The sequence below is a fragment of the Oncorhynchus clarkii genome, chromosome 4 (genome assembly GCF_045791955.1).
Source record: "Oncorhynchus clarkii lewisi isolate Uvic-CL-2024 chromosome 4, UVic_Ocla_1.0, whole genome shotgun sequence".
Classification (NCBI taxonomy): Eukaryota; Metazoa; Chordata; class Actinopteri; order Salmoniformes; family Salmonidae; genus Oncorhynchus; species Oncorhynchus clarkii.
This window is the reverse complement of record NC_092150.1, coordinates 13,249,011-13,319,339: the sequence shown is the minus strand read 5'-3', so window position 1 is coordinate 13,319,339 and position 70,329 is coordinate 13,249,011. Positions and strand designations below refer to the sequence as shown.

The 70,329-nt window shown below is 43.3% G+C and overlaps 3 protein-coding genes across 4 annotated transcripts; 2 read left to right on the top strand and 1 right to left on the bottom strand.

Moving 5' to 3' along the window:
* The first annotated feature begins 9,011 nt into the window (after nucleotides 1–9,011).
* Nucleotides 9,012–21,231, top strand: LOC139407573 (hyaluronidase-4-like). The gene is made up of 4 exons (XM_071151399.1): nucleotides 9,012–9,140; nucleotides 14,571–15,568; nucleotides 15,936–16,025; nucleotides 19,146–21,231. Exons 2-4 carry the CDS (start codon nucleotides 14,609–14,611, stop codon nucleotides 19,581–19,583), a joined length of 1,488 nt encoding a protein of 495 aa, XP_071007500.1. The 5' UTR covers nucleotides 9,012–9,140; nucleotides 14,571–14,608; the 3' UTR covers nucleotides 19,584–21,231.
* Nucleotides 21,232–26,380: 5,149 nt separating this feature from the next.
* On the top strand, nucleotides 26,381–28,713 carry LOC139407572 (hyaluronidase-5-like). The gene is made up of 3 exons (XM_071151398.1): nucleotides 26,381–27,265; nucleotides 27,914–28,003; nucleotides 28,138–28,713. The coding sequence occupies exons 1-3, from the start codon at nucleotides 26,381–26,383 to the stop codon at nucleotides 28,567–28,569; spliced, it is 1,407 nt and encodes a 468-aa protein (XP_071007499.1). The 3' UTR covers nucleotides 28,570–28,713.
* Nucleotides 28,714–59,634: 30,921 nt separating this feature from the next.
* LOC139406451 (prosaposin receptor GPR37-like) lies at nucleotides 59,635–70,103 on the bottom strand. 2 transcript variants are annotated; one of them, XM_071149052.1, is made up of 2 exons: nucleotides 68,664–70,103; nucleotides 59,635–61,709 (listed from the first exon to the last, which is right to left on the bottom strand). In XM_071149052.1, exons 1-2 carry the CDS (start codon nucleotides 69,720–69,722, stop codon nucleotides 60,876–60,878), a joined length of 1,893 nt encoding a protein of 630 aa, XP_071005153.1. In that variant the 5' UTR covers nucleotides 69,723–70,103; the 3' UTR covers nucleotides 59,635–60,875. The 2 variants fall into 2 exon arrangements, with proteins under 2 accessions (XP_071005153.1, XP_071005154.1); XM_071149053.1 differs by having other exon boundaries at nucleotides 59,662–61,709; nucleotides 69,932–70,071.
* Nucleotides 70,104–70,329: the final 226 nt, after the last annotated feature.

Below are 70,329 nucleotides of genomic sequence, written 5' to 3'. Positions count from 1 at the left end.
ACAAAGACCAGGGCGGTTTCCCAATTCCTCGCAAAGAAGGGCACCTATTGGTACAGTAGATGGGCAAAAAATAAAAGGCAGACATTGAATATGCCTTTAAGCATGGTGAAGTTATTAATGACACTTTGGATGGTGTATCAATACACCCAGTCACAACAAAGATACAGGCATCCTTCACAACTCAGTTGCCGGAGAGGAAGGAAACCGCTCAGGGATTTCACCATGAGGCCAATGGTGACTTTAAAACAGTTGCAGAATTTAATCGCTGCGATATGAAAAAAACTGAGGATGGATCAACAACATTGTAGTTACTCCACAATACTAACCTAAATGACAGAGTGAAAAGAAGGAAGGGTGTACAGAATAATACAAATATTCCAAAACATGCATCCTGTTTGCAACAAGACACTAAAGTTATACTGCAAAAACATCTGGCAAAGCAATTCACTTTTTGTCCTGAATACAAAGTATTATTTTGGGCCAAATCCAATTCAACACATAACTGAGTACCTCTCTCCATATTTTCAAGCATAGTGGTGGCTGAATCATGTTATGGGTACGCTTGTAATCGTTAAGGACTGGGGAGTTTTTCGGGATAAAAAATAAACCGAATGGAGCTAAGCATAGGCAAAATCCCAGAGGTAAACCTGGTTGTCTGCTTTCCATCAAACTCTGGGAAATTAATTCACCTTCCAGCAGGACAATAAACTACAAGTCAAAATCTACACTGGAGTTGCTGACCAAGAACACAGTGGCCGAGTTACAGTTTTGACTTATTTAAATCTACTTGAAAATCTATGGCAAGACCTAAAAATGGCTTTCTACCAATGGTCAACAACCAATTTGACAGAGCTTGAAGAATTCTGAAAATAATAAAGGGCAAATATTGTACAATCCAGGTGTGGAAAGACTTACCCAAAAAGACTCACAGCTTTAATTTCTGCCAATTCTACAAAGTATTGACTCAGGGGTGTACATAGTTATGTAAATCATTTTCAATAAATTTACTAACATTTCTAAAAGCATGTTTTTACTTTGTCATATTGTTTGTAGATAGGTGAGGCAAAAAAAATACTTAATCCATTTTGAATTCAGGCTGTAACACAACAAAACGTGGAATACGTCAAGGAGTATGAATAAGTTCTAAAGGCACAGTAAATAACCTGCCCAATTCTCACTTGAAATATAGTTTTTGTGTTTAATAGGCTACTATCACTGATCAGTACACTGCTAATTCGCTGATTCATACAGAAAACAGGTTTAGGTGACACTTTGCAATCCTTTACTGTAAAAGCTGTGTTGGCCAGGAAACTCATGTTTCTCCCTTCAGTCAGAGAGGAGTCTTGGTAACTCTTTCTACAAAACACATGTTTGTAAAGCATTAAGAATGTATCAATAACCTTAATGCGTTTACAAAGGCTGTTAAAATAATAATTAGATGTTCACAACAGGTGTGAAAAAAAGAAAAGAGAAAACTTTGATTACTTCTGGTCTTTTATTTGACCCAACCTCTGTGGTATTGGTCCTCATCCAGGAATGATGATAAATGTCTTCTTGAATCTGGATGGGTCTGGGTGTTCTCAACCCCACTGAATCTGGATGAGTCTGGGTGTTCTCAACCCCACTGAATCTGGATGAGTCTGGGTGTTCTCAACCCCACTGAACCTGGATGAGTATGGGTGTTCTCAACCCCACTGAACCTGGATGAGTCTGGGTGTTCTCAACCCCACTGAATCTGGATGAGTATGGGTGTTCTCAACCGCACTGAATCTGGATGGGTCTGGGTGTTCTCAACCCCACTGAAGCTGGATGAGTCTGGGTGTTCTCAACCACACTGAATCTGGGTGTTCTCAACCTCACTGAATCTGGATGGGTCTGGGTGTTCTCAACCGCACTGAATCTGGATGGGTCTGGGTGTTCTCAACCCCACTGAATCTGGATGAGTATGGGTGTTCTCAACCCCACTGAACCTGGATGAGTCTGGGTGTTCTCAACCGCACTGAATCTGGATGGGTCTGGGTGTTCTCAACCCCACTGAATCTGGATGAGTGTGGGTGTTCTCAACCGCACTGAATCTGGGTGTTCTCAACCGCACTGAATCTGGATGGGTCTGGGTGTTCTCAACCCCACTGAATCTGGATGAGTGTGGGTGTTCTCAACCGCACTGAATCTGGGTGTTCTCAACCGCACTGAATCTGGATGGGTCTGGGTGTTCTCAACCCCACTGAAGCTGGATGAGTCTGGGTGTTCTCAACTGCACTGAATCTGGATGAGTGTGGGTGTTCTCAACCGCACTGAATCTGGGTGTTCTCAACCGCACTGAATCTGGATGGGTCTGGGTGTTCTCAACCCCACTGAATCTGGATGAGTATGGGTGTTTTCAACTCCACTGTATCTGGATGAGTCTGGGTGTTCTCAACCCCACTGAATCTGGGTGTTCTCAACTCCACTGAATCTGGGTGTTCTCAACTCCACTGAATCTAGATGAGTCTGGGTGTTCTCAACCGCACTGAATCTGGATGGGTCTGGGTGTTCTCAACCCCACTGAAGCTGGATGAGTCTGGGTGTTCTCAACTCCATTGAATCTGGATGAGTATGGGTGTTCTTAACCGCACTGAATCTGGATGAGTGTGGGTGTTCTCAACCCCACTGAAGCTGGATGAGTCTGGGTGTTCTCAACCGCACTGAATCTGGATGAGTGTGGGTGTTCTCAACCGCACTGAATCTGGATGGGTCTGGGTGTTCTCAACTGCACTGAATCTGGATGGGTCTGGGTGTTCTCAACCCCACTGAATCTGGATGAGTCTGGGTGTTCTCAACCGCACTGAATCTGGATGAGTCTGGGTGTTCTCAACTCCACTGTATCTGGATGAGTCTGGGTGTTCTCAACCCCACTGAATCTGGGTGTTCTCAACTCCACTGAATCTGGGTGTTCTCAACTCCACAGAATCTGGATGGGTCTGGGTGTTCTCAACCGCACTGAATCTGGATGGGTCTGGGTGTTCTCAACCGCACTGAATCTGGATGAGTCTGGGTGTTCTCAACCCCACTATTTCCTACTCTCTAAGAGAAAAAGGTGCATTCTACAACCTAAAACAGTTCCATGTCAAACCCTTTCCATAGAGGGTTCTACATGGAACCCAAAATAGTTCTACCTGGAACCAGAAAGAGTTCTAACTGGAACCAGAAAGGGTTCAGAAGAACCCTTTTTGGAACCCTTTTTCTTGAGGCTCAGCCCTTAAAGGTGAAAGGTATGAGTAACATCTGTTATTGTGACATCATGGTGACATTCACTCAATTGATCAGAGGGTCGACATAACCTTTCATCAGCCAACTGTTCGTTGAATGGTAAAAAATTATTTACTGGGGTGATGTATTCAGGTACAGGATACATACTATAACCAGTTGGACACCAAGACATTGCGAGAGATGCTCATTTTCCTTATACCTAGACACTGTATCTGGAGCCCAATTCCATCATGGTGAAACCATAGACATAATCATAACACATGCCATATGTTCACACAAACATGGAAATTCAGTTCAAATAACATCTTCAATGGACAAGTACATTTTCCAACCAGAAAAAGAGAGAGTTGTCGAGTGAAAAAGTGAGCTAGGGGCTCCAATGTCAAGAGACAGGCTTTCATCCAAGGTGGTTGTAAAGTGAATCTAGAGGCTGGAGCAAGTATCTCAACACCAGGCCAAAAGAACCATCCCACCCCTCCGAATGTGAGAATGTGGTTTTCTCTGAAATGTTCATAACCACCACCCACCCCCAGACTCTCGCTTGTTGGGAAGACGCTTGTCTCCAAACTGACTGCACGCAAAGGATGTCTGTTGGCTGGGGCACTGGGAAATGGGGGTGTATACGATGGAGGACGGTGGGGTGGGGTGTGGTCCCATGGTCCCTAGCGGGCGTAGCATGAAAGGAGAATTTGATACAAAACTAACATTCACGTGAACAATTAGAAAACAGGGTGTGTGTGTGTTCACATCAAATCTCCAACTTCTAATAGACCTCCACCATCTGTTCTGTGTTAGATGCAGGTTCATCATGTAGAAGTGTTGAGTAGTAGAGAGAAAGGAAAGTTGTACTCTGAGTTGGCTTTGAGTTGAGTCAGACTTGACAGTCAGGATCATGTTCAGCTCAATTGAGCTCCAGCTCTGACGTAATGCAAGACGGGTGGCACCAGTATTTACACTCCTTTGGATACTCAAAAACAACCCACACGAATATTTGGAATATCATTCAAACAGGATAGATATACAGATTCATTATCTGTGTTTTTAGCACCAGAGTGGATGCGTTTGACAAGAGAGCGTGTCAAGACAGTTTACTCAGTGCAAGACTGGCAAGTTAGTTATTTTACCAACTGAACTGAGAACTGTTTTTATTCGAAACAACGAGATGGCAGAGGCATGGAGACTGTTGAATATGACAGAGGCTTGGAGAATGTTGAATATGGCAGAGGCATGGAGACTGTTGAATATGACAGAGGCATGGAGACTGTTGAATATGGCAGAGGCTTGGAGAATGTTGAATATGACAGAGGCTTGGAGAATGTTGAATATGGCAGAGGCTTGGAGAATGTTGAATATGACAGAGGCTTGGAGACTGTTGAATATGGCAGAGGCATGGAGACTGTTGAATATGGCAGAGGCTTGGAGACTGTTGAATATGGCAGAGGCATGGAGACTGTTGAATATGGCAGAGGCTTGGAGACTGTTGAATATGGCAGAGGCTTGGAGACTGTTGAATATGGCAGAGGCATGGAGACTGTTGAATATGGCAGAGGCTTGGAGACTGTTGAATATGACAGAGGCTTGGAGAATGTTGAATATGGCAGAGGCATGGAGACTGTTGAATATGACAGAGGCATGGAGACTGTTGAATATGGCAGAGGCTTGGAGAATGTTGAATATGACAGAGGCTTGGAGAATGTTGAATATGGCAGAGGCTTGGAGAATGTTGAATATGACAGAGGCTTGGAGACTGTTGAATATGGCAGAGGCATGGAGACTGTTGAATATGGCAGAGGCTTGGAGACTGTTGAATATGGCAGAGGCATGGAGACTGTTGAATATGGCAGAGGCTTGGAGACTGTTGAATATGGCAGAGGCATGGAGACTGTTGAATATGGCAGAGGCATGGAGACTGTTGAATATGGCAGAGGCTTGGAGATTGTTGAATATGGCAGAGGCATGGAGACTGTTGAATATGACAGAGTCTTGGAGACTGTTGAATATGGCAGAGGCATGGAGACTGTTGAATATGGCAGAGGCATGGAGACTGTTGAATATGGCAGAGGCTTGGAGACTGTTGAATATGGCAGAGGCATGGAGACTGTTGAATATGACAGAGGCTTGGAGACTGTTGAATATGGCAGAGGCATGGAGACTGTTAAATATGGCAGAGGCATGGAGACTGTTGAATATGGCAGAGGCTTGGAGACTGTTGAATATGGCAGAGGCATGGAGACTGTTGAATATGGCAGAGGCTTGGAGACTGTTGAATATGGCAGAGGCATGGAGACTGTTGAATATGGCAGAGGCATGGAGACTGTTGAATATGGCAGAGGCTTGGAGACTGTTGAATATGGTAGAGGCATGGAGACTGTTGAATATGACAGAGGCTTGGAGACTGTTGAATATGGCAGAGGCTTGGAGACTGTTGAATATGGCAGAGGCATGGAGACTGTTGAATATGGCAGAGGCTTGGAGACTGTTGAATATGGCAGAGGCATGGAGACTGTTGAATATGACAGAGGCTTGGAGACTGTTGAATATGGCAGAGGCATGGAGACTGTTGAATATGGCAGAGGCATGGAGACTGTTGAATATGGCAGAGGCTTGGAGACTGTTGAATATGGTAGAGGCATGGAGACTGTTGAATATGACAGAGGCTTGGAGACTGTTGAATATGGCAGAGGCTTGGAGACTGTTGAATATGGCAGAGGCATGGAGACTGTTGAATATGGCAGAGGCTTGGAGACTGTTGAATATGGCAGAGGCATGGAGACTGTTGAATATGGCAGAGGCTTGGAGACTGTTGAATATGGCAGAGGCATGGAGACTGTTGAATATGGCAGAGGCTTGGAGACTGTTGAATATGGCAGAGGCATGGAGAATGTTGAATATGGCAGAGGCTTGGAGACTGTTGAATATGGCAGAGGCATGGAGCATGTTGAATATGACAGAGGCTTGGAGACTGTTGAATATGGCAGAGGCATGGAGACTGTTGAATATGGCAGAGGCTTGGAGACTGTTGAATATGGCAGAGGCATGGAGACTGTTGAATATGGCAGAGGCTTGGAGACTGTTGAATATGGCAGAGGCATGGAGACTGTTGAATATGGCAGAGGCTTGGAGACTGTTGAATATGGCAGAGGCTTGGAGAATGTTGAATATGGCAGAGGCATGGAGACTGTTGAATATGGCAGAGGCATGGAGACTGTTGAATATGACAGAGGCATGGAGACTGTTGAATATGGCAGAGGCTTGGAGACTGTTGAATATGACAGAGGCTTGGAGACTGTTGAATATGGCAGAGGCTTGGAGACTGTTGAATATGGCAGAGGATCAATAATAAGAATAAAAGCACCTCCTCCCAGCTGCTCAGGATAGGAAACATTGTCACCACCGATAAATCTACGATAATCGATAACTTCAATAATAATAAGCATTTTTCTACGGCTGGCCATGCTTTCCAAAAGCTTTCCATAAGTCTATGCTAGGTAAAGCCCTGCCTTACCTCATCTCACTGGTAACCATAGCAACACCCACCCGTAGCCCGCACCAAAGCCAACACTTCTTTTGGCCGCCTTTCCTTACAGTTCTGTGCTGACAATGACTGGAACACATAGCAAAAATCACTGAAGCTGGAGTCTTATATCCCTGTCTCTAGCTGTCTCTAGCTTTAAGCATCAACTGTCAGAGCAGATCACTGCACCTGTACACAGCCAATCTGTAAATAGCACACCCAACTACCTCATCCCCATATTGTTATTTATTCTCTTGGTCTTTTGTACCCCAGTATCTCTACTTGCACATCATCATCTGCACATCTATCACTCCAGTGTTGATACTACATTGTAATTATTTCACCTCTATGGCCATTTCTTGCCTTACCTCCCTACTCTTCTACATTTGCACACACTGTACATATATTTTTCTATTGTGTTATTGACTGTACGTTTGTTTATGCGTAACTCTGTGTTGTATCACAATTGCATAACAATATCAGGAAGCCATTGCGAGTGTACCCATGAGTTTACCATTCAAATTGCCAGGGTTAGATAAGTTCCAAGCCCGTTCTATTCATTCTTTTTCTAGGAGTTTTGCATATAATAGCTCTTAACTACAGGACTGGACAGAAACAAGCTGAACAATGCTGTGCCTATAATGTTGGGTTTCCTTCGCTCTTGAGAAACACTCATTACTGCAACCATCTATTTACAGCCAACGAGCTAGTCACAGCTAATGCTATCTTCCATTGGCTGTCTGAATGCTCTGGCAGCTACAACCTGTTATATATCCTTATTGGAAGTCAACATTATGTCATAGCCTCTCATTGGTTGCCTTAACTTACAAAGGATCACAACTTACAATCATTTTCTTTGTCTGTGAACATAGCGGAACATTTGTTTCCTGGAAATATTCAAAATATGATATCCCTGTAAACATTCAAAATGTAATGGAGGCCGTGGCGCAGTGTTTAAGGGTGCTGTACTGCAGCGCCAGCTGTGCCTCCAGAGACTCTGGGTTCGCGCCCAGGCTCTGTTGTAACCGGCCGCGACCCGGAGGTCCGTGGGGCGATGCACAATTGGCCTAGTGTCGTCCGGGTTAGGGAGGGGTTGGCCGGTATTGTGCCCCTCCAGCGACTCCTGTGGCGGGCCGGGCGCAGTGCATGCTAACCAAGGGTGCACGGTGTTTCCTCTGACACATTGGTGTTTCCGGGTTGGATGCGTGCTGTGTTAAGAAGCAATGCGGCTTGGTTGGGTTGTGTATCGGAGGACGCATGACTTTCAACCTTTGTCTCTCCCGAGCCCGTATGGGAGTTGTAGCAATGAGACAACAATTGGATACCACAACATTTTTAAAAAACAACAACAACAAAAACAACAAAAAGAACAAAAAAAACAAAACAAAAAAACGGAATGGAAACTGAAGATTAAGTAGTATGACGTAGGGGGATGAATAATATCTACAAGCAATGATTAAATATATCTTACTTCAATGAGGTTTTGTTTTACAAGGTCAATAACTTTATTCGCTTCAGATATAAGCATTTTGATTAGTAAAATGGTCTATTGTTATTGAGTCATGCTGTCAGGCCAAATGAGGTCTGTTAAAATAACTCATCAGCATATTTTGAACAGACACCCAGGCCAAATAATTAATGTGTACATTGACATACAGCACATTTGAATGTTTTGGGCGGGGTCTCCCTTTTTCTCATAGTAAATGAGTCTGGTTAGCCATTGGACTCTCATGTTAAAGCCAAGTTAAATGAGTGTGTGGGTATGCAATAGCATTGAATCAAATCAATGACACACTAAAAGTATCATGTATAACTTGCAAAGCACATTGCCGTAGACTAGATGGTATAAAGGCTGGAAAGTTCTGCTACATTAACGCACACTTGGTCACATGAGAGCCAGGAGACGGGAGACGCACACATGCACACGCGCACATGTGGCCACACACACGCACACACACACACGAGTATAAAACGTGCCAGAGATGATCAGACTTACACATTCAGATCAATTTTAATGTAATATATTTAAGGCTATACCCTCCCTCCATCGTTCTCTCCTCCCTCCTCCTCCACTCCCCTCTCCTTCCTTACTCTAATCGCTCTGTTGTGGTGCTAGTTCGAGCTCAGTGGTGGTTTCTCCTCCCTCACAGGAAACTCTCTCTCTCTTTAACTCTCTTTCTTTCTCTCTCTCTCCCTCTTGCTCTCTCTTCCTTTACACTATATAAGTGTGGTGTTTGGATTGTGTGTCAGACAGAGTCAAGGAATACTAGAGTGTAGGACAGATGAAGAGGGGCACAATTCTTGTGCCCCACCCCCTGCCCCCACCCCCCTCTCCCCAGGATTGGCTGATGTGATGGTCACCGTACAGGATCTACAGGTGAGAGATCTCTCTGATTCGTCAGATTCTGACATTGCTCTCACACAAATCACATAATATATAAGGAACAAAATAGCTTTTACTAAACAGCTTTCAAACTAATGGCACAACAGCAGTGTGAATAGGAGTTTTTTTTTTAAAGTGATGTTTTTGTGCCTGTCAACGGGCTGTGTCTGACCAATAGCTCTTATCTATAGGACTGGACACAAACAAGCTGAACAATGCTGGAGACAATTTGTGCCTATAATGTTGGGTTTCCTTCGCTCTTGAGAAACACTCATTACCCAGTAATAGGTATTTTTTAAAGTTATGTTTTTGTGTCAGTCAAGGGGCTGTGTCTGACCTGGAATGTTCACCCGTAGGCTGCGTTTAGACAAGCAGCCCAAATTTTGGATATATTTTTTCACTATTTGTTCTTTTGACCAATCAGATCAGAATCTGAAAAATAAAAGATATTATGTGATTGGTCAATTACTGAAAAAAAGATCAGAATTGGACTGGCTGTCTAAACACAGCCTTACAATACTGCACAGTACAAGTCAGTCACTGTGCCTTAGACAGCGCTGGTTTCTACCCCATCTTTTCATGTTTGCCATCTTTGTTAATGTTCACACTTAATGACGAACATAAAAGAGACATTTCAAAGTTTAGCGGTGGGAGCGAGGCTGGCGAGACAAGCGGAATTAAATTACATTACAACCCCTATAAAACAGCCATTTTGTTTAGGGTTGCCTATTTTTTTAATCATCTCTTCACATAATTAAAACCGAACAGTAAGAATGCCTCCTATAGAGATGAGAATAAGAGGCCTTTGGGGGGAGAATTAGATACCTGAATACCGGAGGGGATTTTGGCTCATGGATAAAGCGCTTCTCTGGCTCTGGGATAATAGTGACGAGGGATGAGTTATGCCCCCACACAAGCAGAGAGATGAGCCAGACACACTGCAGGACTGACAGATTGTGTTGACAATGTTTGGGCTGCTTCCTGTAGGTTCACCGCAGGGTAAAGGTTCTGGCACAACCTGAGGTGTTGCATTACACTGTATGTCTTTCTCTCCGCCACACTCTCTCTTCCTCTACCCTCTCTTTCTATTTGCTTTCATTTTCTTTCTTTCTTTCTCTCTCTCTCAATGTATTTATAAAATCCCTTTTTACATCAGCAGATGTCACTTTTACAGAAACACAGCCTAAAACCCCAAACAGCAAGCAATGCAAATGTAGAAGCACATGGCTAGGAAAACCTCTCTATAAAGGCAGGAACCTAGGAAGAAACCTAGAGAGGAACAAGGCTCTGAGTGGTGACCAGTCCTCTTCTGCCTGTGCCCAGTGGAGATTATAAGAGTACATGGCCATTAAGGCCAGATCGATGACCAGCAGGGTCAAATAACAGTGGTTATAGAGGCTGCAGATCAGTACCTCAGGTGTAAATGTCAGTTGACTTTTCATAGTCGAGCATTAAGAGGTTGAGACAGCAGGTGCGGCAGAGAGAGAGGGAGAGGGAGGGTCGAAACAGCTGGTCCGGGATAAGTTAGCGCGTCCGGTGAACAGGTCCGGGTTCCATAGTCGAGGCAGAACAGCAGAAACTGGATCAGCAGCATGACCAGGTGGACTGGGGACAGGGACAGCCAGAAGTCATCAGGCCAGGTAGTCCTGAGCAATGGTCCTAGGGCTCAGGTCCTCCGAGAGTGGAGAGAGAGAGAGAGTGATGGGAGAATAAGAGGGGGCATACTTACGATCACAATGGACACCAGATAAACAGGAGAATTACACGAGATAGCACAGAGTGACCCTAGCCCCTCAGTTGTTTTAGCCATCCAACAAGGAAGGATCCACCTCAAACCAAAACAAAACAGTACTGTAGATTAGCTCAGCATTTCTTAATCCTTCTCTCCCAGTACTCCTGGCAATGTCAGGTGCTGTTAAAACATATTTTGAAATGTACTGTTTTAAAGGCCCATGGCAGTCAACAAAAATCATTTTCATGTGTTTTACATATATTTCCACACTATAATGTTTGAATAATACTCTAAAATTGTGAAAATTATGTTAATTCCCTTTTAGTGTAAGAGCTGTTTGAAAAGACCACCTGAAATTTCTGCCTGTTTTGGGGGGATGGAGTTTTGGCCTGCCTGAGAGTTTACAAACCTCTACCAATAACAGCTACTTTTCAGTTTTCTACTCCCCTCTCAGACCACTCCCAGAGAGTCCTAGCAAAATTCTTGCTTGGGAAATTGCTCTTTGCTAAGTAAAGAGTCAAAGTAAGGTACTTAATTGCTATCCAAAAATTATTTGATAGTGAGATAAAAACATCTGCATGTTACCTTTAAGGGATACGTAGGGATTTTGACAATTAGGCCCTTTATCTTCTTCCCCAGAGTTAGATTAACTTGTGGATACCATTTGTATGTCTCTGTGTCCAGTATGAAGCATGCTAACACATACCCATAGACTTCCAGACAATGCGCTAATGCTAGTTAGCATTGGCTTGCAAAACTACCTCTAACTTCCTTCATACTGCACAAAGACATAATAATGGTATCCACAAGTTCTGACTGTTCTGACTGATTTTGCCAAAATCGAACTATCCCTTTAAATGAACAGTGAAATGGAATAATATTTTCTCACTGTGTCTCCTACAAATCACTTTAAGTTCACATTTGAGTTTACAGTCAGAGTTCTTGGTCCAATCGAAGTTCCAACATCTTTAAACTCTAAGTGGGGTATGCAGGGATAAATTGTAGATGAGTTGTCATTGGCTAGAACAGATACTTAAAAACAGTTCAGTTTTAGAAGTTGTTGATGTTGGTCAGTAGGCTTCCATGTAAACCACAGTCATCAACAAAATCTTATCTTAATTGCTACCAGATAGGTCTGCGGGTTCCGTGCAGGAAGATAAATCATTCAATTTGACAGTCGGCCAAACTTACACGCTTCTTCCAATATACAACTGTGGTTGTTTGCCTCCTCTTGGAAAAGGCCATTTTATTATGTTATTATACCATATGTACACAAGAACATCTGCAAAAGGCATTGAATCCTAGCCGTTCAAAACGGGTTGCACTTAGTCAATGTTAGCGTTATTTTTTTTTGGGGGGGGGGGGGGTAGATCAGCTTTAATCTTGCAGTTAGATTGTGACTTCTATCAATGTAATTGTCTGCATCATTTCCAATCCCCCATACATATTATTTTAAATATATATATATTTTAAATATATTTTCCCTCTATATTATTATCCCCTTATCTACCATCCCTCCCCTAATTGAAGTAAACTAATGGACAACAATACTTAGGCTTCTACTTCCAGCTCATACGTACTACAGTTGAAGTCGGAAGTTTACACACACTTAGGTTGGAGTCATTAAAACGTGTTTTTCAACCACTCCACAAAATTCTTGTTAATAAACTATAGTTTTGGCAAGTCGGTTAGAACATCTACTTTGTGCATGACACAAGTCATTTTTCCAACAATTGTTCACAGACAGATTATTTCACTTATAATTCACTGTATCACAATTCCAGTAGGTCAGAAGTTTACATACACTAAGTTGACTGTGCCTGTAAACAGCTTGGAAAATTCCAGAAAATTACGTCATGGCTTTACAAGCTTCTGATATGCTAATTGACATCATTTGAGTCCATTGGAGGTGTACCTGTGACTGAATTTCAAGGCCTACCTTCAAACTCAGTGCCTCTTTACTTGACATCATGGGAAAATCAGAAGAAATCAGCCAAGACCTCAGAAAAAAATTGTAGACCTCCACAAGTCTGGTTCATCCTTGGGATACATTTCCAAATGCCTGAAGGTACCACGTTCATCTGTACAAACAATAGTACGCAAGTATAAACACCATGGGACTACGCAGCCGTCACACCGCTCAGGAAGGAGATGCGTTCTGTCTCCCAGAGATGAACATACTTTGGTGTGAAAAGTGCAAATCAATCCCTGAACAACAACAAAGGGCCTTGTGAAGATGCTGGAGGAAACAGGTATAAAAGTATCTATATCCACAGTAAAACAAGTCCTATATCAACATAACCTGAATGGCCGCTCAGCAAGGAAGAAGTCACTGCTTCAAAACTGCCATAAAAAAAATCCAGACTACGGTTTGCAACTGCACATGGGGACAAGATCGTACTTTTTGGAGAAATGTCCTCTGGTCTGATGAAACAAAAATATAATTGTTTGGCCATAATGATCCTCGTTATGTTTGGAGGAAAAAGAGGGAGGCTTGCAAGCCAAAGAATAACATCCCATCCGTGAAGCACGGGGGTGGCAGCATCATGTTGTGGGGGTGCTTTCCTGCTGAAGGGACTAGTGCACTTCTCAAAATAGATGGCATCATGAGGTTGGAAAATTATGTGGATATATTGAAGCAACATCTCAAGACGTCAGTCAGGAAGTTAAAGCTTGGTCGCAAATGTGTCTTCCAAATGGACAATGACCCCAAGCATACTTCCAAAGTTGTGGCAAAATGTCTTAAGGACAACAAAGTCAAGGTATTGGAGTGGCCATCACAAAGTCCTGACCTCAATCCTATAGACAATTTGAGGGCAGAATTGAAAAATCATGTGCTTGCAAGGAGGCCTACAACCCTGACTCAGTTACACCAGCTCTGTCAGGAGGAATGGGCCAAAATTCACCGAACTTCTTGTGGGAAGTTTGTGGAAGGCTACCCGAAACATTTGACCCAAGTTAAACAATTTGATGGCAATGCTACCAAATACTAATTGACTGTATGTAAACTGCTGACTCACTGGAAATGTGATGAAAGAAATAAAAGCTGAAATAAGTCATTCTCTCTACTATTATTCTGACATTTCACTTTCTTTAAATCAAGTGGTGATCCTAACTGACCTAAGACAGGGATTTGTTTACTAGGATTACATCTCAGGAATTGTGAAAAACGGAGTATAAATGTAGGTGGCTAAGGTGTATGTAAACATCCAACTTCAACTGTATATTCATTTTATGCACAGTATATTTAACTTTAGTTATATTTTGTTTGTCCTCTCCCATCTGTCTCTGAAGACCATCCAGTTTTGATTTCCAGCTGCCATATATTTTCCCACTGTGCTGTGATGTTTCACAAAGGTTCTGAACCTTTCTATTCGCATAGTTTCTACAGATCGTAAATTAAAATTGTCATTTTTTTCACAAGCATTGTTGTGAAACACTATATGAAACACTATATGATAAAATGACCCCTCATCTATAATCCCTAATGTCCTCTCTCTTCCTTTCTCCTTCTCTCTCACTCACCCTGCCTCTCTTTCTCTCTCTCTCTCTCTCTTCCTCATCCACTCTTTCTCTCTCCATCATTCCTCTATATTGTTCACTCTCTCTCACACCATTTCACTCTCTGTCCTTCTTCTGTCTGTATCATTCACTATCTTACTCACTCTCTCTCTTCCCTTTTCTCTCTTCAGGATGTTTGACAGCCCTTCCCATTGACCCAAGCTCCAGGATGCTCATGGTGCCCGTCGGAAGTGGCCAACCTCACCACGCCGTGCCTGTGGCCTGCGCCCTCACCTGTTCCTGGCTCCTGCTATTCTTTCATGCCGCCTTCAGCCAGAAGCCTGCCAAACTGCCCCTGGTGGGCCGCAAGCCCTTCATCGCTGCCTGGAACGCACCGCTGGACCTGTGCACTGTCAAGTACAATGTCCACACCAACCTAGAGCACCTCTTCCACATTAGTGGCAGTCCGCGGGCCGTCCACACTGGCCAGAACGTTACCATTTTCTATGCCAACCGGCTGGGCCTCTACCCTTTCTACACGGACCACAGCATCCCTATCAATGGAGGCCTGCCCCAAAACTGCAACATGAATGACCATCTCCTCAAGGCCTACAGGGATATCAACCATTTTATCCCCTCGGAGGACTTTGCCGGTCTGGCGGTCATTGACTGGGAGTACTGGCGCCCACAGTGGAACCGCAACTGGCACAAGAAAGACATTTACCGGCGGAAGTCCCGGGAGCTGATCACACAGGCCTATGTTAACGTGACTTCATCACAAATCGAAGAGCTGGCGAGCAAACGCTTTGAGAAGAGTGCCCGTGCGTTCATGCAGAAGACTGTCCAGCTAGGGACGTTCCTTCGCCCCAACGGACTCTGGGGCTTCTACCTCTATCCGGACTGCCACAACTACAACCTGTATGAGCACAACTACACAGGCTCCTGCCCTCTGCTGGAGAGCCTGCGCAATGACGAACTGCTCTGGTTGTGGAACAGCAGCACAGCACTGTTTCCCTCAGTGGCTATCAGGAAGAGCCAAACAGACAGTGTCAGCAATCTCCATTTCTCCCAGTTTAGGGTGCTGGAATCTCTGAGGATAGCTGGGCTCACCTCACACGGCTATGATCTGCCCACATTCGTGTACACACGCCTGGGCTACAGAGACGAGGCAATGGCCTTCCTCACCACGGTAAGACTACCACACTTAGTAACCCAAAGTTCTAAAATCAAATGCTTTTCATCCTACATTATCCCAATGGGACTGGTAATTCACTGATCATTAGTTGATACTACAAAGCTTTGTAATGCTTTACAGACAGGATCAGTTTAGACATAATTTGTTTGACTGGGAATTATTTCTTTTTGGCATTCTTTAACCTACACTAATTTGTTTCCCCCTCAGCAGTCAACCCTATTTAGAGTACTGCATCATCAGTTGTGTGCAGGCAATTCTGCTTTTCCTGAGGAGACATTAGCACCATCTTGTGGCTGCTTAAAAAAGTTGAAAATGTGGTGGAATTATCCTGTCTGTGTGTCTGTCTGTATGTGTATTGCAGAAAGACTTGATCCACACCATTGGGGAGAGTGCTGCTCTTGGTGCGGCTGGTTTTGTGATCTGGGGAGACCTCAACCTAACCTCATCCAGAGTGAGTCTGATTCTCCATCTTTACTGTTATCTTATATAATTTGCATTATAGTTAGACCATCCAAGTGTTAGACAAGCTAGAATAGAGAAGAGCCAAAAGGGCTGGCGTCAGGACAATGAACAGCTCTGACAAAGACAAATCATGAATTAAAGCTATGAAAATAATGTGCTTGCTATTTCATTCTGTTTGGACTTAATTTTGCTGTCAACACCTCCAAGGCCTGTGTACATCTGTCATTCAAAATGAGGCTTTGAGAAGAAATGTAATTTATTCCTAAATGTATTCCAAACATTCTTCCCACTAAGCATTTACCAATGGCGATGTCTTTTGGATATCTTTTTTTGGTGCAGTCTGGACTGGCCTTGTTTTCAGCGTACAAGGATGCAGATTTTTGGTCTGAACTTTATTTTAGCCAAACATAGACATCTATGGTTCAGATTTGGTCCGGTCTGGACCAGCCTTGATTTCTCCGTCCACAGATGTCTGTTCCGGACGTGCCTATATTTGGCCCAAACAGACGTTTATAATTGGTTCAGATTTGGTCCGGTCTGGACCAGCCTTGATTTCTCCGTCCACAGATGTCTGTTCCGGACGTGCCTATATTTGGCCCAAACAGACGTTTATAATTGGTTCAGATTTGGTCCGGTCTGGACCAGCCTTGATTTCTCCGTCCACAGATGTCTGTTCCGGACGTGCCTATATTTGGCCCAAACAGACGTTTATAATTGGTTCAGATTTGGTCCGGTCTGGACCAGCCTTGATTTCTCCGTCCACAGATGTCTGTTCCGGACGTGCCTATATTTGGCCCAAACAGACGTTTATAATTGGTTCAGATTTGGTCCGGTCTGGACCAGCCTTGATTTCTCCGTCCACAGATGTCTGTTCCGGACGTGCCTATATTTGGCCCAAACAGACGTTTATAATTGGTTCAGATTTGGTCCGGTCTGGACCAGCCTTGATTTCTCCGTCCACAGATGTCTGTTCCGGACATGCCTATATTTGGCCCAAACAGACGTTTATAATTGGTTCAGATTTGGTCCGGTCCAGATCACCCTGGAATTGGCCCAAACATAGACGTCTATAATTGGTTCAGATTTAATCCGGTCCGGTTTGGACCGCACCGTACAGCACAGGACATTGATGAAAAGTAGAGTACAATACATTACAGTACAGTAGAGCACATTAAGGAACAGTAAAGTATAGAAAAGTAAAGTATAGTGTACTGTTTTGCACCCCACTGTACTCTACGGAATTAAACTATACTGTACTGTAATGAATTATACAAGGGTGGGTCTAATCCAGAATGCTGATTGGTTAAAACCGCATTCCAGCCAGTGTCTATTTCAAAAGTTACCACTGGCTGAATCTATGATGTTGAAATGCCTATTTCCTCTGTTCCATCTTCACTAGAAAACAGTGTAAACAAATGTAAATGCAGCTACTTTTCTGTTATTCTGGCTGCACTGTTTGACATGACTGTAAATTAACCGTAGTTGGCTGGCTAGCAGGGAAGGGAAAAGAACGTTGCCAGTCAGTATGGCAATGGAACATTTAGAATGAACGACTGGATCGTGTCTATAGATACAGAACAAAAAGAATGAACGACTGGATCGTGTCTATAGATACAGAACAAAAAGAACGAACGACTGGATCGTGTCTATAGATACAGAACAAAAAGAATGAACGACTGGATCGTGTCTATAGATACAGAACAAAAAGAATGAACGACTGGATCGTGTCTATAGATACAGAACAAAAAGAATGAACGACTGGATCGTGTCTATAGATACAGAACAAAAAGAACGAACGACTGGATCGTGTCTATAGATACAGAACAAAAAGAACGAACGACTGGATCGTGTCTATAGATACAGAACAAAAAGAACGAACGACTGGATCGTGTCTATAGATACAGAACAAAAAGAACGAACGACTGGATCGTGTCTATAGATACAGAACAAAAAGAACGAACGACTGGATCGTGTCTATAGATACAGAACAAAAAGAATGAACGACTGGATCGTGTCTATAGATACAGAACAAAAAGAACGAACGACTGGATCGCACATCTAGCAACCCTAGATGTGTGTCAGGACTATATCTTGTGGAACACAGACAACAACACAGAGTTACATATGGAATAAACAATAAACAAGCCAATAACACAATAAACAAGTCAATGACACAGTAGAAAAAAGAAAGTCTAAATACAGTCTATATACTAACCCTAATAAATTATTATTGTGATATAATGCCTCTTAAAATAGGAAAGATAAGCAAAATGAAGATTGCAACATTAAATGTATTACGTTATTGTAAATGTAAAAACAAACACTTGCAAACGCATGCTGGGTATTATTCTAATGAGCTCCACCCCCAAACAAGTACAAATGTGGTCTGTCCAACCGAATCATAGACGTCTAGGCTATATTTCACAAGTTTGAACATCACAGTACTGCACAGTTTATATTTACATTACATTTTAGCAGACACTCTTATACAGAGCGGATTACAGGAGCAATTTGTGTTTTGTGCCTTGCTCATCAACAGATTGCCATTGATATTGTATGTGCAGTTGAAATTTGGCCACAGAATCAATGACCAAAAAATACTCATTTCAATATCTGTAAATTATCTCTTTTCAATGTCTGGAAAATACATATTTTTGACGTCTTTGTATTTTCTCCTTTCATTCAGCACCTCAAATGCAACGTCCAGAAAACAAGTATTTTCAGCATCCGGAAAAGAAGTATTTTCACCTTTCATTCAGCAGATAAAATACACCGTCAACATCTGGAAATGAAGTCTAAAATATGTATTTTCAACTTAATTTTGCTTACTGGGTTCTCTTGAAGCTTGAGTTGAAGCTTCAAGCATTTTATAAATCTGGGTGTAAGACGTACCAATGCTATAAGGAGGACAATAGTTGGTTGAAAATAGCTGAAAACCAACAGAGAATAGTTATGACAGTATGGGGCAACGCGCTAAAGTAAATAAGGGATTATCGTGGATTGCACAATGTCCTTATTTGTTTGACTGTCTCTTCGTTTTATCTCTCTCTCTCTCTCTCTATCTCTCTCTCTCTCTCTCTCTCTCTCTCTCTCTCTCTCTTGTCTCCAGCACAACTGCACAAAGGTGAAGTCCTTCCTGAACCAGCGCCTGGGTCAGTACATCACCAATGTGACACGGGCTGCAGAGGTCTGCAGTGACTTCCTGTGCCAGAGCAACGGCCGCTGTGTCCGCAGGAACCTCCACGCCCCGTACTACCTCCACCTGAGCGGAGACAGCTACCACATCCAGCCCTCAGGGGACGGGGACTTTGTGGTCACTGGCTGGCACTCGCAGCACGAGCTCCAACTACTGTCCGAGAGGTTCCGCTGTCACTGCTATGAGGGACACACCGGGGAGAAGTGTGACAGCCTGAACAAGGTGGTGGAAGAAGAGGAGGAAGAGGAGGGGGGAGAGGGGGAGGAGGAGCAGAGGGAAAGTGCGGCTTCACGAACTGGGAACACTCTTGGCTTGGTGGTGTTGCTCCTCCTATTGAACTTATATCCTTAGTGGGGACTGTTGTATGATGATAGCACTTTAAGTGCCGTGTGTTATTTGCGGTAGGGGAGACAGAGCTTGAAGTCACTTCCATGGGACACTGCTTTCATGCAATGCTGTGTCATTTTTCAACTGGGGTCCTTCACTATAATGGGTAACACTTTACTTGAAGGGTACCACCTTGTCAGCTCAGGGATTGAAACTAACAACCTTTCAGTTACTGGCCCAATGCTCTAACTGCTAGGCTACCTGCCACCCTAAATGCTTATCCTGTCATCAAACCTACATTATGGTTTCATTAAGCCTTACTAAATATTAGGATCAATATAAACTGTGGGCTGTTTTTTGCTCCAGTCTCCCCTAATACTGTGCAGTTTCATCTAGCAATAAGCTTGGTATTTCCACAACTCAAAGTTTTTTTTTTTTTATAATCGTACGCTATCATTGAATGCTAATTAATTTGAACGGATTATCTAATTTGACTACTGGAGGAACAATAAAGTTTTAAAAAGTTCCTTGGCACAGCGCAATTTGAAAAAGCCTTTAACAAATTGGTATATCTCCATGGAAAAGTTTCCGAAGCACATCACGTTCGGGCCTTCCCATGGCCTTCCACAGGCAGCACTGTTTAGTAGGCAACGTATAGGAGCATTGTGTGACAGAGGCGCTATGGAGGGTGCCAGCTGTTTCCTTCCCACACCTTTTTGCAAACATTGGTGTTCAAGTTGTATTTAAACTGGACATCTCATCGATTCACAGGTGTATGCTCAAAAGAAGCCAAAGCCTTTACGTATCACTCTGACATTAAAGCTCAGGTAGGCAGGGGTTAACACTGAGCAGCAATGGAAGAGACAAGGTATGTAATGTCAACACCTTTTGCCTGTCCTCCTTAGTTAGTAGTTTACTGTAGGAGAGTCACAAGGTATTGTCTTGCAACACCAAAGTGAGTGTTTTCTACCCAGGTTACTCTTGAAATGTGTGAAACTGTAAAATCATTTTGATGTACAACTGTTATGCTAAACTAGACTGTAAAACCATTATGTATATGGACTATATGTTATTTTAATGTAAAGAACAGAAATGTTTCAAATCTTGTATCCATGTTGTTCCATCCATGCACGATGGCACTGTACAAATGTTCTCCAGATGTTCTTTCTGTGAAGCACCAAGGGCTAGAGTCATAATTGACTTGGCATCAATATAAGGCATGTCAGCATTTTGATAGCCGCCAACATTTCTTTTTGGATTGCTTTACTCACTTTTTGTTCATGTTTTATGTGTATGAACAAGTGGCTCATATAAGTAGTTCATACAATATATTTCATTATGTCTACTGACTGTGGTTTCACTGTAGACAAATCCATCTCAATGTGGATGATTTCATCATCTCAGCCATCTCAGCTATAGTAGCCCTGTTGTGCTTTTGCCTAGACTGCACTTAACATTCCAAGATTGTAAACCAAATACACAAGGATTATATGCAACATATGACACGTGTTGCTTGAATGTAGATGAACTGCAAAAAAATAAAAAAAAATCGATCATTTTGGAAACATCAATTTGTTTCTACATTCTGCTTCAAAGCTAAGAAACTTAATTAAATGGCATTGTATGGAGGCTGATATCAAGAAATAAACATGGATGACTATTTTCCGATTGACAACGTATCAATGAAGATTCATTGAGCATGGTTTTTAATCGGCCCCTAGTAGCCCTTTAACAGGCCCTGAAAGTTTGGATTCTATTGCATGTGTATTTGAACACATTCCTTCTCTTACACGCAATGTGTTAGGCTGATAACTGCAGACACACACTGATATCCTCGGCACACTCCAGAGGTCAGGTGCCTTGAAGGGCATCTGTGTTTTCCAGAGTGCAGAAACGAGATAGGAGACCAGATATCAGTAAAAGCAGCAGTTTCACAGAAATGTACAGGACCAGCTGTATTGGTTGATAGACACTACCGTTCAAAAGTTTGGGGTTAATTAGAAATGTCCTTGTTTTTGAAAGAAAAGCAAATTGTTTTGTCCATTAAAATAACATCAAATTGATCAGAAATACAGTGTAGACATTGTTAATGTTGTAAATGACTATTGTGGCTGGAAACAGCTGATTTTTAATGGAATATCTACATAGGTGTACAGAGGCCCATTATCAGCAACCATCACTCCTGTGTTCCAATGGCACGTTGTGTTAGCTAATCCAAGTTAGTCATTTTAAAAGGCTAATTGATCATGAGAAAACCCTTTTGCAATTATGTTAGCACAACTGAAAAATGTTGTTCTGATTAAAGAAGCAATACAACTGGCCTTCTTTAGAGTGGGTGAGTATCTGGAGCATCAGCATTTTGGGGTTTGATTACAGGCACAAAATAGCCAGAAACAAATAATTTTCTTCTGAAACTCGTCAGTCTATTTTTGTTCTGAGAAATAAGGGCTACTCCATGCGAGAAATTGCCAAGAAACTGAAGATCTCGTACAGCGCTGTCTACTACTCCCTTCACAGAACAGCGCAAACTGGCTCTAACCAGAATAGAAAGAGGAATGGGAGGCCGCGGTGCACAACTGAGTAAGAGGACAAGTACATTATAGTGTCTAGCTTGAGAAACAGACGTCTCACAAGTCCTCAACTGGTAGCTTCGTTAAATAGTACCCGTAAAACACCAGTCTCAACGTCAACAGTGAAGAGGCGACTCCAGGATGCTGGCCTTCTAGGCAGAGTTCCTCTGTCCAGTGTTTGTGTTATTTTGCCCATCTTAACCTTTTATTTTTATTGGCCAGTCTGAGATATGGCTTTTTCTTTGCGACTCTGACTAGAATTATATGCCCATTATTTGGTATCCTTTTGACCAGGGCTCTCAAACCCTGTTCTGAGAGAGCTACCCTCCAGTAGGTTTTCGCTCCAACCACAGTTGTAACTATCCAGTTTATTATTAGATTCAAGTGTGCTAGATTAGGGTTGGAGTGAAAACCTACAGGACGGTAGCTCTCTAGGAACAGGGTTGGAGAGGCCTGCTAACTGTCACGCCTTGGTACTTATACCTGTGTTTTCTGTCTGTTGCCAGTATGTCCTGTTTGTCAAGTCAACCAGCATTTTGTCTCAGCTCCTGTTTTTCCCCAGTCTCTTTTTCTCGCTCTCCTGGTTTTGACCTTTGCCTGTTCTGACTCTGAGCCTGCCTGCCTGACCACTCTGCCTGCCCCTGAGCCTGAGCCTGCCTGCCTGACCACTCTGCCTGCCCCTGAGCCTGAGCCTGCCTGCCGTCCTGCGCCTTTGCCACTACTCTGGATAATCGACCCCTGCCCGTTGTTTGCTTGCCCCTGTTATTTGCCTGCCCCTGTTGCTGTAATAAATATTGTTACTTCAACACAGTCTGCATTTGGGTCGTGATAGTAACCTTTAACCCCATAACCTTTGAGGGGCTTTGAGTAATGCTACTGTGATAATTAAGTTAATGAAATAGTTTGTTTTAACCCCTTAGAGTAGATTGATGCACCGGTTCATAACAAAAATCCCAATCAAAGTTTAAGATAGAGATGTTTTTTTGCATTGGATGCTTCTCAATCCACCACATCTGCCTGTCGCACTTCCACAACTGTGGTGAAAGGTGGCAAAGCTAGAGCGGTGTTTGTCAGACCATGAGACATCCCGAAAATTAGTCTTCTCACAAAAACGTCTGTTGTGTCCGAAGGACTAGAGCTATTATGACCAGTCTTTTGAAAGGGGGAGACTCACGAATGATGTTCTCCATTTTGCTCTATGACCCCCACAAGTGTCAAGAGACTCATACGAAGTAAGTACCGTCGATGTGCAAACTTCTGTTTGGTAGCGTCCAAACACTTCGGGCTTCAAACTAATGGGATTCTCCTGAACATGATGATGTTTTCCGTTTTGCTCTACGACTCCCACAAGTGTCACGGGACTCGTCTGAAGGTAACAGGTACAGGTAAAAAAAAGTTAGTTTTGTGCCTACCCAATAAGGGGTTAAATATGTGTAAAAAATATAGATATATTTCCTGAGTTTTTTTGTACGTCTCCTAGAATTAAGACAAACACTTCAAAACCTTGTTTCTTATTATTTATTTTTGGACAGTCCTTTTTGCCATTTATGAATGTGTTATTCAATGTGATTCTATGGGCATATACATATATACATATTTTATATATATATATATATATATATATATATATATATATATATATATATATATATATATTATACCTAAAAGGTATAAAAAAAAGGTCCTACAATTCCAAATCAAATAGCTAAATGATCCATAGTATGACCATCTAAAAACAAATCCAGATTTCAATTTAACAACCCCCCCCCCCAAACGTCTTAGACTCCAAAGAATTAACAGATTCGGTCATAGATATGATGAAATTACTAGCTACGTATGTACAATTACTCAGCAGTACATTTCCAATGTAAACTGACCAAGCATATAGAGGGAAAGATACTAGGGACAAATCAAATCATGACACATAGCAAGGATATTTGGTGGTGTCCACACATTGTTGTGATAAACGTGTTTCCTCATACCCCCCTCCAGGCACAGACAAGTTCATTTTAAACCTGTTCATATCAACGAATCCCAATAAATATAACCACCTGAGGGAGTCACAAGATCTAGCATATAAATCAACGTCTGTCTTCAAACGCATACGTTTGCTTTGTAACACCAAGCTACGCTCAAAGCTATTGCAAAACGTATTTAGAGACACACTATTTAAATTTCCCAGATGAGACCTGTGGTGAGGTTTGTAGTAAGGGATCAAACATTTTGAGCAGGAGAAGGGGAAATACAGAGTGTGCTGGATTGCAAGGGATTTGTGTGCGAATCCCTGGAACAGGTGTGTGCACATTCATGTTGTAACCTTTATTCCTTTGTTCTACCAGCTCGACAACTTTGTTAAGTCTCATTTTCTCTCATGTTATTGTTTGAAGTAAGTTTGAAGTGGTACAGATATAGGATCTTAATTTGAGCCAGTTCGCAACAGCAGGAAAATAATCCTGCAGCAAAAGGAAATGTGAATTATTATGTGGATTATAATTAATGGACATTTTAGTAGGGTTTGATTCATTTTTCAAAGTGGAAATGACAAACTTTAGAAGCCTTTTTAAACCTTGAGTACATTACAAGGTTGCATAATGTGAGGAATGAGAGTGGGAATTGGAGTTGATGATCATTGATTAGTGATGCCTGACGTGTGTCTAAGTTCCTGTCTGCCATGTAAATTAATTGAGATGGTGGTAATGCAACGCGCCGTTTGTAGCTTTCAGAGAGTGGAACATCAGCTTTATTAAAGAAAAGACTTGGACACAAGACAGCTTAACTGGATGTGACTTTATTCCAGTACAACCACCATCCAAATTAGTTCAAGTGAGAGATACATGTACACTCTTAGAAAAAAAGGTGCTATGTAGAACCAAAAAGGGGTCTTCGGCTGTCCTCATAGGAGAACCCTTTGAAGAACCCCTTTTGGTTCCAGGTAGAACTATTTTGGGTTCCATGTAGAACCCTTTGTGGAAAGGGTTCTACATGGAACCCAAAATAGTTCTACCTTGAACCAATAAGGGTTCTTCCTGGAACAAAAAAGTTTTATCCTATGTTGACAGCTTCAGAGCCCTTTTGGAACCCTTTTTTCTAAGAGTGTAGAACTGGGTCAATAAACTCTGACCATACCATTCACTTATCGCAGACATTTTGCAGATATCCTTCATTAAAAAAATTAACATTTACTACAGAAATGCGAAATACGTTTGCTTATATGGGTGATTGTTCATTTTACAATTGATGACTTCAACCATCAAACTATTTGTAAAATATATATATATATATATATATATATATATATATATATATATATATATGTGTGTGATGCACATTAATGTTATAAATGTATAGTTCTAATTATCATACTCACAATATTCAGGCAATTTATTGTATTACGGATTTTTGTCCATATCACAGAGCTCTAATTCACACGTCAGGCATTGCTAGTCAATGATCATCAACTCCAATTCCCACTCTTCCAGTTGCAATACATTGTGAAATAGTAGGGTGGTAATTTTCAGCAGTTGAGAAATCACAGATATGATTCACCTCATTTGCTCACATTGTATATAGACTTATTTTTCTACTGTATTATTGACTGTATGTTTGTTTTACTCCATGTGTAACTCTGTGTTGTTGTATGTGTCGAACTGCTTTGCTTTTTCTTGGCCAGGTAGCAGTTATAAATGAGAACTTGTTCTCAACTTGCCTACCAGGTTAAATAAAGGTGAAAAAAAAAAAAAAAAAAGATTGAATACAATGTGCTTAGTTTTGTGCTGATGTCATTCTCTATTGGCTCCATTTTGACTGTCACTTCTATTTTTACAATTTGTGCAGTGTTTGGTTGTATTTTCCACTCCACACAAGATGTTCCCTCGCAGAAAAATGTAATTATTTTTATTGAATTGAACACTTTAAATGTAAAAGCTTTTTTTGAGTAGATGGTGCAGGATAGAATGCTGACCAGTGATGTCACAGTTATGTTTGTATTTGCCAAAATTACATCAAACAAAAACAAATACTTCTTCTTTGAAAGGAAATCTGCTTTGAAAAGAAAGGTCGTGCAGAACACATTTACCTACTTAAATCTGGGTTGGATGTGCTTTCTTTTGATTCTGCTCCAAAACATTACTCACAAAAACGTAGATTATTTATGCTTTGTTTTCCCGTCTTAAGGAATAAGACAAAGAGTTGAAAATGAATCTTGACACGGTCTCCGTTCGTGGACTGCACTTCATGGAATGTTTTTTTCTCATGACTCTGCTGGGCACTAACTGGGCACTACCTAAAACAGACCCACCTGTAGATCCTGACTACCCCTTCCTATTCATGTGGAACGCTCCCACAGAACTCTGCGAGACCAGATTTGGCGTAGTTCTCAACCTCTCCCACTTCCAGTTAGTGAGCAGCACTTTGAAGTCTGCCACCAACCAAAGCATCTCCATTTTCTACACTGACCGTTTCGGCCTCTTCCCCTATGTGGACGAGGACACAGGGGAAATGTATGATGAAGGCCTTCCACAGCTGATTGATTTCCAGGAACACCGTGAGCAGGCCGAAGATGACATTGAATACTACATCCCCGAAGACCAACCGGGCCTCGCCATCCTTGACTTTGAGGAGTGGCGACCACAGTGGGTCCGGAACTGGGGCAGCAAGGACGTCTATCGAGATCTCTCAATTGAGACTGTGAAAACCAAGACCCCAACCTTATCCGACGACGAGGCCGAAGACAGAGCCAAGATAGTGTTTGAGCGAGCAGCAAAGCGATACTTTCTCCGATCTCTCTTGGTTGGGAAGAGGCTAAGACCCAACAGGCTTTGGGGATACTATCTGTACCCGGACTGTTACAACTACGACTACAACCAGGATATGAGTGATTATTCTGGGAGTTGTCCTGAGCTTGAGCAAGAGAGGAACGATGAGTTGATGTGGCTATGGAAGGAGTCCACTGCTCTCTATCCATCCATCTATCTGGAGCTGATCCTGAGAGATTCCTACCAAGCCAGCCTGTTTGTCCGCCACCGCATTCAAGAAGCTATGAGAGTATCCATGCTCCCCAACCAAAGTTACGCCATTCCTGTCTACGCCTACATCCGCCCAGTTTTCAAAGATAGTGGTGATGACTACATGTCAGAGGTCAGTGAACACTGTCAAGAGATCTGAAAACTATTTATGTACCTGACAGCACACTAACTGGCCTAAAATCAGACATAGCCTAAACCAGGGGTCTGCAACTAGATTCAGCCGTGGTAGAGGATGGAACTTAATTATAATAATTTGTACACTGCATAATTGAACACAACTAAGCCCAAAAAGAGATTGTATTTCAAAAGAACAATACTTTCATACCTTGAATATATTGAGACACGATCACATATGTCTCTTTTTATATTTGTGGGAATAATTTAATAGATTTCCTAAATGAAACAAATGTTTTACTGGAATACTGGTGATTTTAGTCTTTTTGGACGTAAAACTAAAATCCTACAAACAAGACGTATAGTTTTTTTTACGTTGCTAAAAACCTTTGGCCGACCCCTGGCCTAAATGTCTCAAGGGTATTGCTAAAAAATCATAGTGATCTCTCTATCTTTTTATTTAATCCTCTGTTCTACCAACATGACAACTTTGTTTAGTGTCATTTTCTATCATGTTATTGTTTGAAGTGTGTTTGAAGTGCTAGTGTTTTGTCTTGGCAAAATGTCTATTCTTTGAATGACTTGGTGTGGGTGTATTATGTCATAGTGATTTTCCCTTATGACTTTGTAACTCTGTGTTTTCCAGTATGACCTGGTGAACACCATTGGGGAGGCAGCTGCCCTGGGAGCGGCTGGGGTGATCTCCTGGGGGGACATGAATGTCACTGACTCAGAGGTATGCTCCCTATTTCTTTACAGATCTATTTCATATGCTTCTAAGAACAATCCATGCACCTAAATGCATTTAATCAAACATTTAATGTAAACACAACAAAAGCACTTTATAATTCTGTCCCTAACTTTTAACAGGACTCCTGCTTCACTGCCAGACGCCACCTGGAGAAGATCATGAATCCATACATCTTGAATGTTTCCACAGCATCGCGGCTGTGCAGCGGGGCTTTGTGTCGGGCGAATGGCCGATGCATAAGAAAGCACTGGGACAGAGACGACTACCTACACCTCAACCCATATACCTTCCAGATCAAGAGATATAAAACAGGCAATCTGGCTGTGAAGGGTGAAATGTCCCAATATGAGATTGACTGGTTTGCTGACAGATTTGACTGTTTGTGCTACTCTGACGAACCATGTCAGTCCTCCAGTACTCCAAACTCCTTCCCCAACTTTGTCCAAAGCAATGGAACTCCCCAATACTTCCAACCATTTGTCATTCTGACTTCTGTCTACAGTATGTATGTTTTTCTTGTAATGATGTGCAACAACACAGGAAGCTGGTGAAGGGAAGACTGCTAATAATGGCTGGAATGGAGTGAATGGATTGGTATCAAGCATATGGAAACCATGTGTTTGATACCTGTCACGCCCTGACCTTAGAGATCCTTATTTATGTCTCTATTTGGTTTGGTCAGGGTGTGATTTGGGGTGGGTTTCTGATGTGATATACTGTATACCCACAACCTTTAACTAGGTTTCTGATGTGATATACTGTATACCCACAACCTTTAACTAGGTTTCTGATGTGATATACTGTATACCCACAACCTTTAATTAGGTTTCTATGTTCTATTGTTTGTAGTTCTATGTTTTGGCCACGTAGGGTTCTCAATCAGGGACAGCTGTCTATCGTTGTCTCTGATTGCGAACCATACTTAGGTAGCCCTTTTCCCACCTGTCTTTGTGGGAAGTTGACTTTTGTTTATTCCACATAGCCTGTAGCTTCACGGTTGTTTTCTCGTTTGTTGTTTTGTTGGCGTCATTTTTTATAATAAAAGAAAATGTACGCTCACCACTCTGCACCTTGGTCCAGTTCTTCCTTCAACAGCCATGACAATACCATTTGATTTATTCCTTTCCAGCCATTACTATGAGCCCAATTAAGGTGCCACAAGCCACCTGTGATGTATGTGTATTGTGTACAAAAGGAGGTGTTGTACTGTGTTGTACTGTCACTTGGAGTTTCCAGGGCTTCTTGAGTTTATGTTTGGGATACTAGTTTGGGTTGCTACCATATGTAAAAAATTCTAATAAAAAAAGTTCAGGTAAAAGGTATGAACACTGCACTTTTGGTGAAAATACAAAAACATAAATGAAACTGCTGTGAAAAGTGTAAACACATTTGATGGTGATGTAAAAGTACACATTATGGTGAAAATACCATCATTTCCAAGTAAAGACAAGATCACAAGTGTAACTGGATATACTGTATACCCACAACCTTTAACTAGGTTTCTGATGTGATATACTGTATATCCACAACCTTTAACTAGGTTTCTAATGTTATATACTGTTTATCCACAACCTTTAACTAGGTTTCTAATGTTATATACTGTTTATCCACAACCTTTAACTAGGTTTCTAATGTTATATACTGTATACCCACAACCTTTAACTAGGTTTCTGATGTGATATACTGTTTATCCACAACCTTTAACTAGGTTTCTAATGTGATATACTGCTTATCCACAACCTTTAACTAGGTTTCTAATGTGATATACTGTTTATCCACAACCTTTAACTAGGTTTCTAATGTGATATACTGTATATCCACAACCTTTAACTAGGTTTCTGATGTGATATACTGTATATCCACAACCTTTAACTAGGTTTCTAATGTTATATACTGTATATCCACAACCTTTAACTAGGTTTCTAATGTGACATACTGTACCCAATATCTTATGACACTGTAAGGCCAGCATTCATCAGGTATATAGACCACTGGCATCTCCTGTCAATGACAAGTTTCCTGTTCACAAATCTCCAGATAGCTTTCAAAACCTGTTGTTTAGCTCGAGGGAACTTTGTGTCTGTCTGACAGATTTTAAAAAAATACATTGATCATGAAAATACTTTTTAACTCTGCATTGCTGGGAAAAGGCTCGTAAGTAAGCATTTCCCAGTAAAGTATACCTGTACCTGAAGTATTCGGGCATGTGACAAATAAAATGTGATTTGATTTCAGTAATTTCTCACAGATATTATTGGACGTTGCAGATCCATAGCATGAATCCATGCGTCTTCTGGCTAGAGTGCCTATGTGTCTCACTAAGGGGACAATGTAAACAAATAAACCAGACCATACCACTATGTTCCACCCGAGCTCCTTGTTGCTGTTAGCGTTCCTCCATTTGAAAATATGTATCCATATGTATCCTAGCCAGACAGGAAGGGAATGCTTCATGAAAAAGGGCAACGTAAATTAAACTCCTGCTGATAGTGTAAAGTAACTGTAGGGGGCGATAAATCTGTATTTTGCACTGATTCCTCTGGGTTAGTCAAGGGATAACAGTGACAACAATTCCTCTCATATATCCCGTTTTGTGTGGGAAACACCTCATGGATTAAATTAAATACATTTTGAAACCAATAAGGCAACTTGAACTGGTTACATCATTTCACATAACAATGACACCTACCAATGGCACACATCATTTATTGAAATGACTATTAAACAGCAGGACATATCCCAGATTGTGTCTTTATTAATAAGAGTTCAAGAGTAACTCCAAGTGTTTTTCTATTCAGTAAAACATTTGATATTCAGTGAAGTTCTTGATTCCACAGGTGGCAGTCTAATACTGGGTAGCCACAGTCCAGCTGAATGAAACAGTGCAAATGGTTTAACTGTACAGCATAACACAGGGCCCTAAGCATGACACATCAACACACACTGCTGCGACACCGGGTGACTGTCTGCGATTAGAGTGGGTTTACACTCATCTCAAGGGTTGGTGGAGGTGGTCTTTACAACTACAGAGTGAACTAAGCGGCATTGGCTCTGTCAAGTGCAACACAAAAGGGGGTCTATAGTCGGACAGTGCATCTGCACAAACCATTCAGCAATGACTCAGCTTGAATACAACTGTCAAGGCTGAGAAAAAGCATTGCTCTTTGGTGGTTGTTTGTCCTCTATGATATCTATAGTGATAAGGAGGATTGTTACTTCTCGTGTCTGCCGTAGTTTAGAGTAGCTGTTCTTAATAGAGTCTTTTTTTCTTCTAAAATGTCGTATGAATATCACCATGTCAGAGTAATGTCAGGAACAGTTTTGAGTGACCCACTCCTTTCATCAGAGCACTCAATTCAACGTCTAAAGGACATGGAAACAACGCTGACTCAACCAGTGTCTGCCCAATGGGAAGTGTTCCATCTGACAGAGAGAGAAGTCATTTAGAGAAAGGACCGGGGAATGCAGTAATATGAACTAATGTACTCTCTTAGAACAGTACCTTAAAGCTACTGTGCTGCAGGGTAAGCCCTAATGGTCATTATATTTCATGACTCTGAGAATGCTACATTGTCCTACTGATTGATTTAGATTAGGGAGAGCATGCTGATTTGGGGAGTTCAAATCCCTTTGTCTCTGAAGACTTAGATTAGGGAGAGCATGCTGATGAGGGGAGATCAAATCCCTTTGGACTCCATTCTCTTCAGGAGTCAAATTAATTTGGGCTTGGGCATATTTATGCGTACTTGTCTTCTTGTCAACATATGTTTGTTTTGTGTGTGTACGTGTGTGTTTAGCGAAACACACACACAAAACAAACCTTGCTTACACACCTGCTGCCTGTGCCTCACTGCATTGAACATCCCTTACGGAAAAACCACACGAGGTCACGTGATCACATGTGAAATTCACATGGTTTCTCCGTAAGGGTTTTCTTTGATTCCTGTATGACTGTGAGATACAAGAGGACTGCTTCAAATACAGAGAGCTGAGGCTATGAAGTTCCAACCCAGTGTGGGATACTCACAGAAACAAGAACAAATCATTAAATCTCTATAATCCTCTGCAGAAAACCCCAATCTCCTCTTTTCTAAAGCTATAGCCATCTACAGAGAGAGTGAGAGCCTTGATATCACCATGGTTACAATTCTAATCACATTCTCATCTAATTTCCGTCACAAAACAAAACTTCTTATCGACATACTGGAGTATCATCAAGTTAATCCTGACAACTATAATCCACATGGTTTCCCTCTAGAAAGCTTATCATTGGATAATATCTGGGAACCACAAATTAAGTAGTTTTTTCAAGCCAGTTTTGCCATGTTTAACTTCGAAAGTTCGAGGATAGGATTGAAGTTGATCACTACTTAGTGAATGAGAGATAAGTAGAGAACACTATCGTGTCCCTTTGCATAGGCCCTTTCCCAACCCTCCAGAGGGTTCACATTAAAAGCATCCAGGAAATACATCTGTATAGATCTCAATAAAGAGAAACCTGTGTGTGTGTGCATGTACGTATATCAAGGAGCATTATGTGTAGACTTTTGTCTATCATCCCCTAAAATCCTATTCTGGGGGCAGGAGGGCGTCAAGGTTCTATAGAAGGAGGGGATCAAGGTTCTATAGCAGGAGGGGATCAAGGTTCTATAGAAGGAGGGGATCAATGTTCTATAGCAGGAGGGAATCAAGGTTTTATAGCAGGAGGGGGCAAGGTTCTATAACAGGAGGAGATCAAGGTTCTATAGCAGGAGGGGTTCAAGGTTCTATAACAGGAGGGGGTCAAGGTTCTATAGCAGGAGGGAATCAAAGTCCTATAGCAGTTGGAAATCAAGGTTCTACAGCAGGAGGGGGCCAAGGTTCTATAACAAAGGGGGTCAAGGTTTGATAACAGGAGGGGGTCAAGGTTCTATAGCAGGAGGGGTTCAAGGTTCTATAGCAGGAGGGAATCAAAGTCCTATAGCAGGTGGGAATCAAGGTTATATAGCAGGAGGGGTTCAAGGTTCTATAACAGGAGGGGGGTCAAGGCTCTATAACAGGAGGGGTCAAGGTTCTACAGCAGGAGGGAATTAAGGTTCTATAGCAGGAGGGGTTCAAGGTTCTATACCAGGAGGGGATCAAGGTTCTATAGCAGGAGGGGATCAATGTTCTATAACAGGAGGGGTCAAGGTTCTATAACAGGGGGGGTAAATGTTCTACAGCAGGAGGGGATCAAGGTTCTATAGCAGGAGGGGATCAAGGTTCTATTGCATGAGGGGATCAATGTTCTATAGCAGGCGGGGCTTAAGGTTCTATATCAGGAGGGGATGAAGGTTCAATAAAGGGGGGGTCAAGGTTCTATAACAGGGGGGTCAAGGTTCAATAGCAAGAGGGGGTCAAGGTTCTACAACAGGAGGGGGTCAAGGTTCTATAGCAGGAGGGGTTCAAGGTTCAATAACAGGAGGGGTTCAATGTTCTATAGCAGGAGGGGATCAAGGTTCTATAGCAGGAGTGGATCAAGGTTCTATAAAGGGGGGGTCAAGGTTCTATAGCAGGAGTGGATCAAGGTGATATAGCAGGAGAGGGTCAAGGTTCTATAACAGGAGTGGGTCAAGGTTCTATAGCAGGAGGGTGTCAATGTTCTATAGCAGGAGGGGATCAAGGTTTTATAGCAGGACGGGCTTAAGGTACTATAGCAGGAGGGGTTCAAGGTTCAATAACAGGAGGGGTTCAATGTTCTATAGCAGGAGGGGATCAAGGTTCTATAGCAGGAGTGGATCAAGGTTCTATAAAGGGGGGGTCAAGGTTCTATAGCAGGAGTGGATCAAGGTGATATAGCAGGAGAGGGTCAAGGTTCTATAACAGGAGTGGGTCAAGGTTCTATAGCAGGAGGGTGTCAATGTTCTATAGCAGGAGGGGATCAAGGTTTTATAGCAGGACGGGCTTAAGGTACTATAGCAGGAGGGGTTCAAGATCCTTTAACAGGAGGGGATCAAGGTTCTATAACAGGATGGTATCAAGGTTTTATAGCAGGAGGGGATGAAGGTTCAATAAAAGGGGGGGTCAAGGTTCTATAGCAGGATGGGTTCAAGATTCAATAGCAGGAGGATATCATTGTTCTATAACAGGAGGGGGTCAATGTTCTAGAGCAGGAGGGGACCAAGGTTCTATAGCAGGAGGGGTTCAATGTTCTATAGCAGGAGGGGATCAAGGTTCTATAGCAAGACGGGCTTAAGGTACTATAGCAGGAGGGGATCAAGATCCTTTAACAGGAGGGGATCAAGGTTCTATAACAGGATGGGCGTCAAGGTTCTATAACAGGAGTGGGTCAAGGTTCTATAGCAGGAGGGTGTCAAGGTTCTATAGCAGGAGGGGATCAAGGTTTTATAGCAGAACGGGCTTAAGGTACTATATATAGCAGGAGGGGATCAATATCCATTAACAGGAGGGGATCAAGGTTCTATAACAGGATGGTATCAAGGTTTTATAGCAGGAGGGGGTCAAGGTTCAATAGCAGGATGGGCGTCAAGGTTCTATAACAGGAGGGGATCAATATCCTTTAACTGGAGGGGATCAAGGTTCTATAACAGGATGGGTTCAAGGTTCTATAGCAGGAGGGGGTCAAGGTTCAATAGCAGGATGGGCGTCAAGGTTCTATAACAGGAGGGGTCAAGGTTCTATAGCAGGAGGGGATCAATGTTATATAGCAGGTGGGGTTCAAGGTTCTATAAAGGGAGGTCAAGGTTCTATAGCAGGAGGGGGTCAAGATTCTATAGCAGGAGGGGGTCAAGGTTCTACAACAGGAGGGGCTTCAAGTTCTGTAGCAGGAGGGGATCAAGATCCTTTAACATGAGGGGATCAAGGTTCTATAGCAGGAGGGACTCAAGGTTTGATAGCAGGAGGGGATCAAGGTCCTTTAACAGGAGGTGGTCAAGGTTCTATAGCAGGAGGGGTTTAAGGTTCTTTAACAGAAGGCTATCAAGGTTCTTTAACAGCAGGGGGTCAGGGTTCTATACTATAGCAAGAGGGTGTCAAGGTTCTGTAACAGAAGTGGATCAAGGTTCTGTAACAGAAGTGGATCAAAATTCTATAGCAGAAGGGGATCAAGGCACCCAGTGACATACTATACATCCTTAAGCCCCTCCCTTTCTACTCTGTCCATCTGTTGGGGAGCCTCTGTGGCTCGAAACCTCTCTCACTCATGCACGCACGCGCACGCACACGCACATGCACAAACACAAACACAAACACACACACATGCACACACTCACGCACATACACATGAAAGGTGAAACTACAGCTGAAAAGTGATTGTTACAAACGCAACCATGAGTCAATTTTGATAGCTCTACCTGATCATTGAAAAGCTCACATGCTAACATTTCTTTCCACACAGTGCTAATGACATAAAGTAATAACAATAGTAAGTGATAGCTGAATCCCATCCTTAATGGTGTCATTATAAACCCTCATTTGATTAGTCATATCCTTTGTTTAAAATGTTATGTTCAAGATTAAGCTTGTGACCATTCTTGATAATCAAGTTCCTTATCCCTCCCCAAGTCCCAAAGCTGTAATTCAGTGACTGAATTGAACTCAACTGAATTAAAATGTACTGATATGATCTGCACTGAATTGAGTCGAGTTTAACTGAACTAACTTGAAGTGAACTGAGCTGAATATTGGCCTAATTGTCTACTGAGCCACTTTAGCATCATGAACCACTTTCATGCAATAATAGTATGATTTAATTTCCCATCACAACATCATCTCAGGTGCTCTGACACTGTGATAGAGAACAGGCTGGTGGTTTGTGGGATGAAGCTTGATGCTAACAGTGCATTAGCAAGCTAGCTTGCTAGCTGAAACCATTGAAACCATTACCGGAGGTGTTCCTGTGGATTGCAAGGCCTACCTTCAAACTCAGTGCCTCTTTGCTTGAAAATAAGTTGTAGACCTCCACAAGTCTGGTTCATCCTTGGGAGCAATTTCCAAACGCCTGAAGTTACCACGTTCAACTGTACAAACAATAGTACGCAAGTATTAACACCATGGGACCACACAGCCGTCATATACCTCTCAGGAAGGAGACGCATTCTGTCTCCTACAGATTAGCGTGCTTTGGTGCGAAAAGTGCAAATTAATACCAGAACAACAGCAAAGGACCTTGTGAAATGCTGGAAGAAACAGGCACAAAAGTATCTATAGCCACAGTAAAAAAGGGTCCTATATCGACATAACCTGAATGGCTGCTCAGCAAGGAAGAAGCCACTGCTCCAAAACCGCCGTAAAAAAAGCCAGACTACGGCTTGCACATGGGGACATAGCTCGTACTTTTTGGAGAAATGTCCTCTGGTCTGATGAAACGAAAATAGAACTGTTTGGCCATAATGACCAACTTTATGTTTGGAGGAAAAATGGGGAGGCATGCAAGCAGAAGAACACCATCCGAACTGTGAAGCACGGGGTGGCAGCATCATGTTGTGGGGGTGCTTTGCTGCAGGAGGGACTGGTGAACTTCACAAAATAGATGGCATCATGAGGATGGAAAATCTTGTGGATATATTGAAGCAACATCTCAAGACATTAGTCAGGAAGTTAAAGCTTGGTCGCAAATGGGTCTTCCAAATGGACAATGACCTCAAGAATACTTCCAAAGCTGTGGCAAAATGGCTTAAGGACAACAAAGTCAAGGTATTGGAGTGGCCATCACAAAGCCCTGACCGCAATCCCATAGATAATTTGTGGGCAGAACTGAAAAAGAGTGTGCGAGCAAGTAGGCCTACAAACCTGACTCAGTTACACCACCTCTGTCAGGAGGAATGGGCCAAAATTCACCCAATTTATTGTGGGAAGCTTGTGGAAGGCTAACTGAAACGTTTGACCCAAGTTAAACAATTTAAAGGCAATGCTACCAAATACTAATTGAGTGTATGTAAACTTCTGACCTACTGGGAATGTAATGAAAGAAACAAAAGCTGAAATTAATCATTCTCTCTGCTATTATTTTCACATTCTTAAAATAAAGTGGTGATCCTAACTGACCTAAGACAGTGAATTTTTACTGGGATTAAATGTCAAGAATTGTGAAAAACTGAGTGTAAATGTGTTTGGCTAAGATGTACAGTATGTAAACTTCTGACTTCAACTGTATATCATGTACACACATGCTACACACGACTGTTGTTTTTATTGTTTGGATTCTGGGTTCCATGGTGGTTCTCCATTAGTCAACTCAAATTTGATTTGTCACATACACATGATTAGTAGATGTTATTGCGGGTGTACCGAAATGCTTGTGTTCCTAGCTTCAACTGTGCACTAATATCTCACAAGCAAAAAAATACTGCGAAGATACTTAGCAGTCTGAAACAATGTGGCGATGTCCATCAGCGCTTTCTCGCAACTGCATGTGGAGATGGGCGATGTCCATCAGCGCCTTCTCGCAACTGCATGTGGAGATGGGTAATGTCCATCAGCGCTTTCTCGCAACTGCATGTGGAGATAGGTAATGTCCATCAGCGCCTTCTCGCAACTGCATGTGGAGATAGGTAATGTCCATCAGCGCCTTCTCGCAACTGCATGTGGCGATAGGTAATGTCCATCATCGCCTTCTCGCAACTACATGTGGAGATAGGTAATGTCCATCAGCGCCTTCTCGCAACTGCCTGTGGAGATGGACGATGTCCATCAGCGCCTTCTCGCAACTGCATGTGGAGATAGGTAATGTCCATTGGCGCCATCTTGCAACTGCATGTGGAGATGGGTACTGTCCATCGCTGCATGTGGAGAATGGTAATTTTACAAGGTCACTGAAGGTTACCAGAGTCGTCTATGGCAACAGTTGTCTGCTAATATAATAGGGGGGCTATAATACCAGACTTTAGCAAAACATGATGCTGTCCAGAGTGGATGAGATAAAGCCATACTGTGCATTCAGAAAACATTCAGACCCCTTGGCTCTTTCCACATTTTGTTACGTTACAGACTTATTCTAAAATGGATTAAATAAAGATTTTCCTCATCAATCTACGCACAATACCCCATAATGACAAAGTGAAAAGAGGTTTTTAGAAATTTTAGCAAATACCTTATTTACATAAGTATTTTTTGCTATGAGATTCTAAATTGAGCTCAGGTACATCCTGTTTCCATTGATCATTCTTGAGATGTTTCTACAACTTGATTGGAGTCCACCTGTGGTAAATTCAATTGATTGGACATGATTTGTAAAAGCACATAAAATCAAATCAAATTACATTTTATTTGTTACATGCGCTGAATACAACAGGTAGACCTTACAGTGAAATGTTGACCTACAAGCCCTGAACCAAGAATACAGTTTTTTTTAAATAGCTGGGTAAAAAAAATTAAAATAAAATTACAAATAATTCAAGAGCAGCAGAAAAATAACAATAGCAAGGCTATATACAGGGGGTACCAGTACAGAGTCAATGTGCGAGGGCACCGGTTAGTCGAGGTAATTGAGGTAATATGTACATGTAGGTAGAATAAAAGAGAGTAGCAGCAGCATAACATAGGGGGCGGGGGGGCAATGCAAATAGAGTGGGGAGCCATTTGATTAGCTGTTCAGGAGTCTTACGGCTTGGGGGTAGAAGCTGTTCAGAAGTCTTTTGGACCTAGACTTGACGCTCCAGTACCGCTTGCCGTGCGGTAGCAGAGAGAACAGTCTATGACTAGGGTGGCTGGAGTCTTTGACAATTTTAAGGGCCTTCCTCTGACACCGTCTGGTATAGAGGTCCTGGATGGCAGGAAGCTTGGCTCCAGTGATGTACTGGGCTGTCGCACTACCCTCTGTAGCGCCTTGTGGTCGGATGCTGAGCAGTTGCCATACAAAGGCAATCATGCTCTCAATGGTGCAGCTGTATAACTTTTTGAGGATCTGAGGACCCATGACAAATCTTTCCAGTCTCCTGAAGGGGAATAAGCTTTGTTGTGCCCTCTTCATGACTGTCTTGGTGTGTTTGGACCATGACACCAAGGAACATGAAGCGCTCAACCTGCTCCACAACAGCCCCGTCGATGAGAATGGAGACGTGCTCGGTCCTCCTTTTCCTGTAGTCCACAATCATCTCCTTTGTCTTGATCATGTTGAGGGAGAGGTTGTTGTCCTGGCACCAAACGGCCATTTCTCTGACCTCCTCCCTATAGGCTGTCTCATCATTGTCGGTGATCAGTCTACCACTGTTGTGTCATCGGAAAACTTAACGATGGTGTTGGAGTCGTGCCTGGGCATGCAGTCATGAGTGAATAGGGAGTAATGGAGGTGACTGAGCATGCACCCCCATGTTGAGGATCAGCACCCCCATGTTGTTACCTACCCTTATCACCTGGGGGGCGGCCCGTCAGGAAGTCCAGGATCCAGTTGCAGAGGCAGGTGTTTAGTCCCAGGGTCCTTAGCTTAGTGATGAGCTTTGAGGGCACTATGCTGTTGAACACTGAGCTGTAGTCAACGAATAGCATTCTCACATAGGTGTTCCTTTTGTCCAGGTGGGAAAAGGCAGTGTGGTGTACAATAGAGATTGCATCATCTGTGGATCTGTTGGGGCGGTATGTAAGTTGGAGTGAGTCTAGGGTTTCTGGGATAATGGTGTTGATGTGAGCCATGACCAGCCTTTTAAAGCACTTCATGGCTACAGACGTGAGTGCTACGGATCGGTAGTAATTTAGGCAGGTTACCTTAATGTTCTTGGGCCGAGGGACTATGGTGGTTTGCTTGAAACATGTTGATATTACAGACTCAGTCAGGGACAGGTTGAAAATGTCAGTGAAGACACTAGCCAGTGGGTCAGCGCATGCTCGGAGTACACATCATGTTAATCATCTGGCCCTGCGGCCTTTTGAATGTTGACCTGTTTAAAGGTCTTACTCACATCGGGTACGGAGCACGTGATCACACAGTCGTCAGGAACAGCTGATGCTCTCATGCATGTTTCACTGTTACTTGCCTCGAAGCTAGCATGGTTCTAATTTAGTTTGTTTGGTAGGCTCGTGTCACTGGGCAGCTCGCGGCTGTGCTTCACTTTGTAGTCTGTAATAGTTTGCAAGCCATGCCACATCCGACGAGCGTCAGAGCCAGTTTAGTACAATTCAATCTTTGTCCTGTATTGGCCTGTTTTATGGTTTGTCAGAGGGCATAGCTCTACCTTGAAAGTGGCAGCTCTACCCTTTAGCTCAGTGCGGATGTTGCCTGTAATCCATTGCTTCTGGTTGAGGTATGTACGTACAGTCACTGTGAGGACGATGTCATCGATGCACTTATTGATGAAGCCAGTGACTGATGAGGTGTACTCCTCAATGCCATCAGAAGAATACCAAAACATATTCCAGTCTGTGCTAGCAAAACAGTCCTGTTGCTTAGCATCTGTTTCATCTGACCACTTTTTTATTGACCGAATCACTGGTGCTTCCTGCTTTAGTTTTTGCTTCCTGCTTTAGTTTTTGCTTGTAAGCTGGAATCAGGAGGATAGAATTGTGGTCAGATTTGCCAAATGGAGGGCGAGGGAGAGCTTTGTACGTGTTTGTTTCCCTCTGGTTGCACATTTAACATGCTGGTAAAAATGAGGTACAACGGATTTAAGTTTCCATGCATTAAAGTCCTCAGCCACTAGGAGCGCTGCCTCTGGATGATCGTTTTCCTTTTTGCTTATGGTTGTATACAGCTCATTGATTGTGGTCTTAGTGCCAGCATCGATTTGTGGTGGTAAATAGACAGCTACGAAGAATATAGATGAAATCTCTCTCGGTAAATAGTGTCGTCTACAGCTTATCATGAAATACTCTACCTCAAGTGAGCAAAACCTCTAAACGTCCTTAGATTTAGTGCACCATCTGTTGTTTTCATTTCACCATCTGTTGTACATGTCTTACTGTTGTTCTATCCTGCCGAAAAAGCGTAAAACCCACCAGCTGTATGTTATTCATGTCATCTTTCAGCCATGACTCTGTGAAACATAAGATAATACAGTTTTTAATATCCCTTTGGTAGAATATACATTCTCATATATTTTATTATCCAATGATTGTATGTTGGCTAATAGGACTGATGGTAAAGGCAGATTAACCACTCGCCGTCGGATCCTTACAAGTCACCCAGACCTACGTCCCCGATATCTCTGTCTCTTTCTCCTGCGAATGATGGGGATGAGGGCCTTGTCGGGTGTCTAGAGAAAATCCTTTGCGTCCGATTCGTTAAAGAAAGAATATTATTTCAGTACGGGTGAGTAATCGCTGTCCTGATATCTAGAAACTCTTTTCGGTCATAAGAGACGGTGGCAGAAACATTATGTACAAAATAAGTTACAAATAACGTGAAAAAACACACACAATAGCACAATTGATTAGGGGGCCGTAAAACGACAGCCATCTCCTCCGGTGCCATTATCATTACACCTGTCTATATAAGGTCCCACAGTTGACAGTACATGTCAGAGCAAAAACCAAGCCAAGAAGTCTAAGGAATTGTCCATAGACCTCAAGGAGGTGACCAAGAAGCGGATGTACATTCTGACAGAGCTCCAGACTACCTCTGTGGAGATGGGAGAACCTTCCAGAAGGACAACCATCTCTACAGCACTTCACCAATCAGGCCTTTACGCTAGAGTGGCCAGACGGAAGCCACACCTGCGCTTTGGTCCACTTCTTTATGCAACGATGACCGTTACACCATGAGGTCAAATTAATTGTCTGTAGAGCACAGATCTGGGAAGGGTAACAAAACATTTCTGCAGCATTCAAGGTCCCCAAGAACACAGTGGCCTCCATCATTCTTAAATGAAAGAAGTTTGGAACCACCAAGACTCTTCCTAGAGCTAGCCGCCCGGCCAAACTGAGCAATCGGGGGAGAAGGGCCTTGGTCAGGGAGGTGACCAAGAACCCGATGCTCACTCTGACAGAGTTCCAGAGTACCTCTGTGGAGATGGGAGAACCTTCCAGAAGGACAACCATCTCTACAGCACTTCACCAATCAGGCCTTTATGCTAGAGTGGCCAGACGGAAGCCACGCCTGCGCTTTGGTCCACTTCTTTATGCAACGATGACCGTTACACCATGAGGTCAAATTAATTGTCCATAGAGCACAGATCTGGGAAGGGTACCAAAACATTTCTGCAGCATTAAAGGTCCCCAAGAACACAGTGGTCTCCATCATTCTTAAATGGAAGACGTTTGGAACCACCAAGACTCTTCCTAGAGCTAGCCGCCTGGCCAAACTGAGCAATCGGGGAAGAACCAAGAAGGGAGGTGACCAAGAACCCGATGGTCACTCTGACAGAGTTCCAGAGTACCTCTGTAGAGATGGGAGAACCTTACAGAAGGACAACCATCTCTACAGCACTCCACCAATCAGGCCTTTACGCTAGAGTGGCCAGACGGAAGCCACGCATCAGTAAAAGGCACATGATAGCCCTCTTGGAGTTTGCCAAAAGTCACCTAAAGGACTCAGACCATGAGAAACAAGATTATCTGGTCTGATGAAACCAAAATTTAACTCTTTGACCTGAATGCAGAAACATCAGGAGGAAACTTGGCGCCATCCATACAGTGAAGCATGGTGGTGTCAGCATCATGCTGTGGGGATGTTTTACAGTGGCAGGGACTGGGAGACTAGTCAGGATCGAGTGAAAGATGAATGGAGCAAAGTATAGAGAGATCCTTGATGAAAACTTGATCCAGACTGGGGCATAGCTTCACCTTCCAACAGGACAATGACCCTAAGCACACAGCCAAGACAACGCAGCAGTGGCTTCGGGACAAGTCTCTGAATGTCCTTGAGTGGCCTAGCCAGAGCCCGGATCTAACATATCTGGAGAGACCTGAAAACAGCCGTTCAGCAACGCTCCCCATCCAAACTGACAGAGCTTGAGAGGATCTGCAGAGAAAAATGGTGTGCTAAGCTTGTAGCGTCATACCCAAGAAGACTCGAGGCTGTAATCGCTGCCAAAGGTACTTCAACAAATTACTGAGTAAAGGGTCTGAATATTTATGTAAATGTGAATACAAATGTTGTCAATATGGGGTATTGTGTGTAGATTGATGAGGGAAAAAAACTATTTAATCCATTTTAGAATAAAACTGTAATGTATCAGAATGTGGAAAAAGTCAAGGGGTCTGAACACTTTTTACGAATGCACTGTATGTAAAGAGATCTCAGTGGATTAGTGCAAGCAGTTGGATTCCCAGTTTACACCCTGATATTACCAAATGTACAATGAGGACATATTGCTTTGAGGACTTTTATTGGTGAGTTGTGAGCCCTGTTCCTTAGAAACAAAGTTGACTGGTGATTGACTGGTAGATTGTGAGCATTGCACCTGTGGCATGGCATTGTGTTGAATTGATTGTGAGCCAGAATGTTCTATAGAACACCAGTAAATGATCACACACAGAGACGTGTGCTGTGTGCAGATACTTGTCTCCTTTAAAAATAGCTCCCTTGGCCTCTCTATTCTCCCAACAATAGAATGTGCATTTGATTCTAGCAATATTTCCTCTGGCCTCTTGGATCCTTCCTTAAGTTATGTTAGTCATCTTGTTACTTCTCATCTCCCCCCAGGAACAGTCTCAGTCTGGACACATGCAGCTTTAAAAAGACAAAGAGCCTCTGTGGCCGCATACTGTCGTATTCTAGCATCAGTACACCATTTTGATGCACTAGAATGTAGAATAATGGTCGACATTCTCTCTGTGCTATATAACTGTGTTATGTTGGCATATCTTTCCTTCTTCTCAGTACACTGTCATCCATCCTCAGAATAAAATAGATTCTTTACTGAATTCTATAGTATGTCTTTTGGGTGTGTTTTCCGACATTTGCGTAAGTGCAATTAAAGTCCAGTCCATTTTGAGGCCATTTAGCATTAATATTCCCTCTGTATCACAGATTACTGTGAAAGGACGTTATTTCCTGTTGACTTTGAGTCATATAAAGGGTGTATGTAATTACACAATGACAGACCACCTAGAACATCAGTCTTTCAGCAGGCTTCACTTTACAGGCCTCTGTTGGTCTGTCAAGGCAATGGACAAGTTCCCTGGTGATATGAGGAGCTCAAGACCATCCGTTCCTCACTGTCTTCCACATACAATGTTGGGAGGGTGGAGGTGGAGGTGGAGGATGGGGCTTTTGCTGCACCTTGGGCCCAATGGAGCGTAGGCCTACAGAGTTGTTAACTTTGACGCGGACGAAGTGGGCTCACGAGTGGCACAGCGGTCTAAGGCAGTGCTAGAGGGATCACAACAGACCAAGGTTCGATTCCATGCTGTATTTCAAACAGCCGTGATTCGAAGTCCCATAGGGTGGCAGAAAACTGGTCCGGGTTAGGCCGTCATTGTAAAAAACTGACTTGCATAGTTAAATAAGAAGTGGGTTATGATTTTAAACAGCCAATGCAGAGATGCATAGGGAACAGGTAAGGCTACTATCATCATCATTATTTTCCCAAAATACTCAAAACCTCAAGAGGCTTTGTACAGAAAGTACATAAAATAGCATCAGTGATGGAGAAGTCATATGAGGACAGATATGTCTTTCATTTTAGTCTGAATTTATCCTCAGAGAACTAATGTGACGTTACTATGGTAATGCTAAGACTGTGCAATGTGTTTGTTTTACACAAAATATGTTTGAACTTTTGAAGTCTCATTTTGTGGCAGCTACTGATTTAACTTGCCTGGGGATAAATGGGTAGGTTCCTAACATGAATATTTGACTAAATCACAAATTAGGAGTAAAGAAAAAAGCACTTGAATAAAGCCCTCGAAGATGACAATTTCTTTATAAATCATGCATACATTTAGTAACACTACATTTTAAGGGCTATACTGAAATCAAGTGCATGGGTCTGCCAGAGTGGAGTTACTCGAGAACTGAAGCATCAAACACACTAACCTCAAGATTCTCCATTCTCTCATTTAGAGATGGTATAAACAGATGGGTGGGTTGTTACACAACAATTTGGGGGCAAAACAACTGTCGAAGCATTATTTACTACATGTAAACTATATTTAGTCTTCAAGTGTTTATTGAAAACATAAATACATTTGCACAATAAGCACTTGTTTTCTATCAAATATTAGCATAGTCAAAACACCTCAAAACAAAACATATCAAGAACAAGACACAGCTAGCTGAAACAAGCCACCTATGATTACCCACATGGCAGCTTCTTGTCATTGTTCCTAGCTATCTGATTGTTCAGAATCATAACACTACACAGCCTTCTGCCTCAACGATGCGCGCACATACATTTTTGTGATGTTGATGTAAAACAGAATAATTAGGAGCTGTCATGCATGAGACAAACTTGGCTTGGAGCTTTGGGAATGCTAGCTCGTTAGCAAGGAGGAGGGAAGGGCACTTGCATGATCATGTCATTCATTATCTAACAAAACGTAGACCAGCCACAGGAGAATAAGTCATGTCTGCCTCTCAAAAGCTGTTTTCTATTTCTCCCTTTCTCTGATACCTGTCCCTCAGAGCTGAGTATTCTTCCTCCCTCTGCTAAGTGCATTTGGAATTACAGCCTTGTTCTAGAATGTATTAAATAGTTTTTTCCCTCATCAATCTACACACAATACCCTACAATGACAAAGCAAAAACAGTTAACATATGTGCATATGTGCACATATGTGTGATTAGGGTCGTTGTCCTGTTGGAAGGGGAACCTTCACCCCAGTCTGAGGTCCTGAGTGCTCTGGAGCAGGCTTTCATCAAGGATCTCTCTGTACTTTGCTCCGGTCATATTTCCCTCAGTCCTGACTAGTCTCCCAGTCCCTGCCACTGAAAAACATCCCCACAGCATTATGCTGCAACCATTATGCTTCACCGTATGAATGGTGCCAGGTTTTCTCAAGACGTGATGCTTGGCATTCAGGCCAAAGGGTTCAATCTTGGTTTCACCAAACCAGAGAATCTTGTTTCTCATGGTCTGAGTCCTTCAGGTGCCTCTTGGCAAACTCCAAGTGGGCTGTCATGTGCCTTTAACTGAGGAGTGGCTTACATCTTGCCACTCTACCATAAAGGCCTGATTGGTAGTGTGCTGCAGAGATGGTTGTCCTTCTGTAAGGTTCTCCCATCTCCACAGAGGTACTCTGGAACTATGTCAGAGTGACCATCGGGCTCTTGGTCACCTCCCTGACCAAGGCCCTTCTCCCCCGATTGCTCAGTTTGGCCAGGCTGCTAGCTCTAGGAAGAGTCTTGGTGGTTCCAAACTTCTTCCATTTAAGAATGATGGAGGCCACTGTGTTCTTGGGGACCTTGAATGCTGCAGAAATGTTTTGGTACCCTTCCCAGATCTGTGCCTCGACACAATCCTGTCTTGGTGCTCTACGGACAATTCATTCGACCTCATGGTGTAACGGTCATCGTTGCATGAAGAAGTGGACCAAAGCACAGCGTGGTAAGTGTTCATGATTTATTAATAGAACTGAACACTGAATAACAAAACAACAAAGAGAACGAACGAAACCAAAACAGTTCTGTCTGGTGCAGACACAAAAACAGAAAACAACTACCCACAAAACAGAGGTGGGAAAAGGTTACCTAAGTATGGTCCTCAATCAGAGACAACGATAGACAGCTGTCCCTGATTGAGAACCACACCCGGCCAAACACACAGAACTAGAAAACATAGAACACAAAACATAGAATGCCCACCCCAACTCACGCCCTGACCAAACCAAAATAGAGACATAAAAAGGATCTCTAAAGCCAGGGCGTGACAGTACTCCCCCCCCCCCCCCCCCAAAGGTGCAGACTCCGGCCGCAAAACCTAAACCTATAGGGGAGGGTCTGTGTGGGCATCTATCCGCGGTGGCGGCTCTGGTGCGGGACGTGGACCCCGCTCCACCTTAGGCTTGGCCCACTTAGGTGGCGCCTCTGGAGCGGGGTCCCTCGCTGCCAACCCCGGACTGGGGACCCTCGCAGCAGGCCCTGGACAGGAGGGCGACTCTGGCAGCTCCGGAGAGGACGGCGACTCTGGTAGCTCCGGACAGGAGGGCGAATCTGGCAGCTCCGGACAGGAGGTCGACTCTGGCAGCTCCAGACAGGGGGGCGACTCTGGCAGCTCCGGACAGGGTGCAGGCACAGGACTCACCAGGCTGGGGAGACGTGCCTTTCCAAATCATGTCCAATCAATTTAATTTACCACAGGTGGACTCCAATCAAGTTGTAGAAACATCTCAAGGATGATCAATGGAAGCAGGATGCACCTGAGCTCAACTTTAAATCTCAGAGTAAAGGGTCTGAATACTTATGTAAGTAAGGTATTATTTTTATTTATTTCTTGGAAACATTTATAAAAAACAGTTTTTTCGCCTTGTCATTATGTGGTATTGTCAGTAGATTGATGAGGAAAATGTATTTTTAGAATAAGGCTGCAATGTAACAATATGTGGACAAAATGTGAGTCTGAATACTTACAAACTGTATCTAGGCCTACCCTCCACATTTCTAGGATCAGCCTACCCCCTACCACAGATCTAGGACCAGCCTACCCTCCCACAGATCTAGAATCCGTCTACCCTCTCACAGATCTAGGTTCAGCCTACCCCTCTCACAGATCTATTATCAGCCTACCCTCCCACAGATGTAGGATCTGCCTACCCTCCCACTGATCTATAATCAGTCTAACCTCTAACATATCTATGATCAGCTTACCCTCCACAGATCTAGGATCAGTCTTCACTCCCACAAACTGTACCTGGGATCAGCCTTCCCTTCCCACAGATCTAGGATCAGCCTAACCCTCCCACAATCCTAACCATAACCAGATATGGGGTGGGTCTAGGTGCAACATTAGTTACTCCTGACAGGACAAGACATATATGGTCAATTGTCCTCCTTCTTCCAATTGTGTTGGCATGTTTGCCACTTGAAGGATCAGAGGGTGACCTAACAGCATGCCCACTCACTCAGGGTGTGTCTCCCATGGCTGCTCCTTAGTGAGTTACAGACCATCAGTGCCTGCCTTGGCCATTAACCCACACGCCATAAACAACCCCACACAAAGCACCGATTGTTCCCCCTCGATCCGAGTCACACAGTGACGCAAACCCTCTTCTTTGTCTTCCTGTAAAGTCAGCAAAACATATATTTTTGAATGAAAGAAAGTCAGTGTGGATTTAGTTTTCAAAATGCTTACTTTATCAAATGTGAATGAAAACAATAGGAAGTCCTGGCTCTTGAAATAGATTCACACTTTTCAGTTTGTGTTCTGTCATACAGATGGTTATCCCAAACACACTGTCACCAATGTACTGTAATACATTTATTTCAAATTTAAATGTTTCAGTTCTTTCACAGATATCAACTGCTATTACATGGCATATGTTACATGAAGAGCTGCCCTTGGTGATCATGTAGTGTTTGTGTCCTGTCAGAGCGTTGTGACAGTTGGTGCAGGGTGAAACCACCATTAAGAGATGGCCTCGATGCCATAGCTGTCCTCTCTCTATTTCTCTCTCTCACACACACACAAATGCTTATACAGAGTGACACAATGCAGAGTTTGTTATGGCCTCTGGTCAGTGCTGTGTTACCCTTCACCAGCCATTGGTAACTGTCCAGAGGGAGGAAAAGGCTGAGGGAAGGAGAGTAAGGGAGGAGAGGAGGAGAAGGGAAGAGGAGAGGAGAAGGGAGGAGAAGGAGAGGAAGGGAGGGAGAACGGATGAGAGGAGAAGGGAGGAGGAGGAGAGGAAGGGAGGAGAACAGAGGAGAGGAGAAGTAGAGGAAGGGAGTAGAACGGAAGGGATGAGAAGGGAGGATGGGGAGAGGAAGGGAGGAGGAGAGGAGAAGGAAGGAAAAGGAGAAGGGAGGAGAAGGGAGGAGGAAGTAGAGGAAGGGAGTAGAACGGAAGGGATGAGAAGGGAGGATGGGGAGAGGAAGGGAGGAGGAGAGGAGAAGGAAGGAAAAGGAGAAGGGAGGAGAAGGGAGGAGAAGGAGAGGAAGATAGGAGGAGAGAAGGAAGGAAAAGGAGAAGGGAGGAGAAGGGAGGAGAACAGATGGGAGGAGAAGGAGAGGAGAAGGGAATGAGAAGGGAGAATGAGAGGAAGATAGGAGGAGAAGGAAGGAGAAGGGAGGAGAAGGAGAGGAGAAGGGAGAAGAAGAGAAGTAGAGGAGAAGGAGAGGAAGGGAGGAAAGGAGAAGGGAGGAGAATGGAGGAGAACAGATGGGAGGAGAAGGAGAGGAGAAGGAAAGGAGAAGGGAGAAGAAGGAGAGGAAGGGAAGAGAAGGGAGGAGGTGGAGAGGAGAAGGGAGAAGAAGAGAAGTGGAGGAGAAGGAGAGGAAGGGAGGAGAAGGAGAGGAAGGGAAGAGAAGGGAGGAGGAGAAGGAAGGAGAAGGGAGAAGAAGGAGAGGAAGGGAAGAGAAGGGAGGAGAGGGAGAGGAGAAGGGAGAAGAAGAGAAGTAGAGGAGAAGGAGAGGAAGGAAGGAAAAAGAGAAGGGAGGAGAAGGGAGGATAACAGATGGGAGGAGAAGGAAAGGAGAAGGGAGAAGAAGGAGAGGAATGGAAGAGAAGGGAGGAGGAGAAGGGAGGAGAAGGAGAGGAGAAGGGAGAGGAAGAGAAGTAGAGGAGAAGGAGAGGAAGGGAGGAAAAGGGAGGAGTGGAGAATCTGAAGCATGATTTAATAACGTTGTAACTTTTCGTCATGAAAACAAGGCCAAAGGCTGCAGAGGCCAAATAAGGTCGGTGTAGTTTATGTTTTTCTTACATTGGCCTGTGCAATACGTTGTTTTCACCTCTACTAGTGGAACTCATATTACTGTGTTCCGTGGCCCCTTGGACCCCTGGGGACAAAGTTTTGAAAAGAGCCCCATTCATTGTCACACTGCTCTGGTGAACTGACATGTTAAGAAGGTGTCCTACTGCTATGCATGGACACTAGAGCTTTATTCCCTCCCAACCTTTTTACGTTGGATTCTCCACAGTAAACAGCTAACCGAACCACCCACTCCTGACTCCTGCCTCAGCCGAAGCTAGAAAAACATTCCCAAGGATTCCGTTTGTACTAGTGCTGTACCGTTTGGTTTACGTCAGTGCCCAAATGATGTTGAGCCAGATTGTGTCTCATGTCACCAGAGTTCCGCTCCAAGCACATTCACTCTTTGTGACTCCAACATTAAATGGACGAGTGCATTGCTTTATTTATAAGGCTATGTTGTTTCTTTACAGACGTTCTGTGCTAGGGATCACACCTGGGGCCAGTTGGGCATATGCCTGGTCGTAACTCGACGCCTGATAGAATTCATTTGAATGTTTTGCTTGATAGCCACAGTCAAAGCACTTCAATTGCTGCAGTAAATGCTGTGTAATTGCTGGAAAAAGTACAGTGTGCTATGCAGACTTATGGGCTTACTTGTTGGTTAGATTCACTTCCTCTTCCTCGGTTTGGTACACCAAACAGGTTAACAGAGGAATACCATTGGCCAGCACTGGCGGAATTCACAAAACTTCCCTGGATCTCTTAAGAAGGGGCACCATCTCTTTGCAAATATACTTGAAAGGTTCAAACCATTCTTGTCAGGATTTATGGTTTGTGTGCAAAAAACATCCTGTTCATGGCTTTTGTTTTATTGAATTCAAGATACGAGCCACCATTCTTTCTTGTTGATTAAAATCATCCTTCTTAAAACTAATATGGAGAAATCATAATATTTGAAGTAATTTTCCAGCAGGGCTATTAGAGGGTATGGGTGAAGCAGATCATTAGTGCTTCGATAATGACTTCTTAGTATCAATACCCAGCTGTCAAAGCCAGGTGTGAGCACTAATAAACTCAGCAACTGCATTTAATTTAAGCAAACTTAATATTTGTATGAATATAACAAGATTCAACAACTGAGACATAAACTGAACAAGTTCCACAAACATGTGACTAACAGAAATAGAATAATGTGTCCCTGAACAAAGGGGCGAGGAGGTCCAAAATCAAAAGTATCAGTCAGTATCTGGTGTGGCCACCAGCTGCTGTAAATACTGCAGTGCATCTCCTCCTCATGGACTGCACCTGATTTTCCAGTTCTTGCTGTGAGATGTTACCCCACTCTTCCACCAAAGACATTTCTGAGGGGAATGGCCCTAGTCCTCACCCTCCGATCCAACAGGTCCCAGACGTGCTCAATGGGATTGAGATCCGGGCTCTTTGCTGGCCATGGCAGAACACTGACATTCCTGTCTTGCAGGAAATCATGCACAGAACGAGCAGTATGGCTGGTGGCATTGTCATTCTGGAGGGTCGTGTCAGGATGAGCCTGCAGGAAGGGTACCACATGAGGGAGGAGGATGTCTTCCCTGTAACGCACAGCGTTGAGATTGCCTGCAATGACAACAAGCTCAGTCCGAGACCCCTCCACCTCCAAATCGATCCCGCTCCAAAGTACAGGCTTTGGTGTAACGATCATTGCTTCGACAATAAACGTGAATCCGAAAAAAACGTGACTCGTCAGTGAAGAGCACTTTTTCTGGTCCAGCGACGGTGGGTTTTTGCCCATAGGGCATATGCCTGGTCGTAACTCAACGCCTGATAGAATTCATTTGATTTGAATTCATTTGAATGTTTTGCTTGATAGCCACAGTCAAAGCACTTCAATTGCTGCAGTAAATGCTGTGTAATTGCTGGAAAAAGTACAGTGTGCTATGCAGACTTATGGGCTTACTTGTTGGTTAGATTCACTTCCTCTTCCTCGGTTTGGTACACCAAACAGGTTAACAGAGGAATACCATTGGCCAGCACTGGCGGAATTCACAAAACTTCCCTGGATCTCTTAAGAAGGGGCACCATCTCTTTGCAAATATACTTGAAAGGTTCAAACCATTCTTGTCAGGATTTATGGTTTGTGTGCAAAAAACATCCTGTTCATGGCTTTTGTTTTATTGAATTCAAGATACGAGCCACCATTCTTTCTTGTTGATTAAAATCATCCTTCTTAAAACTAATATGGAGAAATCATAATATTGTTGTTGCCGGTGATGTCTGGTGAGGACCTGACTTACAACAGGGCTACAAAGCCCTCAGTCCAGCCTCTCTCAGCCTATTGCGGACAGTCTGAGCACTGATGGAGGGATTGTGCGTTTCTGGTGTAACTCTGGAAGTTGTTGTTGCCATCCTGTACCTGTCCTGCAGGGGTGATGTTCGGATGCACCGATCCTGTGCAGGTGTTGGTACACGTGGTCTGCCACTGTGAGGACGATCAGCTGTCCGTCCTGTCTCCCTGTAGCGCAGTCTTAGGCGTTGCACGGTACAGACATTGCATTTTATTGCCTTGGCCACATCTGAAGTCCTCATGCCTCCTTGCAGCATTCCTAAGGCACATTCACGCAGATGAGCAGGGACCCTGGGCATCTTGCATTTGGTGTTTTTCAGAGTCAGTAGAAAGGCCTCTTTAGTGTCCTAAGTTTTCATAACTGTGACCTTAATTGCCTACCGTCTGTAAGCTGTTAGTGTCTTAACGACCGTTCCACAGGTGCATGTTTGTCAATTGTTTATGGTTCATTGAACAAGCATGGGAAACAGTGTTTAAACCCTTTACAATGAAGATCGGAGAAGTTATTTGAATTTTTACGAATTATCTTTGAAAGACAGGGTCTTGAAAAAGGGACGTTTTTTTGTTGTTGCTGAGTTTATATGCTAAACCCTGCTATGATTACAAATCAGTCAGTAATAACGATGCTGATGAGAGTGAATGGGACATAATGAGAGCCTACAAAATGGTGGAGATCCGAAGAGATCTGAAGGTCCTACTGAACACCAGTTATTGCCATGAATAACCCTTTTGTCGAAAAAAGCTTTTTGTCAAGAGAAAAAAATTATTTGGCAGCTTATAGCTATGTCATTGTAGCCTCTCATCCCAGTAGAGGAGGTGAAGGGGGGACCACTTATTGTACCCCTAATGGCAGGCAGGCAGTCATTTCAGCGCATTCAGTATGGGAGGGAAGGGGGAATTCTCAGTGCGAAAAACACTAATTTATGCACTCAAGCGTTCAATCGCAGGCGGTGACCTAGATATTAGGATACAATGCAACAGAGGGTTGAGACAATAAAGCCCTTATCCTCCCAGGATGGCTGTCCATCCGCTCCATCAGATGGATCCCATATACAACAAGGCTGAGCTGAGCCGACAGCCCTGTCTGCACCCGCACTCACAGAGCACTGCCCACGGGAGGGAGTCACAACATGGCAGCCATACTGTGCGCTGTGAATTCCTCCAAAAGCCATTGGGATGTGCATGCAAATCAACCCGGTCTCTCATTAACTAGGTACTATATGTACAAGTGCATCAAAACATTGTGCCTATTTTTACATATAGTACATATGCATGCCAATGTAGAGCAGAGGAACCGCTTATCCATTCTGAGACCAAGGAGTTCAGTGCCAGAATCTCTGCGGGGGTGAGTTTCCCAGAAGTTTTGCAGCACTAACGTCTTTACGAGTTTTACACTTGTAAAACTGTGACGCTTTCATTTTAAAGATCCATTGATACCGGGAAACTTGCCTGTGTGTTTATATAGCCATTTGGTGTCTGTTTCATAGAAACCAGGGAAATTATGTTTGGCATGTTTTGGCTGTCACGTAGCATTCTTTGGTCTGTGTTTTAGATGGTGTTAGGCTCACCAGAGTTTATTTGAGGAAATCTGTCTTTTCCAAGGGGCTTTTCTTTCCTACAAAGGGGCTCCCGAGTGGTGCAGTAGTCTAAAGGCACTGCATTTCAGTGCTAGAGGCGTCACTACAGGCCCTGGTTTGATCCCGGGCTGTATCACAATCAGCCGTGATTGGGAGTCCCAGGGTTTGGCCCAGGGTTTGGCTGGGATCGGCCATCATTGTAAAATAAGAATTTGTTCTAAACTGACTTGCCTAGCGAAATAAATAAATAAATATAAATGAGAGACTGGGTTGTGCAAACACACAAGTAGATTTTTGAAGAACATCCAACTGATCATGCAGACAGAGTGGTAGTCATATACTAGCCCATAATAAATGTTTTGTGTCCACGTATACCACATAGGGCAGGGGTGTCAAACTCAAATACCCAGTGGGCCAAAATGTAAAACCTGAACAAAGTCACGGGCCAACATTGAACAAATTAACCTTTTAATATGGACCCAAACAAGTTTTGCTTTAACATTGAATATGGAACAAGCATCGCTTATTACCATACAATATATAATTTAATAGTGGAGACATGCAAAATCGAATTTCAAATGAAAAAACACATCAATGGCATTCATTTATTAAATAAATAAAATTTAAATAAAAATTGTATGCCTCTTTTCTATTTGCAGCCTTCTGATTTAAATACCAAAATAAACTTTTTCCACTGGCTAATAATTTTACAAATAAAATGATAATAAATCAATCAACCATTCAAGCCCATGCCTTGTAGCAAGAAAAAGTGCATAAAGAAAACGTTAATTATTGCACACTGGTCTAATCTGATGTGCCCAAGCCAGATACCTGGCATCTCTTCTTGGATGCTAGTTCATCAATGTCTGGGCTCAAGCTCTGAGCTGAAGAAATCCTCAGTATCGAGCGAAGATGTTCATCAGTCAGACGTCTCCTGTGAGTTGTTTTGGTCATCTTCATCGAGGAGAAAAGTTGCTCGCATAGATAAGTGCTGCCGAACATGGAGAGCATCTGAGCAGCTTGGGTGCGGAGCTGAGGCATTGTGTCAGGGATGAACCGTGGAACCTGTGCGGCGCCCACAGCATCATACTTTGACTTCAGCGTGTCGTTGCACTGGAGTTCAATCAGCTCCATTTGGATGTTGGTTGGTGCATTTTCCACATCAACTGCGAAGGGATTACTAAGCAGTTCAAACTTGCATTTCTGGGCATCGAAGTCGGCAAATCGCCGGCTAAACTCAGCGGCGAGAACACTGAGTTTTTCAGCAAACTGTGCGCATGGGAACTCGGCGGTAGAGATCTGCGCTTTTATGGATTGGCAGCAGGGAAAATGGCAAGGGTTTCCTTGCAGCATCTGATTCTCCCACAGGCACAGTTTAGTTTTGAAGGCCCTCACTGCAGCGTACATGTCTGTGATGATGCGCCCCCGCCCCTGAAGCTGCAGGTTCAGCGCATCGAGATGGCTCGAGATGTCACAGAGAAAGGCCAGCTCACACAGTTACTTTTGCTCCCGGAGCTCTGCTGTATCCTTCCCTTTGGTTTCCAGGAATTGACATATTTCCTCACGCAGCTCGAAACATCTGTTCAGTACTTTTCCTCTGCTTAGCCATAGTCTGCGTATTCCGAACCACACTCCTCCAGAAAATATTTAAACTGGCGGTGATTTAGACCTTTGGCTCTTATAAAGTTAACTACCTGTGTTACTGTGGTCATAACATGTTCCATCTTTAGGGCTTTGGCACACAGTGCTTCCTGATGTATGATGCAGTGGTAAACAGTTAGCTCACCTGCACAGTTCTCTTCCCGCATCTTCTCCCGAACCATGCCCACCAGTCCACTCTTTTTACCGCACATCGCTGGCGCACCATCTGTCGTTAATCCAACGAGTTTATCCCACGGCAGCTTTATTTCAGTTACACATTTGGAAACCTCCTCAAAGATTTCCTTTCCTGTGGTTGTGCCATGCATTGATTTGAATCCTAATAGCTCCTCCGTAACACACAGATTTGAGTCCACTCCACGGATGAAGACTGACAGCTGAGCAGTATCAGATGCGTCGCAGCTCTCATCCACAGCGAGGGAGAACGCAACAAAATCTTTTCCCTTTTCCATCAGCTGGTCATACAGATTGGTGGCAAGATCACATGTGCGATCAGCTACTGTGTTCCTGCTCAGGCTCACGTTTGAAAATGCTTGTTTTTTCTCTGGGCATACGAGGTCACAAACCTTCATCATGCACTTTTTCATGAACTCTCCCTCATTAAAGGGCCGGGCTGATTTTGCGATCTCTGCTGCCACTATATAACTAGCCTTTACAGCAGCCTCGCTTTGTGATGTGGCTTTTTTAAACATATTCTATTGTGAAACCAAACTTCTTTTCATCTCCTCTACTTTCTGGCTCCTTTGAGTCATGTCCAGGTCCTTGTATTTGTCATGGTGTTTCGTTTCATAGTGTCGTCTAATGTTGTACTCCTTACTTACAGCCACGTTGACTCCACAAACAAGACAAACAGGTTTGTCTTTTACATATGTAAACAGATATTCTGCCTCCCACTTGTCCAGAAAGCTCCTGTTTTCTGCCTTTCTTTTCGCCATTTTTGGGAAGGGTTAGCTCGCTGACAGTTGTAGCGTCTATGTTGCTATGACTACTGTCACAGAGGAGAGAGCGTTTCTGGGTCCTGTCCTGATTGGCGCGCGAAAACAGCAGAGCATTATGGGATTCGTAGTATTAGTGGTGAATGCGCTGTATAATACCGGCGGGCCAGCTCTAGTAGTAATTTGGTATTGTCTCGGGGGCCAAATATAATTACCCCGCGGGCCAAATTTGGCCCACGGGCCAGAGTTTGACACCCATGACATAGGGGAATTTGACAGAAACGTGGGAATAGACCTGGTTATCGTGGACTCATATTGTAGCATTAGTCTGGATGAGCGTGTTGACATGACAACCATAAACTGTGATGGGTAACATCACGGACAGCGTTGCCCTGTACCAGATATAGAACGTTCTATGTACATATGAGAGTACCATCATTCATAACACAGATGAATGCAACATACACCTCACGTATCAAACCCAGACTATATCATGTGGACCCCCCCCCATGTTGCCCTGAAGTGCCAAGTCATATCAGAAACAAGAGTTTACAAGCATTAAATATTCATAAGGCACACGCCTTACAACAGAATAGATGTTTGCTTGTACAGTATAATTATTAATCCACAGATGTGTGGGTTGGGACACATCTGAAAATCATTTGACTGGGCAGACTTCATGAAAATACATGACAGTTTCGAACAATACCAAAGGGTCTTTTCAACAATGAAATACCACATTGTTTCAAAGTGCAGTGAGTAGCGCACCCAAACATGATGTTATGTGAGAATGTGTTTTGAACCAATGGCAGACACTTTAATCGATGGATGCTGTATTATTGCATGCTTACTGTATAGTTAGTTATCTGATAGATCCAGCCGTGAGACGGGAGACTTGCTTTAGACTCTGCTTTCGATATCCACACTCACTGTTTTCTAATTTCACACCTTAGTTTGCATGTGGCATAACTCCCAGAGGTGGTTTTGGTTACCATGGCACAGTGGCTCCTTGTCAATCATGAAGGATACTGGGCTTGTACAGAATGCCCTGCCCATCCCACGTAACCCTGAAAGGAGTTAGTCTAAGGTCACTGAGCAACTTGTTTAGCGGCAATACATCAATGTATTATCAAGCTATTGTTTCCAAAGGAATAGAGGAACCTTTAATTGCAACTAGGAAGCAGGGATGTCCAACCGACTCACAGGTTTTCATGGAAAGGAATTACTGTGATATACTGGACTTTTGGCATATTGTAAATCTTTTGTGTTTTTGATCATCATTATGAAAAGTGAAGCAGGATTTTTTTTTAGGGACGCTGAGGTAACTGTCACTCTAGCGGCCGACCGACAGATGCCCATCAATCACATCCAGCTGCCTTGTTAAGTTATAATAAATGCCTGTGGATTTAAATGAATCATTCCATGACATGGGCACATAACATAAAGAAGGAACCATGGTTGTTTTCATCTGTAGACTACACTGAAAAACCCTGTACATACTGTACATAACTGTTGAATACCATACAAACAGTGACTATGGTCAGTATGATTGTTAATGAATGAAATGAGGAGCATGCGGGTTCAGGAAAATGGACATCTTTGTTGTTCTGCGGAGGTCCTGAATGGCAGCTTCTGTGGCACAACAGTTTTTTCATACAACAGAGAGCTTGAACCTCACAGTGAGTTGCAGATTGACCAAGACACTTTCAGGCATGTTATTTTGGATAGTTAATAGAGATTAGCGCTAATATTCTCAGTTCCCATTACAAAAATGCCATTGTCATTGAACAGGGTATACATACTGTAGATAGAATTGTGCATGTTTAATGTCACCACAAGCTCAGCTAAAGTAAGAACTTAAGAAACGCATTCCTTAACAACATCAATGCACTGCCTCAACAAAAGGACCTCACTCTTATGACTGGATGAGCATGGGAGGCTGAAATCACTTTTAGGGGACATTTTCTTTTTCTCTTTAATCAGATTGAGCTTTTCTGATAGCTGGACTCTGGAGACATGCCATTCCATTAAGAACAGCAGTTCAATCGACAGGTCACCTACCGTAGCCATGGATTTGCATAACGGTCGGGGTTCAAAAATACTTATTTTCCCGGTTTCCAAATAAATACACTATTCCAGTCTTTTTGTCAAAATAGGTTTAGCAAAGTGTTGAACAACGATGTCTCATTTCTGGTAATATGTTGGCCTGTAAAATGTGTTGTGTTCAATGGCCCTCAGCTACAGCATTATCCTAACAGTCAGAGTGAACTCTATGGAGCCTTTTACTTCCTGTGAAGAGAAAAAAAGTGTAGTCACTATGCATAATCCCATCAGGAACAGAGGGAGTGATTGAAAATGAAAGACGGGCTCAGAAGCACTGTGGGAGGACAGTGTTGTGAGGAGAATAAGCCGTTGTGTTCCATAACAAGACCGGAACTGACAGCCAAATGATTTGGGGACATCATGGGTCTATATACGGCAGATGAAAGTCGTACACCATTTTGTTGCACTGTGTATGGACGTGATGGCAGCCGTGTTGTTTTGCTACTGTAGTATTGCAGGCAGGCAATATCTTCACAATGTATTACAAATCAGGACCAGGAAGCCATAAAACAGCATCGTTCTGTTAAACAGAGACAATGCAATTTTGCCTAAAATATGATTGTGTCTGATGATTGTGTCCATCTATGCCGTTCCTATCAGCGCAGATGTTACTTGATCGCAAACATGTTGTAAGCTTGACATTCAAGTCAAGCATGTTCCAGAAATGTTCTAAGGACACCGTTTTCATTAGAAACATTCTTAGACTGTCTAGAAAACTGGAAGACTATACAGAACATTGAAGGAAGGCTGAACTGAACCAACCAGAAACATGGTTAGCAGTTAGCAAGGCTCATGTCTGAAATGAACTTCTGAGAGCCAACAACCGACCATCTCCATGGAAATGCATGATTTGCACCATACCCTAGTTAAGTCCAATACTATGAACCCTTCTCCCTACCCACCCTACCATCTGATCTAACTCCCTGCCACTCGGCCGATCATGACGTCATGGAGACAGCTGAGAAGCAGATTCCTGAGGTTGCTGTGGCGACGGGTAGTGAAACAAGGGTTACTGTGTACTCTGGGGAGTGGGTAGTGATGTCACAATGGCCAGATGAGAAACTCCCCCTCTGAGAGCTAACTGGCCATTCTCAGGAAACCACACTCCTCTTCTCCATCTGGAGAATATTATCACATATGTTTAGTTCCCAAGACAAAATGATAAGGTAGATTTATTATCCATAGTTAACATTTTTGGAAAAAGGTATGTTAGTCCCTAAATAGTAAGTGGATTGTTTATTCCATATATGAAGATATTGACATTTTGAGGGTCAAAGAAACATTCAATTAAATTCTGTGTTCTTTTTTTATTAAAGTGAGCAACAACAACAAAAAAGACCACTCCAGTAACTTTACTGACTGACTGAAGTGTATCGTACAGTTTTCTGCTATCAAATACAGAGTGCATAATATACTTACATAGCAAGGGAGCTAGGCATAACTTTGACCTGATTCACAAGAATCACCATTATAAGCTAAACACAATACAGTACGATCAGCCATTTTCAATATATTACTTTCCATTTGACACAGACACTCTGTGGAAGCAGAAAAATAACATTATGACCCCCAAAAATAATATAATAATTAAAAAGAGAAAACACTGGTGAGTTTATACTGAATTTGCTATAAATTGAATTGAACTATACATATGTATTCCTTTCCGTATGGTTTCTGTAAACAAGTGGTCACCAACCTTTGAGTGAAGATCACTTTGAGTCAAAATGGAAGCTGAGATCTACTGCTCAGATTTTTAAAAACCATGACTTAGAAAACGTAACCAATTACAGTTCTGTAACAATGAGGTTTGTGCAGTAGGCTATAGGCCCAATACATTATCAATGCTTGAATTTCCCTGCCAATGTTTTTCTTCTCAGACCATTTGGAAATTCTATTTAAAAAACGTTATTCAAAATGGGAAGACTTTGCCTTCCTGGCGCTAGGGCTGCTGAATCAAGTGCATCTACATCTTACAACCTAAAATAAATCAAAAATAAAGTGCAACTAACGCCAACAGCGCAAAACAAATAACAAAATAGGAACGCAAGGCTTTATTGTTTTTTTTTTTACAGAAATGTTTGGTGATTGACTAGGAATGCCTTGGAGATCAACCACGGTTGGTGACCACTGCTGTAAACAAAGCGTAGACAGACAGTATAGTACGTATACAGAACTCTGCCCTCAAGTAGACCAAGACACTTATGTCCACCAGAGTTTACGTCAATTTAATTCAAAGTCAAGTGGACATGGATTTAAAATGGGATGTGCCCTTTATTCGCATTATCAATTCAATTCCTAAATTGACAAGAATAAAAAATGAACTGATCATAACTCTTAAGGGCCGGTCTCCCAGACTCAGATTAAGCCTATTCTCTGATTTACAAGCACTCTCACTGGAGATTGTCCATTGAGCATGCCTTTTATTCCAGGAGTAACCTTAACCTGGGTGTGGGGAAACCGGTCCAATTGGTTTAAAGTCCGACCTCTTGAACTCTTCACATGGCAGTTGTAACTTTCTGAAGGAGGTCATGACCTTTGACCTCTCAGCAGTGGGTCCCCACAGTGGTGTAGGAGGAGGATGCCTCCCTGTGGATGGTGCTGAATGGTGACAGCTCCAGGTCGGTGGTGGTGCACTCGTGCTCGTTCTCCTCGCTGGTGGTGGCGGTGGTGGAAGACCTGGGAGGGCCGCACTCGTTACAGCAGCAGCAGCAGCAGTCCAGGAAGGCCCGGCTGAAGGGCTGGTACAGGCAGAACAGCAGGACGGGTGTCACCGCCGACTTACAGAACAACAGCAGCTGGCTGACCAGGTGGAGAATGTCCAGGGTCCGTCTGGGCACACCCGCTGCCATGTAGACAGTGACGATGTTGCAGATGTTCTCAGGGATGATGCAGAAGCCGTAGAGGATGGCCAACGCCACAACCGTGCAGTTCATCTGGTTCTCCAGCTGGAGCTGCTTCTTGTTGCCACGCACACAGGCCCGCTCGGCCTGCTGGATTTTACGGGCAGTCACCAGGGAGCTGCCGATGGTGAACAGCGTTGGCAGGCAGAAGTAGCAGCCAAAATACCACCAGAGGCGGGCTCCGTCGTAGGTCAGGCCCAGCACATAGAGCGTGTCGGGGAGGTCGGTGGAGATACGAACCACGCAGCGCTGGCAGGGCGTCACATCCGGAGGCTCGCCATCTTCAGTGACCAGCTGGTGGATCAGGAGCTCTGGCAGGGCCAATAAGAGAGCCCCAATCCAGATAACGGCCAGCTTGGCGGCCGTGGAGGCGCAGTTTTCAATCATCTCGTAATACATCTGGGCGTTGGTGGCGGCGCGAAGGCGGTCAATGCACAAAGCACACAGGGTGAAGGTGGTGACCCCGAGGGAGGAGACCTGGAAGGACAAAGAAAAGAGAGGAGGAAGTCAGACACTCCTGTATGCAGTTGATGTGTTATTACTGCACATTAACAATACCATCAAAGTTCTGTCAAAGTGCTTCATTTTTTAGAGAGAAACAAGTATAGACTGTATCCAGGGCCTAGGCTTAACACACAATAGAGGAGACTACTCCTAATTGCAATGCATTCTTGAAAAGTCTGGATGATATACCAAGGCCCCAGAGTCATCTTGTTCTCTGAAAAGACAGAATGAATGTGTCTACTGTACACTATGCATGTTCAAAACACAGTTTAGAACAATTTCCATGCGACAGTGGTACATACAGCACAGTATACTAGATGTCAACAGGTTTAGAGTGGGACAGCTCTGTTACTTACTGCACACGAGTTCCTAATTTCCATACTGAGATGCTTGAAAGTAGCCATGAGTAATGATTTATGTGTGATACTTTAAAGAATGGGAAGACTACAGTTGGGCGCCAAAAAGGGGAACTTTAGACTTTCTAATTATATCAAATTATAATATTGATGACTGTATAACATAATAAGGTGCACAGAATATTGTGTGCAAGGGAGCCCATGACATAGAGAGAGCGAGAGAGATTGTGGAAAGAGTTTGATTTATATGCTAGGTCTTGTGACTCCCTCAGGGGGTTCTATTTATTGGGATTCGTTGATATGAACAGGTTTAAAATGAACTTGTCTGTGCCTGGAGGGGGGTATGAGGAAACATGTTTATCACAACAATGTGTGGACACCACCAAATAGCCTTGCTATGTGTCATGACACACAAGGAATGCTTTGTCTCTAGTATCTTTCCCTCTATATGCTCGGTCAGCTTAAGTTGGAAATGTACTGCTGAGTAATTGTACATACGTAGCCAGTAATTTCATCACAGCTTTGATCAAATCTGTTAAAACACACCACCACTCCAGAGGCCTCAGCTAAAATTGGCCATAAACAGTTGCATTCATGAGTTTTACTGACAAATGTCAATTAAAAAAACAAGGTCAGCCAAAGCAAAAACATGATAATTTTTTAGAATGTATATGAATGCTGTACAGAAATGTTTGCTCAGTGGGAAATTAATATCCAACTAGTCGGTGACAACTGTGTGGAGTTTGTGACAGCAACTATGTGAGCTTATTACAGTATTATAGACACTATGTTCTGGGATTGCCTATGATTTTTGTAGAAGTCCCCTTACCTTGTAGCAGACCCCTTACATTCCTACGACTTATCTAGCTTGTGAGAAATCAAGAGAAGAGAGAGGGAGTGAGAGAGAGAAAAGAGGGAGGGAGCGATAGAGAGAGAATATATGAAGGGAGAGAGAGAAGAGCAAGGGATAGTTGGAGAGAGAAGATAGGGAGAGATGGAGAGAGAAGAGTGAGGGAGAGATGAAGAGAGAGGGAGAGATGGAGAGCGAGAGAATTAGAGAGAGGGAGAGATAGAGGGAAGAGAGAGGGAGAGATGGAGAGCGAGAGAAAAGAGAGGGAGAGATAGAGAGAAGAGAGAGGGAGAGAGAGAGTATTGTCAAGACAAAGCGCTCTCAGCAAATACCATCATCGTCAACGTGACAGCTATCCTCTAGAGCTGTGTCAACAGTGGCGGGCAGGCCTTGTCTAACTAACCTCTCACCTTGGTGTCCATAATGACAAAATGTCATGTGACAGAGCACTTAGTTGCCACAGGAGCCATTAGAATTAATTGCCCCACTGTTTGTGTAGTTATGCTCCATTAATTGCTTGATTAGCGAGTCGCTTAGCATAACGAGGATGCGTCTGCCGCTATCCATTTAATGTTCTTACCACGGAGGCTGGCTACTCAAAGACACTCAAAGTGCTATGTTCGGGACTGTGGTTTTAAAATGGCCTACAGGTCATGTTGGCATAGAATGGGACTTACAAACACAATGACAATCACTGCCACTAAGCAGCTTACAGACTAGCGCTGGCAGTTTATACAGCATCACTCATACAGATTGTTTGGGTCGTTTTGAGGTTGTTTATTTGTCTTGGGGTCATTGTATAGGCCTATACACTGAGTGTACAAAACATTAAGAACACCTTCCTAATATCTCCCCCTTTTGCCCTCAGAACAGCCTCAATTCGTTGGGGCATGGACTCTACAAGGTGTCGAAAGCGTTCCGCAGGGATGCTGGCCAATGTTGACTCAAATGCTTCCCAACTTGTGTCAAGTTGGCTGGATGTCCTTCTGTGGTGGACCATTCTTGATAGACACAGGAAACTGTTTAGCGTGAAAAACCCAGCAACGTTGCAGTTCTTGACACAAACCACCGCGTCTGGCACCAACTACCATACCTTGCCCATTCACCCTCTGATTGGCACACATACACAATCCATGCCTCAATTGTCTCAAGGCTTAGAAATCCTTCTTTAAACTGTCTCCTCCCCTTCATCTACACTGATTGAAGTGGATTTAACAAGTGACATTAATAATTGTTCATAGCTTTCACCTGGTCAGTCTATGAAAGGGAAAGAGCAGGTGTTCATAATGTTTTGTACACTCAGTCTATGTGCCCGGACAGATGAACTGTGCCACCTGGAGAAGGATTTTTATCTAGATCATTTCCTCTTCCAAAAGGAGTGTGCTTCCTTCTTAATGAACAGAATTTAGTTTCTTCCGGGTAAATACTTCACACATTTCCCATGAAAGGCACTCAGGACCAACAGTATGATAATGAACCACAGCAAAACTATGTAATCTATCTTACATGAAGTACTTTTCCACAACAGAGAGAACAGACAGACTGCTAAAAGCAGGAGCTGAACCAAAGAGGTATGTAAAAGAGTGGAGGATTGGACTCCAAAAAGCACAGAGACAGGTACACCCAGCCCTAGGATGTTGGACTTGTGGAGATCTGAAAAGATGGGATAGGTGTAAGCAATAGTAAAAACTGCACATAGACTATCAGAGGACAAGGTGGGTCTGTCAACATGTTGATTATACTTAATCCAATCAATTCAGATCTTTGTTCATTTTCATTGACGCTACTTTCACCAAGAAGGCTCAGTTGTTGAGCAGCATAGGTTTTACACTGTGACCTCAGACTGTATAAGGTGTTCCAAGTTCTTGGGCTGCATAACATCTAGGTTAGTGCTATCCGGATTCCCTACCCTTACCCTGTCCCTACCTTGACATTGGGACATCACAAGGATCTCGTTTAGACTTTTCCATATCATCTAGATTATTGGGTGTTGTCCCTAGCTGCACCTGGGTCTGGTGGGTTTCCTTTTAGACAGTATGTGATATAACCAGCAAATCTGGTGTGTTTTTATGAGGCTCAGTTCTATGATGTGTGGTGTGTCAGATTACACCAACACACCAATCACCATTTACTGCATTCACACAGCAAGCGGAACAGAGCTCAGCCTCCTCCAGCTCCGTTCAGGAGAGATAGTGGGTTTGCAGGCTTTTGTTCCAGTCCAGCGCTAATACACCTGATTCAGCTCATTTTGGTCTAGGTTAACGACCATGATTGGTTGATTATTTGAAACAGATGCGTTAGTGGTTGGCTGAAACAAAAACTCAGTTTCTCTCTAGGACCTGTGTTGACGATGCCTGGAAACTGGGTACAAACTGACCAGTCACGGACCAGGATGTCTTGCTCCCAGGCAGACTAAATAACTTTTTTGCCCGCTTTGAGGACAATACAGTGCCACTGACACGGCCTGCAACGAAAACATGCGGTCTCTCCTTCACTGCAGCCGAGGTGAGTAAGACATTTAAACGTGTTAACCCTCGCAAGGCTGCAGGCCCAGACGGCATCCCCAGCCGCGCCCTCAGAGCATGCGCAGACCAGCTGGCCGGTGTGTTTACGGACATATTCAATCAATCCCTATACCAGTCTGCTGTTCCCACATGCTTCAAGAGGGCCACCATTGTTCCTGTTCCCAAGAAAGCTAAGGTAACTGAGCTAAACGACTACCGCCCCGTAGCACTCACATCCGTCATCATGAAGTGCTTTGAGAGACTAGTCAAGGACCATATCACCTCCACCCTACCTGACACCCTAGACCCACTCCAATTTGCTTACCGCCCAAATAGGTCCGCAGACGATGCAATCTCAACCACACTGCACACTGCCCTAACCCATCTGGACAAGAGGAATACCTATGTGAGAATGCTGTTCATCGACTACAGCTCGGCATTCAACACCATAGTACCCTCCAAGCTCGTCATCAAGCTCGAGACCCTTGGTCTCGACCCCGCCCTGTGCAACTGGGTACTGGACTTCCTGACGGGCCGCCCCCAGGTGGTGAGGGTAGGCAACAACATCTCCTCCCCGCTGATCCTCAACACTGGGGCCCCACAAGGGTGCATTCTGAGCCCTCTCCTGTACTCCCTGTTCACCCACGACTGCGTGGCCACGCACGCCTCCAACTCAATCATCAAGTTTGCGGACGACACAACAGTGGTAGGCTTGATTACCAACAACGACGAGACGGCCTACAGGGAGGAGGTGAGGGCCCTCGGAGTGTGGTGTCGGGAAAATAACCTCACACTCAACGTCAACAAAACTAAGGAGATGATTGTGGACTTCAGGAAACAGCAGAGGGAACACCCCCCTATCCACATCGATGGAACAGTAGTGGAGAGGGTAGCAAGTTTTAAGTTCCTCGGCATACACATCACAGACAAACTGAATTGGTCCACTCACACAGACAGCATCGTGAAGAAGGCGCAGCAGCGCCTCTTCAACCTCAGGAGGCTGAAGAAATTTGGCTTGTCACCAAAAGCACTCACAAACTTCTACAGATGCACAATCGAGAGCATCCTGGCGGGCTGTATCACCGCCTGGTATGGCAACTGCACCGCCCTCAACCGTAAGGCTCTCCAGAGGGTAGTGAGGTCTGCACAACGCATCACCGGGGGCAAACTACCTGCCCTCCAGGACACCTACACCACCCGATGTCACAGGAAGGCCATAAAGATCATCAAGGACATCAACCACCCGAGCCACTGCCTGTTCACCCCGCTATCATCCAGAAGGCGAGGTCAGTACAGGTGCATCAAAGCTGGGACCGAGAGACTGAAAAACAGCTTCTATCTCAAGGCCATCAGACTGTTAAACAGCCACCACTAACACTGAGTGGCTGCTGCCAACACACTGACACTGACTCAACTCCAGCCACTTTAATAATGGGAATTGATGGGAAATGATGTAAATATATCACTAGCCACTTTAAACAATGCTACCTTATATAATGTTACTTACCCTACATTATTCATCTCATATGCATACGTATATACTGTACTCTATATCATCGACTGTATCCTTATGTAATACATGTATCACTAGCCACTTTAAACTATGCCACTTTGTTTACATACTCATCTCATTTGTACATACTGTACTCGATACCATCTACTGTATCTTGCCTATGCTGCTCTGTACCATCACTCATTCATATATCCTTATGTACATATTCTTTATCCCCTTACACTGTGTACAAGACAGTAGTTTTGGAATTGTTAGTTAGATTACTTGTTATTACTGCATTGTCGGAACTAGAAGCACAAGCATTTCGCTACACTCGCATTAACATCTGCTAACCATGTGTATGTGACAAATAAAATTTGATTTGATTTGATTTGAAACTGATCACTGTCTGAATAGACCCCAGGGGCAATAATAGATGTTCTTTTCATAATTTGGTCCTGCAACATTCAAATCACATTCGGTATATGACATTCAGTATGTAGTACAAGTGTGTTAATACAAACCCTTCAGTTGGCAATACTATGGCTACAAAATATAGACTTTACTGTATGGTTAGCGTTCTGTAACTCTGGAAAACATGTTCTTTTAAAGGACTATCTTTTACAATAGTTGGCTGACAGAGGAGCTGCCTTACAGCTGAAACAGACAGGTAAGTTGATGCAATAACGGGTGTGGGTCTGATGTAATTATTGAGGCCTAGTGAGTTTCAGACTAATGCCTTATTAGGGAAAGTAGGACTGGAACTGTATCCCTAACATAGCATAGGCCACCTAGGGGCTTTTACCTCTGTAGCTAGAATAGTGACACCTCACCTAAAAGTTTGGAACAACAGGTTGAGGTGACATTCGGGAGAAAAAAAATCTTGACCTAGTATAGGATCCTCCAAATACTGCAAACACGAAGCACAGAACATTGTACGGTGTAAGAATTGACATTAAGTGAGCATCAAAAGTATTGGGACGGGACACATTTTTGTTGTTGTTGATGAGTGAGAAAGGTAGACACACAAATATCATACCCCCACAAAAAATGCTAACCTCCCCTGTTATTGTAATAGTGAGAGGTTAGCATCGCTTGAGGGTATGATTTTTGTGCATCTAACTTTCTCATTCATCATTATTCATTCAGGACTATCCATAATCATGGTAGCATCCACATTCATGTAGAAGTGTTTAGAAACATATTATATTCTTATTTATAATAAATGTGACTCCATTCATATCTATTGGAAACAAACTAATCTGAAACACAACCAAAACAAACAGCCAATGCGTCCAATAAATGTGTCGTCACAAGCTTGATGTAGTCATTGCGTGGTAGGAATATGGGACCAAATGCTTTTTACTACTTTAATATACATGATTTAATTTGTCACAATACTTTTGGTCCCCTAAAATTGGAGGACTAAGTACAAAAAGTGGTGTAATTTTTAAACGGTTCACCCGATATGGATGAAAATACCCTCAAATGAAAGCTGACAGTCTGAACTTCACAGTCATTGTATCATTTCAAATCCAAAGTGCTGGAGTACAGAGCAAAAACAACAACAAACAATTGTCACTGCCCCAACACTTTTTTTTAGCTCACAATATGTGACAGATTTCACAAGGAAGAGATGGTTATGACAGCAGACTTTGAACACCAACTTCATCACCCAATCATAACATTCAATCAAGTAACACAATAGCTAGTGGACATTATTACCTCAATATAGGGGATGATTTTACAGGAGAACTCCCCCAACAGCCAATTCTTGGTCAGTTCATGGAAGATCACCAGGGGCAGGCAAAAAAAGATGACAACAAAATCCCATAGGGCGAGATTGGCTAGAAGAGAATTTGAAATACTTCTCATGTAGTAGTTGTGGCACACAATGCACATGATTGCTATATTCCCAATTAATCCAACAGTGAAAATGATGACCGAAATGATCATGATGGCATATGCCCCATATGATTCTGCTGTTACGGGGTAAAATGGGTTTTTTACATCTTTTCTCCTAGTTTGAGGATTGAGAGGAATCAGTGGGGTATAGTCCTGGAGGTCTGGCAAAGTGAACTGTTCATAGTCAGTGGCATGAAATGGCATGTCTGTTGACTGGTTCTGGGCCATAGGTTTAGGCAGCGGTTCCCACGTGGCCAGCGGTGTGTCCAAAGACGCATCTGACAGCAAGGTTGGCTCGCTTATTAAATTCCCTTTTTTACTGCCATCCTTCGCATTTCTTCTCCGACGGTCTACACTTGCTCTTTTGTGTATGCAGATCCGGTTGTGCTCGCCACGGTGGTGTCCTCCTCGCTTATGTCTCGTGGAGGGCTTTAAATGAATGTATACACCATCTCGTGTTCCCATGGCTGCATGTTTCTCCGTGTCCAACTTTTCCTCCATCAGCCTTTTTGACTCGCCTTCCTCGGGTAACCAAATGGGTTCTGTTCCATTTGACGAATTGCTTTTGCGCATTGTTATTTCATTCATACCACTTTTCGTATTGAATGAAGTCACATTTATGTTATCCATCCATGTCCTAATCACATCCCAGGAGGATGAACTTGGAGTACGCACCCTTTTATAGTCAATTCCGTTGATAACTCTGCCATACGCCGAGTGCAATCTCTGACTATCACTATTGGTTTTGTGTAGATTCCCGATAGTGACGGCGGTTTCATAATGTCTAGGAATCATATTTGTCTTCTCCCCATGTATTTGCGAGAACACATTCTCGCTCCAAAGTGAGAAACACAGTAATCTTAAGAGTAGTACCAGCATTGTTTATTCTAAAACAGGCAACAATAGTATATTGTATTCCAAATATATTTATCCATGGATGATTACCACATCGGAGAGACGACAGAAATAAAGCCAAACCTTCATTCCATAGTCAACACCACTTCGAATTAAATAAAGTGCACTTGGCAATTGACAGGTGCGTCTCCGAAATACGACAAAGTAAAGTTCAACAACGGTTGTTTTCTCACCATGTGAAGTAGGGTATGTTTGAATTTCGTCTGTGCCTCTGAATATAAAACAGATTGTAAAAAGGTTAAATGGACACAAGATCGCATTTCCTATTCAAAAGCATTTGCTTCTATGTCCGAAAAGCGACCTGGACGGTTATTACTGGTACCCACGATCCCGGCGCCCAGAGTCGGAGATGGAGTGCGTATTGTTGAGAATGTGCCAAGCTCCGTCTAGAGATGCACACGTAAGCATCACGGAGAGAAGAGACGGGCTCCCCTGGCGGCTAAACCGCATCTGTTCAACTAAATCAGCCAGCATCACTCAACCACGTCAGACAATGTTTCTCCTTGAAATACTGAAGTAGCCTACAAAACGTTTCTTGTTTTGCTGGAGGTTTATCTCTGTTGAGAACCTA

Coding starts and splice junctions, on each gene's coding strand:
- LOC139407572 (XM_071151398.1), top strand. CDS start 26,381: ATGACTCTGCTGGGCACTAACTGGGCACTACCTAAAACAGACCCACCT. Junction 27,266..27,913: donor GTGATGACTACATGTCAGAG/GTCAGTGAACAC, acceptor TGTGTTTTCCAG/TATGACCTGGTGAACACCAT. Junction 28,004..28,137: donor TGAATGTCACTGACTCAGAG/GTATGCTCCCTA, acceptor AACTTTTAACAG/GACTCCTGCTTCACTGCCAG.
- LOC139406451 (XM_071149052.1), bottom strand. CDS start 69,722: ATGCTGGTACTACTCTTAAGATTACTGTGTTTCTCACTTTGGAGCGAG. Junction 61,710..68,663: donor AAATCATCCCCTATATTGAG/GTAATAATGTCC, acceptor TTGTCCTTCCAG/GTCTCCTCCCTCGGGGTCAC.
- LOC139407573 (XM_071151399.1), top strand. CDS start 14,609: ATGCTCATGGTGCCCGTCGGAAGTGGCCAACCTCACCACGCCGTGCCT. Junction 15,569..15,935: donor CAATGGCCTTCCTCACCACG/GTAAGACTACCA, acceptor TGTGTATTGCAG/AAAGACTTGATCCACACCAT. Junction 16,026..19,145: donor TCAACCTAACCTCATCCAGA/GTGAGTCTGATT, acceptor TCTTGTCTCCAG/CACAACTGCACAAAGGTGAA.